Genomic DNA, 72089 nt, shown 5'->3' with positions numbered 1-72089 from the left:
TTTTCTGTTGCACCCATAGGTATTCGTTTTCCACATTCTACTGCTTTTACCACTTTCCAGAAAGTTTATCTTGCAAGATCTGGTTTGTCACTGCATATTATGTAATCCTTGATATTCCATTTGACCTCTCTCCTATTTATGGTATCTTGTAATAAGTACCTCCTAAGCATCCACTTCCTGTCCATTGGTGAAGTATCCATTCCACCAACCTTTACTTCCACTTGTGCATGGTCAGAAACAGTTATTGATCCTATATTTAGTTTTGAGGAGAAACTCACTACAGTGTTGTTTATAAACACGATTTTTATTCTCAAGTATGAACTATGTATATGTGGGTAGAGCATGAAGTTGTTCTCACTTTTATGAAGTAGTTGCAAAATATCAAGCAGTCCCATGCTGCATAGGGCCCGATTTTGGTGTTGGGCGTAAAGCCATCTGACAGCTAGTCGGAGGCTTTTCGTCCAACACCGATGGTTTACCTACGACCAACGTATTACAATACCGGTGGTTGAAAGGAAACCTATGGGGGGATTCTACTACTTTTCCGACGGGCAGCCCATCAGAGCATGGGAGGGTCTGATAATCCCCAAATGGTGGCAGTGCCGGCTCAGGTATTTGGATGTCCGTTTCTCACAGCCTTTCCATGTCGGCCTTTCTGACATGGAAATGCTGTCAGAAAGTGACTTTGGGGGCCTCAAGCAGGGCTCTGTCCTCACATGCCTCCTCTATAAGGCCTGGGACGCACCTGTGGTGCCCCCCTAATTAACCCGGCACTGTGTGGCAGTCACTGCATGGTGCCTGCCACACAATGCAGGGATGTTTCAAAAGTGTATATTTTCTATTGAGGCTGGTGCAGCAAGCCCACAGCACAAGCCTCAATTGAAAATATACACTTTGTGACTGCTGTGAAGGCGGTCGTATCCTAATTGGGGAAACCAATATTGTAATTAGGCCCTTAGTGTTTCACACACATCAGACAACAGTATCCAGACAGTCAGTATCCCCTTCCTGATCAGTCCAAATCCTTTTTTATTCCTTGGATATAATCGCTCCCTAAATAATTAAATTTTCCTCAAATTCATGACATTTTTTCACTGGGTTTTCCATAGAACTATCTTAACTTTTATTGTGGGCGTACCCTCAGGCTACTGCCAACATTTTTGACAAAAAGGTGCTTTACAAAAACATATTTGCCTTGTTTATAAAATATTAACTCTAATACATCTCGCAAAAAATTTCCTAGAAAGTATTACCAGACCACTTAGAATCATGCCTTCTGATGCAAGTATTATTGTCTTGTTATATCGCGGTAATTTGAATCTCCCAGAGTTTCTTATTTTTAAGTGTATCTTACATAAAGACACAAAATATTAGCGTTAAGGTCTTCAAGTTCAAAGTGTATGCTGGATCACAGCTGGGAAACCTAAACCCCTGTCGTTAAATATGAGAACTTTGAATATCAATGCAAAATCTTTCTGATACTGCAGACGGCAGTTACAGACTAGAGTTTACTTTTTCCCGACTTGGCATTATGAAACTTTTGCATATTCGAATCTTCTTCCTCAGCTGAGAAACAATAGCCTAAGAATTCAATATTTGACTTCTAGAATTGACAAATATTATTATACGAGTCAGACCACTGTCACAAATTCTATTGAGGACAGGACATAAGGGATATGATGTTTCTGCGTGGAAGTGACTTGTACCAAGATGACATAATTGATGTTAATAACATCATGTAGTTGTGAAGTTATCTCCCATATGAAGAATAAAAAAGTCTCAGATGTGCTGTGAGTAATCAAACTGAAGCAAATGTAGCATTAAAGTACCACATTTACCTGGAATATACTGGTCTACCATAAGGACTCACTGAGCAGCAGCAGTCTAAGGCATCTTTAATTCATATTGATCTTAGAAAACAACCTGTATATGCTTACTTCTGCAAGCAGTTTGTCCACTGTGGGAGTGCTGCACCACTCAATTTTCTTTACATTATTTTTCTCTGGCACATATATTGACTCAGATATGGGGAACCTTGCCAATCTACTTGGGAATCTGGTCTGTGTCAATCGGAGTGGCTCAGGATGTGGTATCTACCATCTTCTTAATGTTCCTGCTTCAAGTTCCATCTGGCAGTGCACATTGAAGAGGACTTCAAGGTAAAGCAGGGCCAAGTGCTATACCAAGTTCTTAGTATGCAGCTGACAATCATCTCTTTCAGGTTGAAAAGGCACTATAATTGGTGCACAGCATTTCCTCCAACTCACTCGAGCAAATACCAAAAGTGAAGGCGATCCATTGCAGAGCAACAGCAGCTCTACACTTAAGCAGCATGACTCCATTCAACATGGTGATGCAGATCAAAAGTTAGGGGGTATGCTCCTTGTGGGCGAAATCAGTGACAAATTTGAACACATGTGGAAGATGTAATGTGTCTGGACACTTGGAATTTGTGGAAGGTGAGGCACGGATCCAGATGCTAATCCACCAATCCTCCTCATTGTGGGATCAGCACTGATCAGGAAATGTCTACAATGGCCTGATGAACTTCCCCTGGAGGAATTGGGGGATATGGTATGAGAGAGAAAGACAAACACAGGAATCAGCTCAGCTCAGCTCTCAGGGTCTTTGGAATGAGTAATCTCTCAGGAGTGTTCCCAGGTGGGGTGGGACAAAGTTTGGGTTGTCTTTCCTCGGTGCCAGGTGAGGTTCATCTGGGGAGAGTGACATATACGGGTGTTACCAGCTGGGGCTGTATGGAGCAGAGATACTTGCCCTTGACAGGAACCCGTTGGAAGGGGCTGAACACAGGAGGCTCTTGTCGCTGCCTCCAGGAACCATGGCTCAGGGAATAAGGAGAAAACTGAATCTGATTTCCTGGAATCTGTTGGTGAACTCCAGCACCCTGAAATTTGTCAACAAACTATCTATGGATAGCGATACCCCAAAGGTATCCAAATTGTGTTGGAATGAAAATCCACGGTAGTGAAAGAAGATGGGCAAGGAAAGTAAGATACAGATTAGGGGATTTTTTTTTTTAAGTATTCTTTTTGGGGGACAATAGAATCTAGGTCTCCCTTCCCCAGCAAACTGGCTTTGAGAGAATCTTTGGGAAAGGTTGCAGGCCCTCTGGACCTTGCTTATCTAAGGGAAAAGATTTCTATCGGCTTCTCATTAAATACTCTTGGCTAGGACAAGCTCTCTTCCTACTTGGCCTAGATTCCCAACCCCAGATTACGGAATTATATTTGAAAAGTGATAGTGGGGTGTAACCCAATCTTTTCATGCCGTAAATGGCACGTGATTACGAATGGTAATGGATTTTGTACATGTCCTCTGAATGTAAAATGCTACTTGACTCATGCACTGATGGATTGTGTTTCTTATATTTCTGCTCATATTAGGTTTTTAAGACCCTTCTTTTAAAAATAACAAACATATCAAAGGCCGGATGTAAGTGAATTGTTGGCCGAAATGCATTTTTTTTATGTGGCAGTGGGAATTGCACATTTTATATTGATAGTCAAAAAGAGTTTTAAGGCTGGGTGTTAATGGTGTATGCAGTTTTGGGGGGCAGCGGGTTTTTAAAGCAATTTTAGAATGTACGTCTGTTGTATTGTTGTTGAATGTTTTATGGGTAATTATTGTAATAATCTTTATATTACCTACCACAGGTGTTGGTGTTAGTAAGCACAGTCTGCACAATGTTAACTGTGATTCATATAAACAACAATATATGTATACGTAAATATGAACAGAGCAGAAGGTCTGAGCAAAGGACAGAATTGATTTAGGAAATTTGCTACAATACTGGCCTTTGACAAATCTCAGAGTGTACCAGGAATCTCTGGGACTGAGGAGTATTATTGATATACAGCAATATCTGACCAACAATCTGGGAAGAGACTTGTAGAGAAGCAAAGTAGATAGGAGGCAGCAGAATGATTGAACTAGTAGGAAAATGGGGACCAGGGGAAAGGGAAAAACAACAAAAAGTAGGCATGTCAAATGGCTGATGAGAACTTCAAGCAGTTGGAAGCATGCAATCACATAAAGCTGTGCAATGTCTGTCTCTTCATTGCGCCTTTACTAAAATGACCCTTCAAGTATGCTTTCCTTGCTCAATCACAGGGGACTCTTTTTGCCTGTGTATAGGAAGGTCCACCTCTCCCTACAAGAACTCAAATGGCATAGAATAGTTCCCACTGTCCTCCAAGCTACTTGTATCTGTTTCCTGTTCTCCTGATCCTTGTCAGACCATGACACAAAGTACTGAAGGAGAATGTATTTTTCTCCTGCTCATAAACGGATACCAAACAAGAAAACATAACTTGAATTTCCCATCTGAACTCATAAGGACACCTGTGTCAATCACAGTGACAATTGGTTGCACATGTATAAAATGTTTACACTTAGTTTGGGCCTTCTGGGTTCTCTCCACCAATGGCCAATAAAATAAGTATATGTCCTTCTTCCTCCTTCTATTAGATTTGTACGGAACATTGCTATCCGATGGGCCTCCCAGTGCTGATATCCAACCAGCACTGATCTAACAGTGAAACTCAGTACTTAGATCCCAAAATTAGTTTAGACCACAAAAAGCCAAGCTTTCAGACATTTCAGAATTGGATTCTTGATTCATCTGGCAAAGACTAATCAGCAAGGAATTCCATAGCTTAGGGGCCAAGTAAGAACAGGAGTGCCCTCCATATTTCACTTTACAAATTATAGGAACAGTCATGAGTTGTGTGTTTACCGATTTCAGTGCCCTACTGGGGGTGTGAGGCTGCACTAAGGACTGTAGTAACTGAGGGCCTTTTTTGTAATAGGCCCTCTGAGCAATGCAGGGCACCTTGAACTGCACCTGTTGTTGAACTGGAAGCCAGTGAAGCTCTGCCAACACACTGTGTACTGACTGATGTCTAGGAATATTTAGAAGGAGGCGAACCATCACATTTTGTATCACCTGTAACCTCTTAATTACAAAGTGAGGGGACCCCAAGTAAAGAGAGTTACCATAGTCGAGGCAAGATATGTTTGTGTACTATAAGCCTTTGTGAAGGAAAGGGAGAAGTTTTACTGTTTTCCAGCAATAAACAACTATTCAAAAACGTTCTCGCTTGGGATTCCAAGGTGAGTGTATTGTCCAGCCAGACATCCAAGCTCTTTATAGGGGATTTTGGGGGTAGGTGGGTTTCCTAAGCAGTCTGGCCAGGTAAACAATGGCTGATTGTTAAGATTGTGGCCTATCAACATAATCTCAGTTATGTCACCATTGAGTTTGAGGCAACACTTGGCCATCCAATGAGCCACTACATTCAGATAAGGTGCAAGTTGTTGTGATTTTGAGTACTGCTCTGGAGAGATGGACAGTGCTATTTGGGTGTTGTCTGCGGATGAGACTATTGAGAGCCCAAGTGCTTGTGCAATGTTAGCAAAAGAATGATTACATAGATTAAAAAGGGTAGCCCTCAGGCAAACACATTTGAGTAAAATGTTTTATCTAATACTTGAAAGCTCCGACCCTCAAGAAATGTTTTTAGTACATTGTCTTTTATGCTCACATTATCAAGTCTCTGAGTAAGGACTAAATAGTCTACAGTGTTGAATGGAGCATTAAGATCTATTTATTTATTTTATTTGAAAAGTTTCATAAAGCGCGAACAAGACCCAAACGGGTATCAGAGCGCTGTACAGAAATGTGAAAACGAGGATAATAAACTCAAAGGGACAGTACGTGAAGGTTACAACAAAGTGGGGAAACAGAGTACGTTAAGAGTTGGTGGTATCAGAGGTGTCTTACAGCACGAAAACAGTTGACTAAAACAGCATACAATAAAGCGCACTTGTGCATTACAATAAGAGTCAGAATATTAACAAACAAGAGCGTGAGAGTCAGTGGATGTTGATGAAGTTTGTTCATGAGTAGCCGTTTGACCAGTTTCTTGAAAGATAGTGTGGAGGGATTGAATCTGATCACAGGAGGCAGGGAGTTCCAGATTCTTGGAGCCAGACTGGAGAAAGTACGATTGTAAGATTTATTCTTTTTGAAACTTGGTGGTTTCAAGAGGAGGGTGGACGTACTTCTAAGGTTTCGGCAAGCGCCTGAGAGTTCAAACTTGTTTGCTAAGTAGATCGGAGTGTTATAATGTATGGCTTTATGGGTCAGGAAAGCTATCTTGAATCGGATTCTGTCTTCAATAGATAGCCAATTTAGTTGCAAAAGGTCAGGGGAGATGTGGTCATGCTTTCTGGAGCCCGTGATGAGTCTCGCCAATGCGTTCAGGGTAGCTCGGAGTGGGGCCAAGAAAGCTTTGGGAAGTCCAGCAAGGGTCACCAGACCATATTCCAACCTAGAGATAACCAAGGATTGAACTGCCAGCTTGATGTCTTCAGGGGGGAGGGGGGGGCGGGGGAGGAAAGGTTTGATTTTCTTAAGGGTGTTAACTTAAAAGTTGGCTCCCCTATTAGCTGTACTGATGTGCGCTTGCATGTTTAAGTGTTTATCCAAGGTGATGCCTAGAGATTTGGCAGAGTCTACAACATGAGGGGTGCAGGTCAGAGCGGTGAGTTGTTTAAGCCAATCCAGGGTAGGAGCCGAGTGATTGGGGGGGGAATCAAAAGGAATTCCGTTTGGAGAGTATTTATCAACAGATTGTTCTGAGCTTACGATTGTTGGGTTTGTGCAAGTGCATCATTTTGTGTATAATGTCTAAAACTCTAAGAAGTCGATTAGGATGTAGGGCGGGTCGGTGGCAATCCGCACTACATCCTTCCCCGCCCGCCACCCATTTTCCCCCCACCATATTAGTATGGTGGGGGAGACCCCGGCGGACGGAAAGACCGTCCGCCGGTTTTCCGCTGGTCGACCATGGGACAAATGGATGCATGAGGAATCGCAGCTGCCGCAGTAGTTCACACAGCAATCTGAGTGACGGATGCTTCCAGGAGAGATGCTCAGGTTTCTGACACCTCATATGAGCATCTTCTGCAACAGCATCCAAGGATACTTTAGTATCATTGTTCTCAGTGTCTTGGGGCAGCATCCCTGTATGATTTGTGCACATATTTCCTTTTCTTTGTTTGTGAAATCACTGGTACTGCTCTACTGCCAAACAAGTGCATGAAAAGCATTCAAGGGCTCTTGCTTTGTCATCCTCCTGATGATGGACCTTTGACAGAGAGGAGAGGCCAGGATCCTGATCCTGAACTGTACTGGGTGCGATTAAGGAATCAGGGGTGGGGAAGAGGCACCAAGTCAGAAGTTCAGCCAGCAGCCACTGATTTCCCCAGCATAGGTGCAGGAGCAGCAAAAACCAGATGTAGCAGACACCATCCAAAATAAACGCTGAGTGAGTGAATGATGGCAGAAACGAGGCTCTGGATGCAGCATCGGCACAGATGAGAGCTTGGTTGAAGTGCCTGCCTCACCGCCAATTTGTGACTGACGCTCCCCAACATTGCTTGCTTGGATCGGGAACGGCATCTATTACTTGCCCATCCTTGCATTAAAACCCTGACCACACATTTAAGCGAAACCACTATATTATCCTAACTGGGGCCAATTTTTTGGTTCCATGTTTTCCTCGAGTCTTTAAAATGGATGCTGTCTTATTTCACCCAACCACACTGTGCCACTGCTAGGTAAGTAGTAAATACTTTTCAGGTGCTACACATACCAGGCTAGTCACAAGAATATTCATTTCTACTTACATCGTTTGTGATAGGCAGCGACCCTGTCCAGGCAAGAATGCTTGACCAGTTGTTTTGGTGATTTGTAAATCGGCCTGCTACCAATAAGTTTAGAGCTTCTATAATCAGTTCCAACGTTGAATGGCTAAGCATAAATTAAGCAAAAGACAAGTGGTAAACACACTGGAAGTAAGTCAAAAGCTAATGACATTTAAAATTAATTTTTGCAAAATTAAATTTCCTACTACTCTGTAATAATCAGATGTTTTTTACATGCGCCCAGCTAATTACCAAATTTCTTGGAATGGTATAGCTTTAATGACCAAAAATACAGCGAAATGATTTAGCACTCTGAAAAACGTCTGTACAAAAAAAGAAGCACTTGGCGCAACTAATGCGAATCGATGTATTCGAAGAAATAAAATACCTAGAAGCCTACATCTGTTGTAAATGAATACCAATATTCCTAATTCGTTTTCCATAATCTGAACTGGGATCTGTCTATGGTTCAGCATACTGCTGTAGATAAAGTAATGCACTTTTAGTTTGTTTAGAACTACAAAAGTACTTGGTTATATTTTAAGGGAACAGCATGAGGTCACAAAATGCTCTAGTATAAACCTATCAAGATAATAAAATAACTTGCAGCACTTAGAGTGCCAACTGCAGAGCTAACAGGAATAACAAAGTATCCTCTCAGTTGCAATCTTTCAGGCTGTTGAAACAAGTCTTCCCACTATATTGGACTGTGACACTATTTTGTGCTTTCTGGCCTGCTGTGTTTTTTCTGCCTCATGGCCTCAATCTTGTGACAATGATGGGCACTCGAAAATTATGACAGTTGTCTCTTAGCAGGGCGCTAGACTTTGCTGAACTGCGAGCACACCTAAGGTATACTTCCGTCCATACTAGAACTTGACTAATGTCCATTCAGCAGGTGATGGGCAACATGATGGACATTGGCAGCTGGCAAACAGGCAGAAAAGCAGGCCTTTTACCAGGTACCCATGAGAGAAGCACCTCGTTAAATCTGTTCAGAGTTTTAAAACCCCTCAGTTTTCAATACATGTGTGATGTGTGGCTTAGGATATGTGTGGCGTGCAGGGCCAGTGGTACATAGTGCTCTGTTTTAGGACAGATTAAAATTCAGCACAATATAGTGTTGTCAGTGTCGGACTCGTCTATAGAGCAATCTGCAGTGTCCGAAGAGCTAGTCTGACAGATCAATGTATAGGCTGTTTTTTTTGGCTCTTTGTGTGCCTGTTTTATGACCTGGTGTAAATGTAAATGTAAATGTAAATCCAGTACTTGTATAGCGCACGAATCACCCCCGAAGGGGTATCTCGGCGCTGGGGGCCGTTAGGAAGATTAATCGAGCTATTGCCCAGAGTTGCATGGTGCTGGGCAGACCCCTGCCGCCGGAGCCAGGGATCGAACCGTGATCCCCAGCGTCCAGCATCAGTCGCCCTGGCCGCGGCGCCATGCCTCTCCCCAGTGGGCCAGTTTTTACTGTTGATTTGTCTGATATAACCACAAACATTCACATACACAAAGAGAGGTAGGAGTATATGATTTTACTCTGTAATATATATTGGGGCATGTGCTAGATATTTAAAAAACTGCCCTCACCCACAATTTGTGGCATGCTTCATTATAGGGCTTGCTAACCAACACCCCTATGCAGACCGATGCTCGGGGTGGAGCAAAAGGGAAGGGGAAGACAGTACAAACATGAACTTATAGGGATGAAAAAAAACAAGCATTTGCAATACCATTTGTCTCACCTTTGGGACATTATATGTATTTAGCCATGCAGCACATTAGCCTGGGTGCTGAAACATCTACTGTTCTTTAACATGGAGGGAAAGTAAGCACCAAACTGCATGACACTATAGGTATGGGAACACATGGAGAGAAATATTGCCTTTCAGTGGAAAATGGTATAGTCTAAAGCTCTGTTTTTAATATAAAATCAGGACCTTCGGTGGTCATATCACTGAAAATACAAGATTTGAAAAAAACATTATTGTCTACTGGTGCTTGTGGAAGACAATTTCTATGGAGTGGAATCTAGAGAATGCTAAAGTGATTCTGGTATTTTACTAACCTCTGCTGGTCGTTTTCTATCAAGAAAGGTAAATAGAGGCAGTTGCCAGAAAAATTAAAAAAAGAAAGTGCCTCAGGAGAAAGCAATTCTGGTATTTTACTGACCTCTACAAGTCCTAGGGATGATCTCCAGAGCCCACAAAGTACATACACATATAGGTATTTACTAAAGTATATAAGTATATACTAAAGTATATACAAGAGGTCTCAAATGCTCGACCTAATTAGTGCAGAACGTGAAGTCTAAAACTGGCTCAGGAATATCTGCCGCTATGCTTTATTCCTGGATTTCCCAGCCAGGATTAAAAATGAATAGAGGATGGTGGTGTCAGGGATTTTTAGTGGTCCTTCACCCCTCCCAGCTAATATGCAATGTACGTGTAAGTTCTATAAACAAGTATCAGCTCTTTATTGACCTCCAGTGCACACAGAATTTCTGTATAGCAAGTATTTAACACAGGTATGTGTCTATGCATCCACAGTTGCTAATGTATTGTAAACAGAACCTTTAGCTTTTCTCACACATTTTTGACAACAGGGCTATGACTTAAGCCACAATGTATTTGAAACATGACTCGGTAACTTATACTAGTTGCTAGTTGTGGTCAGTCTCTACCTTGTTGAACATGGAGTCCTGCTTTTAAAGCTTTAGTGGTAAGTAAACTGGGCAACCTGTACGTTATATCATAGCGTATCAGACTTGTCTCCAGTGTTAATCTATTGCTGGAAATCTATACATGCTGACATATACCAACAATCATTTTATGCCTATAAATATATATGTATATACTATATAAATATATATTTTATATATATACATATATAAAGACACACACATATATATATTTATATATCACTGTCCACAAACTCCATGCGGCAGAAAGAATGCACATTCCAATATATTTGCCAAAGATTTAATACAGAAAGGAAATACCACAACAGTACAGGTACGGAGACAGTCAAACCATGTGCCTCTGTACCTGTACTGCTGTGGTACATTCTTTGTACATTACATTTATGGCCAATTAGTTGGGGCTCATGCGTTCTGCCACATCAAGGGGCATAATTACTAGAAGTGGTGGAGTGCGGTGTTAGCCACCTTGGTTAAATGCCGCGCTCCGCAACTTCCAAAACGCAGGACTGCTCTGTATTTACAAGGATACAGTGCAGCCTTGCATTTTCCCCTGCACTGGTGCTAATTTTAGCTGCAAAGTACCAATGCAGACACCCTTACACCATAGGTCCTTGTGCCTGAAAATGGAATTTTTAAACTTCTAAGGGGCCTATCTTCAGGACTTATCGCCGAGTTTTCTGCACTTTATCTCAGCCAAATTGGTGATAAACTTATCGCCCCATTCACAAGCTGGTGCCAACAGCCGATATCACTAGTTTCCCGGCGATAACAGCCGCTAAAAACATCGCCACAGATGACACCGGCAACTAACGCTAATGAGATGCAGAGTAGGCGTTCCCGTGAAAAAAGCCGAGACAACAACACTCTCAGCGACCAGCCAGATCTGCAAAAAGATCACAAAACAGGCAATAAGGCGCGTTAGCAGCAGGGAGTTAACACCTGCACTTACCTGGTGTAAAGCCAGACGACAACCTGCACCATAAAAGTGAGACCAGCCTCTGGGCATGAACAACAGATGCCATGGAGCCAACGATCATGCATCTCGGACACCCAAGAGGGCCACACCACCCCACCTCCAGCCCAACCCCCCCATGGACCCTGCCTCCGCCCGGACCAACATATTACACATCAACTTCACGAAATCATGAACAACATCATTCGCCTGATGTCGCACAATTACAACAAGTAACATCCATGTGTGGACAGAAAAAGGAGAATCATTCATTCACCATAGAAAGTCTAAACAAAATATCACATTCAAATGTGACTCAAAACAACTATTTGGAAGAGTCATGGCAGGTCATCCCTTGACAATCTGTAAGTCACAGCCGGCAAGACAAAATTCAAGATAAGAAGGTTTGCCATGCACTCGTCAAAGGACAGAGAGAGAGAGAAAGAGAGAGAGAGATAGAGAAGGAAAGAGAGGGAGAGGGAGGGAGAGAGGAAGAGAGAGTAAGAGAGACATTGTACAAGGAACGCAAGCCAATCGGGTTCTTGGCTCATACATGCCAAGTGTTGTGTGTGTATCCCTATTGGTTCACCATAAGCCGAAGGCCTGGCATGAATTGCAGCACGAAGGCCACATCACATTTCAAAAATGCAAGCAGTAGTCAGACTAACATTAGGGATCAAAGCTCCTTTGTCTCAATACATAGGGCGGAAGGACATCTGCACCTCTGACCTTGGTCTTGAATGAGGCTGGCACCCCCCGAGAGAGATACCATACCAGATTTTGACGACTTCCATGCCACGAACTGCGCTAATGAAAGACCAACTTGTCCACACCCCACACACAGTAGTCCCTGCTTGAGGAACTCTTGCATGGGATGCCATCGACACTTAAGTAAAAAACAACCCATACATCCAAACCTCGCATTGCTCCGAGCTGTGGCATATCATCCACATAACTGCCGCCGGTCAGAACTGCCGGGTCTACGAAACCAACAAACGCAATGGCAGGCCATCCCGGGCACATGCACAACCCCTGTCACGTGTACTGTACCGTGCACGTATGCTGAATTTGTTGGGGGAACTGGTACTGGCAGTGTTGCGCATCAGTTACCGTCTGAGCTTACGTCTTACGTATGTCACCTGAGTCCAGCCCTGGTTCCACTGACGATCATGCACATTTGAGTGGCCCATGGATGTCTGCCTATCCAACACAACGGTAGCTGAACTGGATTATGACTTGTGTGTTGGCCCACGACCAGAAGTGTAACCGTGATAACCGTGCATGGGATACATTGATATTTGGCGTATGTGCTGGCAGTTTGGCGTGGGAGATTGCACAAGTCATCCTGAGCAGTGACCACATCGAGGCTCTCCCCTATTGGTCTGTTTTGCGGATTGGTGAAACGGCATGGACGGAGCACATCTGTCTGGACCAGGTAATGGATTGGGTCTCCCTCGTGTTCATTGAAGTTGACAACAACGTCCTCTTGGAACTGATTGCCCATGAAGCTGCGCTCGCATTCATGGATGAGTGACAACGTTCCTGCAGCCACAACGGATTGTAACCCAGAGCACAGGTACCAACACCTTGTTGCATCTTGAAGGAATGGTCCCATATCCCACCACAACAGGGGACATGTCTGCATTCGCCTGGACTCAGAATGCATGTGCATGCACCTACGCATGTTGACACACACCTGTGCAAGGGGAGGCAGTCCCATGGGCAGAGCTGCACAGCATCGTTTGGCAAAGTTCCTAAATCTGACATACTGCTGAAGGGAGAGTGAATCACTGACTCAATATCGACTACAAGAATATCAACGTCAAAAATATTGGAGGCGAAATATCGAGTTCCAGAATATAGACATCCTATCTACATTATTGTAAGTACAAAAGTATCGAAAAAAAATATTGATGTCAAAAATATCGTTGTTAAAAATATTGTTTGTTATTTAAGTTTAAAAAACGAATGTAAAATAAAGTAAATAATACATATAATTAAAATAAACATAGTTAATAAAAAAATAATTAAAAAAATATATATAAATAATATATGTAATGTATATATACTTACATACTAATAATTTTGAATAATTATTTTAAGAACATAATTTAAAAAAATATATAATATATATTATAAATACATTTATACACATTAAACAGTAATATAAATAAAAATTGATTAAATATATAACAAATAAAAAAAATACTTTTTTAGACTCTTTTTAATATTAATTATATACTACATTAATAAAAATAATATAAAACATATTAGATAGCAGAGGTAATAAAATCACTATTACAACTCAAAACAGTGCGACACTAAGGAAAATGTTTGATAGCGTAGGGATAAAAATTACTATTCCCGCCAAAGTGAGTGCAACATTAGGGAAAGTGTTGGATAGCGTAGGGGTAAAAATTACTATTCCCACTCCAGTGAGTGCAACAGTAGAGTAAGTGTTGGATAGAGTAGGGGTAAAACTTACTATTCCCACTCCAGGGAGTGCAACAGTAGGGAAAGTGTTGGAAAGCGTAGTGGTAAAAATTACTATTCCCACCCCAGTGAGCGCAACAGTAGGGAAAGTGTTGGATAGCGCAGGGGTTAAAATTACTAATCCCACTCCAGAGAGTGCAATAGTAGGGAAAGTGTTGGATAGAGTAGAGGTAACATTTACTATTCCCACTCCGGAGAGTGCAACAGTAGGGAAAGTGTTGGATAGCTTAGGGGTTAACATTACTATTCCCACTCCAGAGAGTGCAACAGTAGAGAAAATGTTAGATAGCGGGTGGGTAAAAATTACTATTCCCACTCCCGGGAGTGCAACAGTAGGGAAAGTGTTTGATAGCATAGGGGTTAAAATTACTATTCCCACCCCAGTGAGTGCAACAGTAGGGAAAGTGTTGGATAGCGTAGGGGTTAAAATAACTATTCCCACTCCAGAGAGTGCAACAGTAAGGAAAGTGTTGGATAGCGTGGGGGTAAAAATTACTATTCCCACCCCAGTGAGTGCAAGTATGGAAAGTGTTGGATAGCGTAGGGGTTAAAATGACTATTCCAACTCCAGGGAGTGCAACAGTAGGGAAAGTGTTGGATAGCGTAGGGGCTAAATTAACATACTTATTATTTAAATACTTTTTGTAGAATAAAGAACATATTAAAATTAATTAACTAAGAAATTAATAATAAATACCACTACAATTAAATTAATAATTACTTAAATAAAATTAAATTACTTCCCACCCTATTCCCCCATAAACACACAACCGACTACACATAAAAAAGAAAACAATTGATTTAATTTACCATTAATTTATTAATTTAAAATAAATTAATGGTAAATATTGATAATAAATTAGTTGACAATTAAATCAAAAAGAAAATGTATTTATGATTAATATAATTATAAATGATTCAATTAATAAAAATTAACTACCAATTAATAATTATTTACGAATAAATTATTTATCAATAACAATAAATTAACAAATAATAATTAATTTATAATTATTAAATTACTTCCCACCCTATTCCCCTATACACCCACAACCCGCTACACATCAATATTCTGTCCCTACGATATAGTATAATTGTAGGTCGATGTTATAATTCGATATTTTGACTGCCCACCTGGGAGAGTACACACATGGCAATCCAGCACGACATGTGACCTTGTTGGACACTTTCACCTGCTCACTGTCAGCAGAGCAGACAGTCGGTGCAGTCCGGTGGTACAGCACTATGCAGAACCCATGGGCTGTGAGTCAAGTCCGCAGACACGGGGCAATGGGCAGACGCCAAACACCACATGACTCGTCCAGCAAGGCAAGGTAGGTTGAGACCGTTGCCATCCGTAATGATTGGTGTTCATTTTTTACTCCCCATTTCTTGCACCTCGACATGTTCCTATGCTGCCTGTAAGTGTCTTAAGCATTGGTCTGCATGTTGTGGCCCTTGTCTTGCCCGTACTGACACGCACATGCTAATAAAGTATACGCTACTTCACTAGTATTCAACTGTGATGAGTGCTGATCAGAATGATAAATCCTGTGCCTTCAATGAGCATTGTCCATACATGGGGAGGGACTGACTGTGACATTTCACTTGGGGGTGAGTCCCTATTGGCAGCTCCACGTCTGTGAGCCAGACATTGTGGTTGGGATAGTTGCTGGTAGACCTGTGTTCTTACGTGTCCTCAGCAATGTGAGTATGGTGTCCAACTTCTTGTCATGTGGATCAATGTGATCCATCAAAACAGGCTGTGTCCACACAGTTGAGTGTGAGTAGGTATGAAAATAGATGTTCTGTTTAACCCTGGGCAAAGTACTACGCTACGCTCGCGTAGTTTGCGAAGTTTGCGCAACTTCGCACGACGCGAATTGCACGTAGCACAGTGCAAACATGCGTAGCGTAGTGGTCATTTTTTGCTTGCTCGCGGTCCTCAACGTCAAATTGGCGACTGCGAGCATGCAAAATGACATCCCGGCGAGACTTTGTCCTCGTTTGCGTTCAGCAACATCAAGTTGCCGATCGCGAGCGTGGAAAATAAACCTCACAGTCAGATTCTCAATGCGGGGAGGTCAGGTTTCTCATTGCGAATGGTCACGTATGCTCGCGACTGCTCGCAATGAGAAACTTCCAGTCAACATTGAGAAAGCTGCCGCATGAGTACAAATCTACTCGAGCGTAAGAAAACGACTGCTTGCACTGTGCAAGATGCCGTTTTCAATGATTGCACAGTGCCGGATGCTTGTCCGCAGTGTGCAATCATTGAAAACGGCATCTTGCACAGTGCGAACAGGGTACTACGCAGTTCGCGAAGTGCTACGCGTAGCTCACGTAGTGCGAAGTGCACTTTGCGTAGCTACGCGTAGCGCTACTTCGCGAACTACGCCCAGGGTTGGTCAAGGGTTGTATGTGCACATGGATGTGTTAGAGTGTGACCTGCTCCTTTGAAGATTTGATCCACACTGGGCCACCTCAGCGCCGTGTCGTGCACCATGTCATGTATTTTGCCTGCAGCCATGGTGTCGGTCATGCAGTGTCACTTGCATTGTCAGTGTGGCTCCCAGAGCCGCTGCTTTGCTGGATTCAGCACATGTGCATGGGTAGGTTGTGGAATTGGTGATAGGGAGGGGGGCCCCTTTGTGCACATAGTGGAAGGGGGCCTGCTTGGTGTTTCTAAGTGTTCTGCAGTGTGCCAAGGGTATCAGGGACATGTTCCACAATCATTATGGGTGTGCAGTGTGCTACACATAATTGTGCATGTGTGCCATTGTGCCCATCTCCCTCCGTCCCCCCAGTCACTGTTCGTTACTCATCCTGTTGCTGTTGGGTCAGGTCATATCGAGCTATGTCTGGGCTCCCAACTCCTTGCACCGTCTCCACTCCGATGACTGCGGCCACCATTTCCACCAGCTCATCCAGCTCCTCCTGTGGCGCAGGACTCCCACCTCCAGTCGCCTTTGCTGCCTTCCTGTTGGCAGTGAGTTTCTGTTTGATTTGACTTTGCACATCATGCCAGCGCCTCTTGTCCTCCTCCATTGACCTCATCGACAATCCGACTGCATTCATGTTATTCACGATGGACTGCCATATTTCCGTTTGTGTTGCCAATTACGCAGTAGACGGATAGTTGTTGGTAGTGTTCTATCACCTCCGTGACGATGATCAGGTCTTCCTGCAGCCTGAGCCCCGTCTTCCTCTTCCTCTTCTCCTTGCCCTTCCCAGAACACGGGGTTCCTGACTGGTCCTCCGTGGGGCTTGTGGGGTTCGGGTTGTCCTCTGCACTCGGTCTGGGTGCATCCATGGTGCTACGTAGTTTGATTTGGTTTTGGTGTGTTTTTTTTGTTGCTTGTATAGTGAATTTTCCCGCATGCCGCATGGGATTTGCGGGCCTGTCACTGGTTGTCGCTGATTTTTGTATCGTGATTTGGGGCATCCCAACTTTTTTCGCGTTCGTGTTTCGCATTTTTTCGGCGTCACGTTAATTTTAACACAGTCGTTTGCCGCATTATCGTGATACTATCACATGGTGCCACCGGGTTAGGAATACGACGTTAACACTGTTATTTTGTCGCAATAGACTGCAATATGCAAAGTTGCATTAAGCTAATTTTGCGATAATTATCACACGTTCTTGAGAATATCCCCCTAAGTGTGCTGCTTAATCCAGCACACATAGAAGTTGCAAAACGTCATAAACAATCAACATAAACTATCAATGGCCTTTTGCTGTTTCTATTTGTGCTGCACAATGCAGCACACAGAAACAGCAAAAACAAGGAGAAATTAAACTTTTCTTCTTGTAGCGAACTGTTAAGACCAGGTTTTTCCTCGTCCTAATTTTGGAGGTGCCCCATATTTACGCTGCCCTTGTAAATATGGGGCAGCATCAAAATCAATGGGTGTTGCGGTGGAACGCCCACCACAAAACCCATTGACCGCCCCTTTCACACTAAGTTTAGTGTGAAAGGGGGCTTTATTTACAAGGCAGCATTAAGCCACGTTGTGCCTTAACACTGCATTGTAAATATGGCGAAGCCCATATTGCCACAGGAACATCACTATAAGTTAGATTATTAAAAGTTAAATGTTATGGTTAAGTCTCACTTTCCAATAAAAAGCTGTTATTTCTTTTGCTTATACTCTGACACTGTTCAACTAATCTGCATGAAATTTTACAAAAAGAAAGTTCATCCAATTTAAATAGGCATGGTAAATTTCCTGCAGATTCCTCAAGCAGCAGCCAAAAAAGTAGGGATTCGAAAAATTGCATTTTAAGTTCCCATAAAACGAGTTTGACTGAGCTACAGAAAAACACTGAACAGAATTCAATCCAAATTGGGCATGAAAGTACAACGCTACTCAAGAAAATTCCTTTGCTTGGTCTGAAGTAACCTGCCAATCATACTTAGAAATATAGCAATATTTGGCTATTAGTCTCTTAAGGTTAGTGAATCCAGGTTCGCGGACCACATACAAACTTAAATTAAAAAAAATATTCAGATTTGATTGGAAGACGGAGCTTTTACTCCTAACATTCACTCGAGTCTCAAATTTTGGTGAAACCAGGGGGCATATGTACGAGCCCCTACCGTCCCGGGAACGTTACTTTTTGTGACGTTCTTGTGGCGATCGGGGCCTTGCCTTATGTACAAGGAAGCGTTAAGCCACTTAATGTGGCTTAACGCTGCCATGTACATAAGGCATCCTTTCACGCTATGGTTAGTGTGAAATGGGTGTGCAGTGGGTGTTGCTGTGAGCGTTCCACCACAACATCCATTGTATTTGACGCTGCCCCCTATGTAGAAGGGTGGCGTTCATAGGAGGCAGTGCCAAAATTAAGACCACGAAAATCCTGGTCTTAAGTTGGAGAAATGAGGAAAAATGCATTATTTCTCCTCGTATTTGCTTTTTCCATGTGTGCTGCCTTGTGCAGCACACATGGAAAAAGCAAAATGCCATGGTTTGTTTATGTACAGGAAGGTGTCCCTTCTTGTACATAAACAAACCTTTAAAAAAAGGCTATTTTTTCACTTTCATGTGTGCTGCATGAAGCAGCACACATGAAAGTTACAAAATTGCAGTTTAGGATTGTTTATGCACAGGAAGGGACACCTTCCTACACATAACCAATCCTCCCCTGCACGCAAACACCCTTGATCTGTGGTGCAAGGGTGCCTGCGTTGGCACTAAGTTGTCGAACTTAGCGCCACCATAGGGGGAAACACAAGGCTGCACCACATTCTTGTAAATATGGTGCAGCCTTGCATTTCCGAAGTGGCAGAGCGTGTTGTTAAGCCATGGAGGCTAACGACACGCTCCACCACTTCATTGTACATATGCCCCCAGGTCTCATGTCAATTGTCTGCGAACCCCTGGCTAAGGGTCGACCTTTGTGCGACCTTCCGTTGGGTTCACCTGGGAGTTGGTAAAATATGCACAAATCCAAGATAGGGTCTTCAAAACTTCTTACAAATTATGAGAAAAAAAAACCATCTCCTGCATGACTTTCAATCTGGCTTCAGGTAATTTTCTTTATTTAAAGATAATATGAAACATTCCATGCAATATACAACTTATTCGTCAAGTTGTACTTCCTATCGAGGTGATTAATGTTTCATTGATCTGTAGTTTTGTTCTATGGTCAAGACAGAATTCGTTAAACATCACATCTAACTCTAACAGAAGCAAGTGGAAAGGTAAAATGACTGAAACACCTTGTGCCGCCCCACAAAATTGCTAGTCGCCATATTTTGAATGGCTTAGTGTGCTAAGATGGGACATACTGTGTGCCCCCTTTAAACGAGTGTCTATAGACAAACTCCTAAACAACGAAATACGTGGCATACATCGAATGCACAGACCATATTCTGAACCAGTTTTCAGGCATATACTACACTTATTAGGCATTTGCACGTCCAACGCCCAGCGCATTAAAGCAGCAGACAGAGGGGGGCGTGCTTCGGTGCCAACGAAGATGGCCGTCTTTGCGTAGAGCTCCGTGGCGGTGTGAGGAGACGGATCTCCTCCTGGCAGTAATTCCCGTTGCCTGGACCCAAAAACCACACACAAACGACAATGAAGCCCAGCGGTGAGCTTTGAGCCGTCTGCCAGTGTCCGGGGTGAGTGCTACCTGCAATTTCTTTTCTTGGTCGGCCGCGCTCATTACTTGTGGCCGCCATTTTCTTTTTATACTTTTGCCGCCCGGACATTCTCCTCATGACGCTTGACCGCCTCAAGCATTTTTTTATTATTTAATGTGCCACATGCTTTCTGGTGAATGCTGAATTATTTTCCAAGAATAGAATATCAAACATGATGGAAGAGCTGGCAAGAGCAGTGCATTGGTCAGAATAACTGGCTTGGTCCAGCCTCCACTGGAACAACAGGGGTGTGGGGGCCTCTACTTTAACCATTCGGAGCAAAGTCTCATGGTGGAGTTTTTCCCCAAAATTCAGATGAATGTGGTGAAGAAGGAAATCAGTCAATAAATAGGGACCAGCCTAACCTTTTTAAATCTCCTTTTCTTCTGCGTTGTATAAAACGCATGTCATCTTTTTGAAGAAGTCTGTTACAGAGGTATTTTGTTCTCCTGACTTTCTTTGGCAGTGTGTACTACTGCATCTACCTCATGTAATGCGCTCTGATACCTCTAGGTCTAGCCAGAACTATATAAAGCTCAATAAATAAAATACATCTAATTTATTTTGCAAGGAAACTCCTGTAGATTTATATTTTATGGCAAAAATGCGCTCTACCCATGGTAGTGTTAATCCTTTTGACTGTACTCCATTAGAGGACTATAACCCTTTTAGCATTTTAAAGGAGAATATTTGAAGACTTGGATTCTGGTCATTTTGCCACTGGAGGTGCGACACCCACTATGCCTCGCAATTCTTCTAAACCGTCATCTAAAATACCCTCTGCCTCATCATCTGTATCAAGTAAAAGTGTCAAGAAGGACCCACCTTCTCCTTCAATCTCTCCAACATCAATAGCTATGGAATTACTACTTGAGGAAATACATGCTCTCAAACCTTACATGGAGGAAACAAATATCCGTCTCCAAAGTTTCGAGGACAAATGGTCACACATGGAGCAAAAGGTTACTCATTTGGATCAATGAGTTGACTCTGTTCAAGGTGTTACCAACCAAGTCCCTTCCTTGCATCTGGAGATTTCACACCTTAAACAATAAGTGGATAATTTGGAAAACCATAATAGGCGTAACAATTTGTGCATTTATGGCATTGCGGAGGTTCTTGAAGGTTCAGATTCACTTTCCTTTTTTCAATCCTTTCTTCCGAATCTTCTGGGTTTTTCCGAGACTCCAAAATTGAATAGTCAATGAGCTCATCTCTTAGGGTAAAACCCATGATCATCATCTTCTTCACCCAAACCAAGAGGCGTTATTTTATATGTTTTGGAGTACACTGATTTGCTTAAGGTCTTACAAGCTGCCAAACATAAAGGGACAATTTCTTGGCAAGGATCCAATCTCTTTTTCACTCAGAACTATGCCAAAGCGACAGCAGACCGATGGAAAAGATTTTTGGACATGAGACCTGCTCTTCGCAGTTTGAACGCTAGATATGTTTTTTCCATCCTTGCCTTATGAAGGTGACTTATAACAATAAAACCACTGCTTATGACGATCCAGCTCGCTTACAACATTTCTTGGATACCTGCAAAGAAGACAACATGGAGATTCCTCGTTCATTGATGATTTGATTGTTTTCTTGTTGTTTGTTATTATTCTGCATTCTACTTATATTGATATATTTCATTGTCATTTGTTGTACCTTTTATAACCAATTTATTTTCTACTGTCAGGTGTGATTTATCATGGTCTTCTGCTATGTGATCCATTTTCCTGCCTGGATGATGTCTCCCTTTCCCGTCTTCGTCCTGAGATTTCCTGCTTGATCATGCCTTCTACCTTATGTGGCTCCACCACCCTCATGTTCACTATATGTTTGTGGTATGTCTTTTTGTTTTTGTTTTATTTTCTCTTTGTACTGTCCTTTTCCAACATATCTCTTCTATCTTATTTTTCTTACCTGGTTTGCTTTTTCATCTCTTCACACATACTCTAACTTTTTCTTACCATTCCTATTTCCTTTTTTATTCCTCTTACTGGCCTCCCTCTTCCCCTTCCATTTTTGCTCATTTTCTGATCTTCTGTAGTTATCTTTCCTACTTCATATCCCTCTTTTTCATTCATACTGTTATTCTACTGGATTCCTCTTACTGGGGTAACTTACTCATATTGCATTATTGTATTTAGCTACTTGCAGTTTTTTCATATCAAGCTTTCTTAATGTTTTGTATTCTTAGATGTCGTTAAAAGTTATATCCTAGAATTTTAAAGGTCTTGGATCTCCCATAAAACGTCAATGGGTTTTATCACATATGTCTGGGTTAAAAGGCGATATAGTTTTATTGCAATAGATTCATGTGACAAGTGAAGAGATAGCCAAACTTCAGTGGCAATGGGTGGGTCACATTTTTACATCTCCAGGTTCGGGGAAACAAAATGGTATAGCTATTCTTTGCCATAAACGTTTGGAGATCCAACTTATACATCAAGATGCAGATTCTGAAGGTAGATGGGTTTCTGTTTCTTTACTTGTGAATAAACGTCCTTTGACCGTTTTTAATTTATATGCACCCACTAATCCTGATAAGCTCTTTTGGCCCCAGATTTTATCTAAATTAATGACATATACTTATGATTATCTGATACTTGGTGGAGATTGTAATATGGATGTTGATCCTTTTATAGATAGACATTTTAATTCTAAATCTCCCTCTTTCATACATACTCAATTCATATCTACTATAGCTCAAAGATCCCTTGTTGATGCTTGGAGATTATGTCACCCCTCTCTCCAAGAATATACTTATTTCTCTCTGGTTCATTCCTCGCAATCTCGTATAGGCTACTTATTTATTTCCAAGGCCATTACCCAACATATTTCCCATTCTGACATCGGTTCTATATAAATATCTGATCATGCCCCTGTCTCCTTAGATCTAGACTTACTCCCTCCCATTAAAGGAACTAGGAGATGAAGATTTAATAATTCCCTTCTATTGAACCCTAAATTTACACCCACTTTTCAGAAATTTGCAGACACTTTTTTTTATATAAATTGAATCTCCCAATGCCTCTCCTCAACTTATTTGGGACACCTTTAAAGCTGCATCTAGAGACTTCATTATTTCTTTTATGGCTCAGAAGCGGATATCTTCCTCTCAAAACATACAATTGCTTAATTCATGCATTAAACAATTAGAGCATTCCTATTACTCTACCAAGGCCCAATCTGATTTGAATGAACTTATCATGGCCAAATTTACTTTTAATAAACTGTCAACTGTATCCGCTAATCTATATTTACTTAGTGCTAAATATTATAGTGCACAAAATAAAGCTGGCAATCTTCTTGCCAATTATCTCAAGATTAAAAAAGAACGCACTAACAAACTTTTATCAAAACCTCTACACTCCTGAATCTCCTTCTCAACAGACTGGTATTGTTCAGTACTTATCCTCTATTTCTCCACCTTCTTCTCTTGATGTAGATTTCTCTCCCTTAGAAGATGGGATTCAAATTAATGACATTCTTACTGCTATTCAGTCTATTAAAAAAGGGATAGCTTCAGGACCTGATGGTTTTACCATCGAATTCTACACACATTTTTCCCAGCTCCTTCTTCCCAAATTACATCAATTATTTTTATACCTTATCTCAACTCCGAAATCAGAAGGATCTTTTCAGGAGGCTTTAATTTGCCTTCTCCCTAAAGAATACAAAGACCACACATTGTGTAAAAACTACAGTCCCATTTCTTTAATTAACTTGGATTATAAAATATTTGCCAAAATTCGTGCCCTCCGTTTGGATTGTTTATTTCCACAATTGATTGGAAAAGAACAATGTGGCTTCATTAAGGGATGGCACTTATCTGATAATACTCAATTGTTTTTCAATGTCCTAAGTAGATCTAAATCATATAAAAAATCGTTAGAAGCAATTTCACTAGACGCCGAAAAAGCGTTCAATAAAGTCAGTTGGCCTTTTATTTTCTCAACACTTGCTTGGTTTGGTTTTGGTCCAAAATGTATCATTTATGTCACTTTACTCTATTCCTCTCCCAGGTCTTTTTTTCCAGCTAACAGACTTGTATCTCCTTCATTGAGGAGTTGGCCTAACGGCTAGGGCAGTCTCCCTTGAATCTCGGGTACTGGGTTCGAGTCTCGGCAATGACGCTGAACATCCTGTGATTCTGGGCAAATCACTTAATCTCCGCGTGCCTAACAAAAAAAATAAAAAATGAATGTGTCCTCATGTAATGCAACTGGTGCTATGTAAAGCGCTCTGATACCCGATTCGGGTCAAGTTCGCGCTATACAAAACTCTGTAAAATAGAAAAAAATAGAGGAGTTCAACAAGGTTGCCTGTTATCTCCACTTTTATTTATCCATGCCCTGGAATCTTTTTTAATAAAAATTCGATTGAATGCAGACATCACAGGTTTCTCATATGGTGTCAATCGTTTAAAACTCTCAGTATATGCAGTTGACATCTTATTATTTATTTCAAATCAACAAACCTCCTTGCCAGCATTTCGATCAGAGGTGAATAATTGTAATCTTGTTTCAGGTGATAAACTCAATGCCGACAAATGCGAAATCCTTCCACTACACAAACTCTGTTTTCATGCCAATTTATTATCTTCTTCTTTTCACTGGAATCCAGTTAAAATTAAATATCTTGAACTATGGTTCAATCCTCCTATTAACCCCTTCGATGCTCATGACGGAATGGTTCCGTCATGAGCATCGGTGCCCCTGTGCTCATGACGAACCATTCCGTCATGAGGCCAGGGGCACGAAATCCCTCTGCTGCAGACAGCAGAGGGATTTCTATTTCATGCCTATGACCTTGGGAGCTGGGGAAGAGCTTCCCCAGCTCCCGAGGCCCCCTCCCTGGTTTCTGTGCAATGAAGATCAGCGCGCAGGTCGCGCTGTCTTCATTGCACAGAAAACAAAACTGAAATGAGCCTTTAGGGCTCATTTCAGTTTCACTTTGTATGTGCTCAGGGGGCTATCTCAGCCCCCCGGGCACGTAGAAAGACGGGAGAGGTATCATTGGAAAGGGGAGAATCTCCCCTTTCCAATGGTACCGCTCCCCAGTGGATGCCTGCTTGGGGGTCGCCCCAGGAGGGCGATCCCCAAGCAGGGATCCACCCACTAGACACCAGGGAGGGGGGAGCGGCCCCTTAGGCAAGGGCTTTTGCTCCCCCCAAATATATTTAGTGTCATTTAGTCTTTTTTCCCCCCCTGGGGGGCAGATGGGGGCAGTAGCCCCCAATCTTCTCCCCCGGGGGGGCAAAAAGCCCACTAGACACCAGGGATATTTACTTTGCGCACCTCATTTTTTAGGGTGGGGGCTGCCCATGAAGGGCATGTCCATGCCCCCACCCCGCATAATGTACAGCGTTTCTGCCCCCCCTGGGGGGGCAGTTGGGGGCAGTTGCCCCTAATCTGCCCCCCCGGGGGGCAGAAAGCCCACTATACGCCAGGGATTCATTTTTTTTTATAATTTGTGGTGGGGGCTGACCAATATGGGCATGGGGATTTTTTAGCCAAATTTTAATTAGGGTGGGGGCATTGGCATGCCCGTTTTGGGCAGCTCCCACCCTAATTAAAATTTGCCCAAAAAACTCCCTGGTGTCTTGTGGACTTTCTGCCCCCCTGGTGGGCAGATGGTGGCATTAGCCCCCAATCTGCCCCGCCGGGGGGCAAAAAAAGCCCAATAGACGCCAGGGAGTTTTTGGGGGCAAATTTGAATTAGGGTGGGGGCTCCCAAAACGGGCATGCCCATGCCCCCACCCCCCTCCCCCACAAAAATAACAGCCTTCCTGCTCCCCTGTGGGGCAGATGGGGCAGTAGCCCCCAATCTGCCCCACCAGGGGGGCAAAAAGCCCACTAGACGCCAGGGATTTTTTAGGCAAATTTTAATTAGGGTGGGGACATTGGCATGCCCGTTTTGGGCAGCCCCCAACCTAATAAAAATTTGCCCAAAAACCTCCCTGGCATCTAATGGACTTTCTGCTCCCACTGGGGGCAGATGGGGGCTTTAGCCGCCATCTGCCCCACCGGGGGGGCAAAAAGCCCACTAGATGGCAGGGATTGTTTTGGGGCAAATTTGTATTAGGGTGGGGGGTCCCAAAAAGGGCATGTCCATGCCCCCACCCCCACAAAATTACAGCCTTCCTGCCCCCCTGGGGGGTAGATGGGACAGTAGCCCCCAGTCTGCCACCCCAGGGGGCAAAATGCCCACTAGACGCCAGGGATTTTTTGGGGCTAATTTTAATTAGGGTGGGGGCATTGGCATACCCGTTTTGGGCAACCCCCACCCTAATTAAAATTTACCCAAAAAACTCTCTGGCGCCAAGTGGACTTTCTGCCTCCCCTGGGGCGCAGATGGGGGCATTATCCCCCAATCTGCCCCACAGGGGGGGGCAAAAAGCCCACTAGACGCCAGGGAGTTTTTTGGGGAAAATTTTAATTAGGGTGGGGGTTGCCCAAAACGGCCATGCCCATGCCCCCACCCCCTCCCCGCAAAAATTACAGCGTTCCTGCCTCCCCGGGGGACAGATGGGGCAGTAGTCCACTAGACGCCAGGGATTTTTTTAAGCAAATTTTAATTAGGGTGGGGGCGTTTGCATACCCGTTTTGGGCAGCCCCCACCCTAATTAAAATTTGCCCCAAAAACTCCCTGGTGTCTAGTGGACTTTCTGCCTCCTCTGCGGGGCAGATTGGGGCATTAGCCCCCAATCTTCCCTGTTGGAGGGGTAAAAAGCCCACTAGACGCCAGGGATTATTTTGGAGCAAATTTTAATTAGTTTGGGGGTTGGCCAAAACTGACATGCCCATGCCCCCACCCCCTCCCTGCAAAAGTTACAGCCTTCCTGCCCCCCGTGGGGGACAGATGGGGCTGTAGCCCCCAATCTGCCCCCCCGGGGGGCAAAAAGCATACTAGACGCCAGAGATTTTTCGAGGCAAATTTTAATTAGGGTGGGGGAATTGGCATGCCCGTTTTGGGCAACCCACACCCTAATTAAAATTTACCCAAAAAAATCCCTGGCATCTAGTGGACTTTCTGCCCCCCCGGGGGGGCAGATGGGGGCATTATCCCCCAATCTGCCCCACCGGGGGGGCAAAAAGCCCACTGGACGCCAACAATTACGCTGGCTTTTTTTATGTGTGGGGGTGGGGGCTGCCCAGAATGGGCATACCAATGCCCGCACCCCCAAAAAATAGCCACAGTGTTTCTGCCCCCCTTGGGGGCATATCGGGGCATTCCCCTCCCCCCCGATGCCCCCCCCCCCCCAGGTGGCAGAAAGTCAACTAGGCACAGTGTTGTTTTTAGCAATATGCCTACCTGTGGATTTAGGGCCCTAGCGCAGCCATCACATAGTGAAACCTACTACACCCACACATTTCTGAAAACTAGACACCCGGGGGCTTCCAGGGAGATATGGCTTGGGTGGATCCCCCAACGTTTCCTTACCCAGAATCCCCTGCAAACCTCAATTTTAGCTGAAAAAATCCCTTTTTTCACACATTTTGGTGTGGTAAAGTTGTGGCATCACCGGGCTCACACAAATTTACCACCACCCAGCGTTCCCCCAGGTCTCCCGGTAAAAATGGTGCCTCACTTGTGTGGGAGGCCCAAGTACCCGCGGCAGGCAAGGGCCCAAAACGTTGTGAGGCGACATCAAAATGGCCTATCGCAAAACCACCTGATTTTGCAAGGGGGGTCACTTGAGTTTTTGGCCCGGTGCTCGGCGGCCATCTAGGGAAACCTACCAAACCCATGCGATTCTGAAAACTAGACACCCGGCGGCTTCCAGGGAGGTATGGCTTGCGTGGATCCCCTAACGTTTCCTTACCCAGAATCCCCTGCAAACCTCAATTTTACCTGAAAAAAACAATTTTTTCACACGTTTTGGTGTGGGAAAGTTGTGGCATCACCGGGCTCACACAAATTTACCACCACCCAGCGTTCCCCCAGGTCTCCCGGTAAAAATTGTGCCTAACTTGTGTGGGAGGCCCAAGTACTCGCGGCAGGCAAGGGCCCAAAACGTAGTGAGGCGACATCAAAATGGCCTATCGCAAAACCACCTGGTTTTGCAAGGGGGGTCACTTGGGGTTTTGGCCCGGTGCTCGGCGGCCATCTAGGGAAACCTACCAAACCCCTGCATTTCTGAAAACTAGACACCCGGCGGCTTCCAGGGAGGTATGGCTTGCGTGGATCCCCCAACGTTTCCTTACCCAGAATCCCCTTCAAATCTCAATCTTAGCTGAAAAAATCACTTTTTTCACACATTTTGGTGTGGGAAAGTTATGGCATCACCTGGTTCACACAAATTTACCACCACCCAGTGTTCCCCCAGCTCTCCCGGTAAAAATGGTGCCTCACTTGTGTGGGAGGCCCAAGTACTCGCGGCAGGCAAGGGCCCAAAACGTAGTGAGGCGACATCAAAAGGGCCTATCGCAAAACCACCTGGTTTTGCAAGCGAGGTCACTTGGGTTTTTGGCCCGGTGCTCGGCGGCCATCTAGGGAAACCTACCAAACCCATGCATTTCTGAAAACTAGACACCCGGCGGCTTCCAGGGAGGTATGGCTTGCGTGGATCCCCCAACGTTTCCTTACCCAGAATCCCCTGCAAACCTCAATTTTAGCTGAAAAAATCACTTTTTTCACACATTTTTGTGTGGGAATGTTGTGGCATCACCGGGCTCACACAAATTTACCACCACCCAGCATTCCCCCAGGTCTCCCGGTAAAAATGGTGCCTCACTTGTGTGGGATTATATATGTAGAAAACAATGGTCCTGACAGACACTAAATTTTACATAAAATTAAATATAGACCACAATGGGTTACTATACACATCCGATGTCCAGCCGGACAGGGGATTTTTATTTTTCAGATACTAAAGGATATGGTCAAGGATAATGAAAACACTACATTTATCGTGGGGCACAATCCTGCACCCTACAGCATGGGGAACGTGCGGGGGGAAAAAAGGGAATAACAATGCAGACAGTTTAGGACAAACAACAGTTACTGCTGCTCCTTGCCTGGATCGGCTGTTGGGTAGTTAGACTGTGGTGCAGATGGGCCACATTTCAATGCGCTTCAGTGCCTGCCATTGAGCCGGTTACTACACAGCACATTGTTGCTGAGGACAGAGATCTCCATTGCTGTATCTCTCTAAAGCTTGGACTGTAACATATTAGTATATTGAAGCAATACCTTGGCGCATTGAAATGTGGCCCATCTGCACCACAGTCTAACTATCCAACAGCCGATCCAGGCAAGGAGCAGCACGCTCCAGCGCCCACTAAGTTTTATAGAAACCTTAACTGCAAGCGACCAAACCAAAAGCAACAATGCTGTTCTTCATTGTCAGTTTCCACACTGACCTGCCATATGTGATACCCCTATGTCCTCAATTGGGGCGTTAAAAACCAGGCAAATGTTATAAATTTAGTCCTGAAGATGATCCCGTTAATCAATGAGCTTGGGATCGAAACTTCGACTTTTTAAAAATAGTGCCACAAATATCCATTGTGCTTACTCGTTGTGGTCTCTATTTTGTCAAACTTGCTACAACTTCATTAATGCCTGCAAGTTGCAACGGCTCTCAGTCTTTGCCTGTAACTGTTGTTTGTCCTAAACTGTCTGCATTGTTATTCCCTTTTTTCCCCCCGCACGTTCCCCATGCTGTAGGGTGCAGGATTGTGCCCCACGATAAATGTAGTGTTTTCATTATCCTTGACTATATCCTTTAGTATCTGAAAAATAAAAATCCCCTGTCCGGCTGGACATCGGATGTGTATAGTAACCCATTGTGGTCTATATTTAATTTTATGTAAAATTTAGTGTCTGCTCAGGACCATTGTTTTGTACATATATAATTGATACCCGTGGTCCTTAGCCATTTTTCGGGTTCCCTTGTTTGTATAAAATATCACTTGTGTGGGAGGCCCAAGTACCCGCGGCAGGCAAGGGCCCAAACATTTTTTTGATAGGCAATGTGGATTTCGCCTCACAACGTTTTGGGCCCTTGCCTGCCGCGGGTACTTGGGCCTCCCACACAAGTGAGGCACCATTTTTACCGGGAGACCTGGGGGAACGCTGGGTGGTGGTAAATTTGTGTGAGCCCGGTGATGCCACAACTTTCCCACACCAAAATGTGTGAAAAAAGTGATTTTTTCAACTAAAATTGAAGTTTGCAGGGTATTCTGGGTAAGGAAACGTTGGGGGATCCACGCAAGCCATACCTCCCTGGAAGCCGCCGGGTGTCTAGTTTTCAGAAATGCATGGGTTTGGTAGGTTTCCCTAGATGGCCGCCGAGCGCTGGGCCAAAAACCCAAGTGACCCCCCTTGCAAAACCAGATGGTTTTGCGTTAGGCCATTTTGATGTCGCCTCACAACGTTTTGGGCCCTTGCCTACCGCGGGTACTTGGGCCTCCTGCACAAGTGAGGCACCATTTTTACCGGGAGACCTGGGGGAACACTAGGTGGTGGTAAATTTGTGTGAGCCCAGTGATGCCACAACTTTCCCACACCAAAATGTGTGAAAAAAGTGATTTTTTCAGCTAAAATTGAGGTTTGCAGGGGATTCTGGGTAAGGAAACGTTGGGGGATCCACGCAAGCCATACCTCCCTGGAAGCCGCTGGGTGTCTAGTTTTCAGAAATGCATGGGTTTGGTAGGTTTCCCTAGATGGCCTCCGAGCACCGGGCCAAAAACCCAAGTGACCCCCCTTGCAAAACCAGGTGGTTTTGCGATAGGCCATTTTGATGTCGCCTCACAACGTTTTGGGCCCTTGCCTGCCGCGGGTACTTGGGCCTCCTGCACAAGTGAGGCACCATTTTTACCGGGAGACCTGGGGGAACACTAGGTGGTGGTAAATTTGTGTGAGCCCGGTGATGCCACAACTTTCCCACACCAAAATGTGTGAAAAAGTGATTTTTTTCAGCTAAAATTGAGGTTTGCAGGGGATTCTGGGTAAGGAAACGTTGGGGAATCCACGCAAGCCATACCTCCCTGGAAGCCGCCGGGTGTCTAGTTTTCAGAAATGTGTGGGTTTGGTAGGTTTCCTTAGATGGCCGCCGAGCACCAGGCCAAAAACCCAAGTAACCGCCCTTGCAAAACCAGGTGGTTTTGCGATAGGCCATTTTGATGTCGCCTCACTACGTTTTGGGCCCTTGCCTGCCGCGGGTACTTGGGCCTCCCACACAAGTGAGGCACCATTTTTACCGGGAGAGCTGGGGGAATGCTGGGTGGTGGTAAATTTGTGTGAGCCCGGTGATGCCACAACTTTCCCACACCAAAATGTGTGAAAAAAGTGATTTTGTCAGCTAAAATTGAGGTTTGCAGGGGATTCTGGGTAAGGAAACGTTGGGGGATCCATGCAAGCCATACCTCCCTGGAAGCCGCCGGGTGTCTAGTTTTCAGAAATGCATGGGTTTGGTAGGTTTCCCTAGATGGCCGCCGAGCACCGGGCCAAAAACCCAAGTGACCCCCCCTGCAAAACCAGGTGGTTTTGCGATAGGCCATTTTGATGTCGCCTCACAACGTTTTGGGCCCTTGTCTGCCGCGGGTACTTGGGCCTCCCACACAGGTGAGGCACCATTTTTACCGGGAGACCTGGGGGAACGCTGGGTGGCAGTAAATTTGTGTGAGCCCGGTGATGCCACAACTTTCCCACACCAAAATGTGTGAAAAAAGTGATTTTTTCAGCTAAAATTGAGGTTTGCAGGGGATTCTGGGTAAGGAAACGTTGGGGTTCCACGCAAGCCATACCTCCCTGGAAGCCGCCGGGTGTCTAGTTTTCAGAAATGTGTGGGTTTGGTAGGTTTCCCTATGTGCCGGCAGAACTAGGGTTCAAAAACTACAGCTAGTCACTTTGCCAAAAAAGGGTCATTTTTCACTGCAAAATTGAGGTGTGACCACGTTGCATTTTGCGCCGTTTCCTGTCGCGGGCACTAGGCCGACCCGCACAAGTGAGGTACCATTTTTCTTGTAGGACTTTGGGGAACGCGGGGTGGGTGGAAATTTGTGGATCCACACAGATTCCAGAACTTTCCATCACAGAAATTTGGGAAAAATTTGTTTTTTTTGTCAATTTTTTACGTTTGCAAGGGATTCTGGGTAACAGACCATGGTGGGAGGCACTCAAGTCACCCCATACTGGATTCCCCTGGGTGTCTAGTTTTCAAAAATGTATAGGTTTGCTAGGTTTCCCTAAGTGCCGGCAGGGCTAGGGTTAAAAAACTACAGCTAGTCACTTTGCCAAAAAAGGGTAATTTTTCACTGCAAAATTGAGGTGTGACCACGTTGCGTTTTGCGCCGTTTCCTGTCGCGTCTACTAGGCCGACCCGCACAAGTGAGGTACCATTTTTCTCGTAGGACTTTGGGCAACGCGGGGTGAGTGGAAATTTGTGGATCCACGCAGATTCCAGAACTTTCCTTCACAGAAATGTGGGGAAAATGTGTTTTTTTTGTCAATTTTTTACGTTTGCAAGGGATTCTGGGTAACAGACCATGGTCGACAGCTAGTCACTTTGCCAGAAAAGGGTCATTTTTCACTGCAAAATTGAGGTGTGACCACGTTGCATTTTGCGCCGTTTCCTGTCGCGGGCGACTAGTTTTCAAAAATGTATAGGTTTGCTAGGTTTCCCTAAGTGCCGGCAGGGCTAGGGTTAAAAAACTACAGCTAGTCACTTTGCCAAAAAAGGGTAATTTTTCACTGCAAAATTGAGGTGTGACCATGTTGCGATTTGTGCCGTTTCCTGTCGCGGGCACTAGGCCGACCCGCACAAGTGAGGTACCATTTTTCTCGTAGGACTTTGGGTAACGCGGGGTGGGTGGAAATTTGTGCATCCTTGCAGATTCCGGAACTTTCCATCACGGAAATGTGGGGAAAAGGTGGTTTTTTGTCAATTTTTTTACGTTTGCAAGGGATTCTAGGTAACAGACTATGGTGGGAGGCACTCAAGTCACCCCATCCTGGATTCCCCTGGGTGTCTAGTTTTCAAAAATGTATAGGTTTTCTAGGTTTCCCTAGGTGCCGACAGGGCTAGGATTAAAAAACTACAGCTAGTCACTTTGCCAAAAAAGGGTAATTTTTCACTGCAAAATTGAGGTGTGACCACGTTGCGTGTTGCGCCGTTTCCTGTCGCGGGCACTAGGCTGACCCGCACAAGTGAGGTACCATTTTTCTCGTAGGACTTTGGGTGACGCAGGGTGGGTGGAAATTTGTGGATCCACGCAGATTTCAGAACTTTCCATCACAGAAATGTGGGGAAAATGTGTTTTTTTGTCAATTGTTTACGTTTGCAAGGGATTCTGGGTAACAGACCATGGAGGGAGGCACTCAAGTCACCCCATCCTGGATTCCCCTGGGTGTCTAGTTTTCAAAAATGTATGGGTTTGCTAGGTTTCCCTAGGTGCCGGCAGGGCTAGGGTTAAAAAACTACAGCTAGTCACTTTGCCAAAAAAGGGTCATTCTTCACTGCAAAATTGAGGTGTGACCACGTTGCGTTTTGCGCCGTTTCCTGTCGCGGGCACTAGGCCGACCCGCACAAGTGAGGTACCGTTTTTCTCGTAGGACTTTGGGGAACGCGGGGTGGGTCTAAATTTGTGGATCCACGCAGATTCCAGAACTTTCCATCACAGAAATGTGGGAAAAATGTGTTTTTTTTTGTCAATTTTTTACGTTTGCAAGTGATTCTGGGTAACAGACCATGGTGGGAGGCACTCAAGTCACCCCATCCTGGATTCCCCTGCGTGTCTAGTTTTCAAAAATGTATAGGTTTGCTAGGTTTCCCTAGGTGCCGGCAGAGCTAGGGTTCAAAAACTACAGCTAGACTCTTCGCAAAAAATGTGAACATTTTCAGTGTGAAAATGTGGTGTGTTCACCTTAGGTTGTGAGCCACTTCCTGTCGTGGGCACTATGCCTACCCACACAAGTGAGGTACCATTTTTACCGGGAGACATAGGGTAGTTCAGGTTTGTAAAGCAACTGTTATTACCTATTGATTTTTGATGCATTTCTCCCTTCCAAATGAAAGACATTGTGTATAAAAAAAGTCATTTTGAAAAATGACCAATAATTGTCATGCAAGTATGTGTATTCCCAATTTCGAAAATGTGCAAATATGCACTGTTTATAAACTCTGTAATTTGTTCCCATTTCAGAAATACATAGGTGTCTTTAATACCAATTTTTCCATGTATACATTTTCACACTATAATTGCTATATACCCGGAACTAAAAAAAAACCAATACAAAATGCTGCTCAGTTTTTTACCCTGGGTTCATTGGGCTCTTGGTGAACCTACAAGTCCTATGTATCCCCACAACCAGGAAGGTCCAGCGGATGTAACGGTACATAGCTTTCTAAGAGATGTCATAATTAGTAGAAGTTACAGTTGAAAACGTTGACACAAAAGGCTGCTTTTTTCAACTAATTTTTCCTATATTTAACTGTTAGTTTCTATAAAGAAACCTTGATGGATCTACACAAATGACCCCTTGCTGAATTCAGAATTTTGTCTACTTTTCAAAAATGTATAGCTTTCCAAGATCCATTATTGCTTTTCTACCCATTTCTACCATTATCTGGAAGGAGGTTGAAAGCACAAAAAATTGCAAAAATAGGGTAGGTCCCAGAAAAATGTCAAAAATGTGTAAAAAAAGTTGGATTTCTGACAAAAATCTGTCATTCCCTAAAAGCTGGAGAAATGGTGATTTCAGCCCCACAAACCTTTTTTTGATATCATTTGCAGAGAAAAACCCAGACGCTTTCATTTGCAGCCACTTTTCCCCATTTTTCACCAAAAAAACTAAATTTTGCTGTATTTTGACTAATTTCTGTGAACCCTCTAGAAGAATCCACAAACCCTGGGTACCTTTAGAATCCGCATGATGTTGGAAGAAAAGGACGCAAATTTGGTGTGGATACCTAATGTGGTCAAAAAGTTACAGGGGCCTAAGCGCGCACTACCCCAAATAGCCCAAAAAAGGCTTAGCACAGGAGGGGAAAAGGCCTAGCAGCGAAGGGGTTAAAGATATGGTTGCTTTAAATCTAAAAGAATTTCAAACAACTTTAGCTACTTCCACGTCACGTTGGCACCCCTTATTTTTATCCTGGTGGGGTAGATTACATACTATAAAAATTATGCTTGTTCCGGTAATATTGTTTTATTTATCCAACATTCCTATTAATATCCCTAAGTCTTTCAATAAAAGTATATATAGGATTCTTTCGAAATTTTTATGGCATAACAAAATGGCTAGAATGTCTCTTTGTAAACTTAAAAAACCTAAACACATGAGTGGAGTTAATTTTCTGGAGTTTTATTCCTTTCACACTTCATTTTTTCTTAAACAATCCTATTTTTTATTGTCTGATAATGGAAAAGACTCTAAACGTTACCCTTTGTGGGTGGCTATTGAAAAATTCTCTATTCACCCTTTTTCCTTTGAAGAATATATATTTCTCTTTCATGTTCCCTTATCGCTATCTCTTCCTATCCTTAAAAATGCTCGTAAAATCTTCAATCCACTCTTCTTATCTGCTCAAGATGAGCGTACACAATTTTTAAATTCATCAATTTGGTATAATAAACATATCAAACTTAACAACAGGTTTACTTTATGGAAAGATATGTTAACTTTCGGCCTTCAATGGAGTCATCAACTTTTTCAGGAAGGTACCTGTATCCCCTTTTCAATAATACAGCCCCGTTTTTCTCTTCCCTCTTCATATAAATCCAAAAAGATGTCTTTGATTGCAGCTGCTCAAGTCTCTTATAATGCTTTAGTCTCTACTCATGCACTTACCTCTTCACCTCCTATTACAAGATCGTTTTTATGTAATTCCCCTTCCGCGTCTCAAATATATAAAAATGTAATGGATATCCCCATTACTCATGATAAATCAGGTGTGGAATGTAGTAGGGAATATGATTTGGGAGAATCTTTTCCTATTACAATATGGACTACAATAAGGAAGTCTTCCAGAGTAGCGAACCCTAATCAAACTTTTTATTTATTTATAATAGGCTTCTGATCACTCCCGCTAAACTACATAATATTGACACTGACATCTCCTCTACTTGTTGGTCTTGTACTGCCCCATCAGCGGATCTCAAACATATGCTATTTGACTGCCCAGCTATTCATGCTTTTTGGACCCGAGATTGGTCACACCCATATTCCTTTCTCTCTTTCACAGATTTTTCTAGGTAGCATCTCCAAAGTTTGGTCCTCTCATGCTGCTGATTTTTGTATTACTGATTTATTCATAACTGTGGCATTTCAACAAATCACTAAGTCATGGAAAGATGCCTCTTCTGCATCCTTTCAAGCATGGTGGTATAGGGTTTGCTACAACCATAGATTGGATAGAACCTATGTACACCCAATCATGCTTGCTATTAAAAGAGACGTACTTTGGTTGCCTGTTACTGATTTCTTAAATATGTCAGCTAAAATGATACCTTCACATAACCCCTACACTGAGGAAGTTTCCAAGGCCCCTTGACTTTGCAATTACTGTTGTTTTAAATAATTTTTATCCTATGGTTTTAGGCTAAGTTAATATAGTAGGAAGTTTTTATGCATAACTGTTGTTTTTTACTTATAAGGATTAATATGGAGTTTTACATTTCCGCCCCCTTTTCTATCTTTCTATCCCCCTCCTTTCTCTCACTTCCATTCCTCTCCCTCCCCCCTTATGATCTAGCAGTATTATTCTATGCGTATGTAATATTCTTTCGATTACTGTAACATGTTTTATCTTGTTAACAAATAGAATCTCTTTTAAACAAAAAAAGCAGCAGACGGAGGCTCAAGTGAATAAAAAGGGACCCAGCCTGTCAGCTCCGGTGCAATCATGAGCCTTCACAACATGTATCATTTAGCAGCACTAGGGAGTTTGTCCTGGGGAGCTGTATTATGAAACCACCCACTCCTGTTTCAAATAATACAACTTCCCCAGGAGCTGGGTAGAGGACCCTCAGCTGAGAGTCAATTGCTTTCTGGCCTCTTCACATGATGAGCATCCTTCACGTGTACCAGGAAGCAATGGAGCAATGCATCTCTCTGATTGTCACAAGCACTTCAGCATCAATGCACATCTATCACTCAGTACTAAGAATGTTAAGGTCACTTCCTGAACAATGGAATTATTGAATACTTTGCACTAAATTAATTGCAGGTTCTTGATATTCCGCAAAGCATGGAATGCTGTAGACATGCTCAAGTACACGCTGCGCAGCCGCACACATAGACTATCTTTAGGTTACAAAATAGGTTGAACAATCATGAACTACTGTTATACAATCAGTTAAATCAACGTTTTTCCATTAAACTTTGGAGAACTCTAAGGTTTAAATCTGTTTTGGGTGATCTGTCTATGTGCACTTCTGAAACGAGAACAAAAGTCTGTAGATATTGCTTCTATGCAAATTTAAATATTTATTTTTCCAAAACAAGCTAATCAGATATTTCTGCATTTGGAGATACAAAAAGCCAGTATTCAGTTTTCCCAGGATTTTGTTTACTATAATGATAGGCCAGTTAGAGATCAGCACTGCAATACCTCCTTCATTCCTTCCTTGTTTGGCACACTCTAAAAAATATCTAGATTGTGTATTGATTATTGATATTGATCCAATAAGGGTTTGGGTATTGCCATTTTTTAAAAATTGATCTAGGACCAGACCTATAAATACAGCAAAACTGCATGCATCCATTTATCACAGCAGTTTAGAACTTGCTAGCATTCCAACTCAGTACTTATTAATGCTTTGAAAAGCATGCTGCTCTATTGGTTTTACTGAATCTCATCTCTTGTAAATTTTACGCATCAAGAACAGTGATTATAGTCTTATAGCCCACTGCCAAGGGCTATGCAGATTGATAAAGATCCTGAACCCCTAAGATAGGCCTGAGCCACAGCCGAGGACCTCTAATGAGGGAAAGGGCCTTTAACAATCAGTATAGCCAGGAACATAATAGCCTATAGGCTATTAGAACATTTCATCCACTGAACAGAGAATGGTGTAAATTAAAAAGGGAGAAACAGAAAGACAAATATTGGAATGTTGGCACAAAAGGTTTGTACCAGCCTTTATAATCCCTGAGCCACTCTATTGTCTTCAATGGAGCTCTCAACATTCCAATAGCTGTGAACAAACATTGGAATGTTGGAGCTCCAGGCTTTTACAAACCATTAGAAGCCCGGAGCACTCCATTGTTTTCAGTGGAGCTCCCAACATTCCAATGTTGTAATAAAGACATGTGAAATGTGGACTCAATGTTGGCTGATGGCCAACCAGAACAATAGATAACTGTGTACACTGAGCTAAATTTGTCTCTGCCTTGGAGATAGAGATCCCAATCTAAAGCATTTCAAAACAAATACTATCCACTCATAAATCTGCTACCACTGCACAATATAAACACTGCCTTCCAAAAACAAAACAAGCAGAATTGCTCAATGCAAATTCTTCAGCTACTTCTTGTCCCTGTTTGAACTTTTCAGTTCACTATTGTCTGGAACTCAGTCAAACCTAAAACCGTACAGACAGGAAAAGTAGCTTTTATTTGTCACTGTGACTATAATGTGCGTGTGAACACTTCAATCCTCTGTGATCAATTTCCTGTTGATGCGACTGAACATAAGGTTCAAATATTTGTTATTAGATTCCCTAGCCAGTACAAACAGCAGACTTTTCTCGGTTCTCATAAACGCTGCAATGTATTACCATTTCCTAGCAAGAGGACTTCGTCTGAGATCATGCATTTACGGTGCCAGTTCGTCATTGCTTTGCTGGTAGTCGTGTGTGTACAAAATATTTCACACGAAACAAAAAATCAACACAGTCTTGAAGTGCTGCTTAATAGTTCCTTTGGGGGAACTGGTGCCTCATACTTTAGAAGAGTCAGGAATATGAAAATAGAATGAGACAGCATAATTGCAGACTCACCCTGTTCAAGAATGCTGACTGACAGGGTGATCTTTCTCAGGTCTGAGAGAAGGGTCGTTATCCGTGCAATTCCTGTGGATAATTGGGTGGATGATAGGAATGAGGGACCACATCCAAACGAATCACAATGGGAGATGGAGTCAATGGAAAGGTCAGCAATCACATGAAAATACATGAAAGAGAACACTTTCCATATGCCATTCATGATATCACTTCCAAGACACTGGAGCAGGTCATTGGATGTAGCTCCATTTTGAAAATGCCCTGGAGATCCTTTTTATCATGTAAGTTAAAGTTGAAATTCAAATTCATTCAACGAGGATACCCAATGGATGATAGGACCCTGAGGTACAAAATGCTGAAATCATTCATACATCCATTTGGGGATCTGCTCTATGGTTTTTTGAAAGCTGTATAACATTCACTGAATAAACAAGGATGGATGCAAATATCTTTTTGCATAGGCTCCAGATTTTGTCTGGCATTTGAGGAAAGGAGGAATGTTGAGCTTTGTGAGTCACTGTATGTGCATGCTGCAGTATGCAGTATCATATGGGATTCCAGTAAACAATTGGGACAGAAGGATATTTGTTGTCTGTAACGCTATGGAAGGGAGGAGATTATGTTGTCATAGAAGTCCATCTTTGATTGTCCTAAGGGGGATGTAGCGCATCAGTGACTGGACAGAGTGCCTGGCACATGGATGGTGATTACCAGTGCTCTCTGAATGGAATCACTGACATACTATCATACTGTGCCTATAAGCTTTGCCTCAACAGATAAGGTATGTAATGTAAGCCTAATGGCTCTGATGTGGGTAGGTGAGGCATCAAATGTTGTTGATTCTGTCATTGATCTACCAGAATCATTGATGGTACTACCAGACCAAGTAACATTAGAGTGTTCTTCCATTGTATGAGTCTACTGTTGTTATGGACCTTCTTCTTTCTTCTGCTGTCTGACAACATAGGTAGATATGCAAACTCAACCAGCACATGCTTTCCATTTACAATAGTGGAATTGACGTCAGTGAGGAGATTGTTCATTTCAATCAGTGTGCTTGGTGGGCCATGCTTAACTCCGTATTTCATTTTTTTGGTTTGCTTGTTGTATTGTTCTTTGTTTGGGAGTTGTTATATGGAATGGGAAGATCCAAACGTGGAACCAGTGTGGGCGTAATGAGGCATGACAAGTGAGAGACAGAAGAGCTGAATTGATGACGTTATTACCTTTAGAATAGGTGAGTTATTTTATGTGAAATGTGATTTGTAGGGAGGTGACTATGAGTGTTATGGTATTTTTCATTGATTTAACAGGAGGATCTCCTGGGAGTTTTAGGTCCAAGTGCTAAAAATTATTGAAGCTGATGATGGTTGCATGAGATATGTACTGGGGAGAGGAGTTGGCCTAATGGCTAGGGCTGTCAACCTTGAATCTGGGGAACTGGGTTCGAGTCTCGGCAATGACACTGAACATCCTGTGATTCTGGGCAAATCACTTAATCTCCCCATGCCTAACAAAAGTGAATGTGTCCTCATGTAACTGGTGCTATGTAAAGCAGTCTGATACCCGATTCGCGTCAAGTTCGCGTAATATAAAACTCTGTTAAAAAAAAAAAAAGAAGATTCTGTTATGAGGAGTCTATTGTAGACAGGAAATGAGAAGAAAAGCTGTAGGGTGATGAGCTGGCTAGATGGAGAATTTTTTATAGATGGTGGGGTGAAGTGAGTGGTGTGTGGTGCAAGGTGGGTTTGTGCTTGACATGAAGGTTGTCACCAGTTCTGTGGGAGTCTGTATGAAAGATGAATGATAAGATGGGGATGAATCAGTTCACTATGATGAGGAAAAATATATTGGTTGTTTTTGTGTGACCAGATCAGCTATACCAAGTGTGAGTCCATGTACTGGTTGTGCATTTATTAAGCTCTTGGACCATTCTGCTTCTAACTCTCTGAATATGCAGCGTGCCCACAGGCTGGGCCCTTGCCTCTCTTCTGCATCTGCTCCCTCAAGATCCAGTGGCGTAATTCTTCTTTTCTTACTATTCTCGAACCTTTTGCAAGTCCTAATTGCGGCCAAAATTAAGAAACATTTAACATGGTCAGGTTCTAAGGTATTCTTATCCCAGGACGTATCTACAGCAGCAGCTAAACGGCGGAAGGAATTTTTGGATCTCAGACCAGCCTTGCGTTCAATGGGTGCCCGCTACGGTTTGTTCCATCCATGCATGCTCAATGTAACTTTTCACAACAACACCTCAACTTTTGAAGACCCTGCAGACCTTCGGAAGTTTCTTCACCTACATTCCACGTCCACCATGGATACAGCTGGTCCTCCTTCAATAACATGACTCTTATATGAAAGTCTCTCTGATTTTTATTTTTTTAACGACTCTTGTAAAGTTCATTCTAACCCTCATTAATCATTTCCTTTGCAGGTTATGTTCTGGTAGTTTTATCTGTTTATAATGGTCTTGTTTGTAACTTTTTGTTCTTTATCATTATCACAGATCGTTTGAACTCCCTCATACCCGTTTCCATAACCTTGTCTCCTTTTTCAATCTCCTGACATGGTTCGTCTCCCTTGTTGGTTGTGCCGACTTTGTCATCTGCCACCAGTCCTAGTTTTTCACTGTTTCCCCTTCATGTACGCACTACAGTCATCATTGTTTTTGTATGATATGTACTATCTTCTCCTATTTTTGATCATATTCCTTCTTCTTTTTCCCTTCTCTTCTATTCTTCCCTTTCTCTTATTGTTTTCATTGGAGACTTTATTCTATAACCTTCTTTTTCATTTTTCTTCCTCTTTCTTTGCATCAATGTTGATCGTGTGATTCTATATTTAATTCGTCCTATTTACATTCAAAGTTATCCCATGGAATGTAAAAGGTTTCATTAAACTCATGAAGAGGCAGAGAATACTATCCCATTTAGCTATTCCTGACTTAGTTTTATTACAAGAGACTCATTTGATAGAGTCAGAAGCTTTGAAACTTAAAAGGCAATGGGTGGGTTTAGTCTTAGTATATCCTACGACCACGAAGAAAAATTGGGTAATTATTCTAGTTAATAAACATTTGAAATGTTCTGTTATTTCGAAGGAAACTGATTCAGAAGGTAGATAGTTAATACTTAAGTTGCTCATTAACAATATTTGTCTTACAATTTTTAAAATTTATGGTCCAACTCAACCGGATTCTTCCTTTTGGCCTAATATCACAAAAATTCAACATAAAGACAATTTTTTTATTTTGGGTTGTGATTGTAACCAAGTTATGGACCCTCTCATTGATCGACAATCCCAAGTCCTTTTTCATCCTCCACAAGACCCACAAACAATTTCAAAACACAATATCTCAGACTCATCTTGTAGATGCCTGGAGACTCTGTAACCCTGACAACTCAGATTCTCTTTTTTCTCTCCGCCACATTGCACTCTGACATGATTGGACTATATTTTTCTTTTTCTGCCTTAACACAGAACCTTATTTACTCCTCAATTGAACCAATTGTCATTTCTGATCATACCCCGATTGTTGCTGATTTCGACTTGCTCCGCTCGCATCCCAAATCTTCTAGATGGAGGTTTAATAACTCCCTTTTGCAGGATACACTTTTCTCTTCCTAGTTCATTTCCTTTACAGAAGAATTTTTTTTTTGAAATCATCTCCTTATAGATCTCCTTCACTGCTTTGGGATACTTATAAAGCTATAGGGCATGGCTTTATTATTGATTACGTAGCCAAGAAAAAGAAATATTTACTTAATCAGCAAAAAATGTTGCTAGCTAATATTAAACGCCTAGACCATTATTTCTATACATCCTCATCTGATTCTTCCCCACAGGAGGTTGTTCGTGCTAAACTTGACTTTAAAACAACTACTTATAATGCCTCATCTGTTCTACTCTGAACGAGCGCTCGGTATTATGGCGGACGTAATACATTTGGCAAACTCTTGGCGAATTATCTTAAATCTCGGAAAGAACGTGTTTTCATAGATTCTCTTCATTCATCGGATGGAAAACCCCTTTTCAAAGACCAAGACATCTTAAATGAATTAATGGAATTTTACAAAACTTTATTTTCCCCAGAATCCTCTTCAATTTCCTCTTCTATTGACTCATATTTATTCATGTTCCACATTCATCTCATGTTGACCTTGACTTTAGCTCTCTAGAATCTGATCTGTCTATCCAAGAAATATCTCAATCCTTAAATCTTCTTAAGAAAAATAAAGCACTAGGTCTGATGGCTTTACGGTAGAAGCTTTTCTACATTTCGCACATCTTCTTTTTCCAAAACTTCTACAACTTTTTCAATTTTTCCACACTAATGTTATAGCACAGGGTACTTTCCTAGATGCTACAATCTGTTTAAACCATAAAGATGGCCGCGATCCCAAACAGTGTAAAATTTATCGTCCTATTTCCCTTGTAAACGTAGATTTTAAAATCTCTGCCAAACTGCCCGCGCTACGTCTTGAGCCTCTTTTACCAATTTAGAGCAATGTGGTTTCGTTAAAGGTAGATTGACATCTGACAACTCTTCTTTATTTTTTAATGTTTTAAATAAGGCCTCATCTCTTTCATACCCTCTTGCAGCAGTCTCTATCGATGCAGAGAAGGCTTTTGACAGAGTTAACTCGTCCTTTTAATTTAAAGCCCTCGATTGGCATGGTTTTGGTCCTAAATTCATTTCTTTGACAGCTTTGTTGTATTCAGCTCCTAAAGCTTCTGCAGCAGTTAATGGTCTTGTTTCTCAATCTTTTAAATTACAACGTGGTGTACATCAAGATTGCCGCCTTTCGCCCCTCCTTTTTATTTTATCACCAGAACTCTTTTTATCGCATATATGCCGGAATTCATCCATTTCTGGTTTTATATATGGTGATCAACATTTGAAATTATCTGCCTATGCAGATGATATCTTCCTCTTCATATCTCATCCCGAAACTTCTATCCATCCTCTTTTGCAAGAAATTTCAGATGTCTCCATAGTTCCAGGTTATAAAATGAACTCTGACAAGACAGGAATTCTCCCCATCACCAAATTTTGTTTTAAACAGCACTTTGATGTCATTGGTTTCCTTTGGAACAGTTCTAAAATCAAATTCCTAGGCATTTGGTTTACCAACTCCATATTAGATTCAATTAAAATTAAATTAACATGAAGGATGTGCTTAATCATATCTCTAAACTTCTCTCCTCCTGGAACACTCTCTTTCTTTCTTGGTTGGGACGGATTAATTCTATTAAAATTATGATTACTCTTATTTTCTTATATATTTTTCTATGATTCCCATTCACATCCCAAATATCTATTTTTAAAAAAAATTGACTCCCTCCTCTCAAAATATTTATGGAGCAATAAAAAATCTAGACTTTCCTTGGTACATCGTCGCAAACCTAAATCAAAGGGAGGAATGAATTTTCCCAATTTTCAACTGAATCATAAGGCCTTTTATCTTCGATTAGCTTCTAAATGGCATCTTTCCGAAGTCTCCCCCTTTACACCTTTATAGGTAACAATTGAATGATCCTTACTTGCAACCTCTTCTTTAAAAGAAGTCTTTGCTTTCTCAACAAAACATCAATATTACCTCTCTTCCGTTATTTAAACACACTTGTTCATTATTAAAGCCTCAGTATCCATTGGAAATTATCTCCAGGAATACTTTCCTTCACTCTCTCCTTTGGTACAATCATCTCATTACCTTCATTAACAGACCTCTTTTTTGGAAACCCTGGAGACTTAAGGGGATTATATGGATTCAGGATATGTTTCATGGCACATCTCCATGCTCCTTCCCCAATTTCTTGACATCTTTAAATGCCCTTGTTCATTCTGGCACACATTTTCTACTCTTATGGCAATAATCCTAGATGTTTTTTATTCTCTACCCTCTACTGAACCCATTCCCATAGCAGATCCACTACTCAAAGTATTAACTACATTTCCAAAAGCTTCCTTGATCTATAAACTTCTTCTTTCCCCTGATTTTGTTAGCTTTAAATCTAAAATAGAGGCTGCCTGGGAAGCGGATTTGGGCTGTGATTGGAGCATAGATTTTTGGAACAAACTATGGGGTAGGCCTTTGAAGATCTCTAGATCTGCATTCACTACTCAGTCTATGTACTTTCTTTATCACAGATTATACTTTACACCGTCATCTATAGCTAAGTTTACACACTCTAATGATGATGTTTCCTGGTCCTGTCAATCTCCTCTGGCTGATCTGATGCACCTTCTTTGTTCTTGCCCCGCTGTCGCCTCCTTTTGGAAGGATGTTTGGAAGCACCTCTCAATTATTTTTAATCTACAGACTCCTTTATCAAACATTAATCTCTTCATAGGTAGTTTATCAGATTCATTGGGATTGTCTTTACATGAGAAGGGTTTATTTGATTTGATGTTGGGCTTAGCTTTCCAGCAGAGCTCACTTAATTGGAAATGTTCAACTAAACGTTCAGTGAAATCCTGGTGGAACAACATTTGTCATTACCATAGATTAGACATTGCATTTGCTTCTTCTGTTAAATCATATGTAAATAGGGATTTATTTTGGTTATCATTAACCAATTATTTACCTAAGATTTCAATTCATGCATCACGTAATAGTTCTGAGAATTTCCAGCCTCCATAGATCATTTGGTCACTGTTGTCTCCCCTACACTACTTTTCCCCTTTTCGTATATTGCATTTCTTATGCTTTGAGTGTTTGTCTGCCTCTTCGATAAGTTTAATATGTATAATAGGTTTAATAAGTTGTATAGGTTTAATAAGTCTATAATTTACTCTCAGGATCTTCAATTATGAAATTGTATTATATACCCCCTCTTTTCCTTTCTACCCTTCCCTCCTTTTCCTTTATTATTGCTAAAATGAAAACAGCTTTCTACTCTGCTTTATTGTCTGTTTTTTATATTTCTTTTATACTATAGATATTTTGTTTTTTCATGGCCTATTCTCATGTAATTGTTACTTAGTTAATACAGCTTATTAAACCTAAAAAACAGAAAACCCATCACACAACGTTGCAATTAATGTGAGGAATGGTAGTTAAATAGGACACTAACTACATAATATCAATTGAATAAGATTTGCTGAGGTTTGCCATGTCTAAGCATGCAACATTTTAGAAAATTTACAAAGATCCTTAAATTATTTTTGTGACGTGAAATGTGTGCGTTTTTAAAGCCTAAATTGAACATTTTATGAAAAGTGGTAATCATTATGTATTGTAATTGTAATGCTGCTTATTGTTGATGGTTGAATACAACATTTTTGAGAAACTGTTTCAGAACAGGTGGGATTTGTTTGTATTTTGCCTTGGTTGACATATTAATTTATACTGGCCTTGCTTACAGTATTGAAAAGGACTTGATTTCAAACAAATGGATAACACCATCAACTGGAGCTGATTGTAATGAATATCCCAACATGCTAATATCAGCATTTTTTTTTAAAATGTAATTTTAGCCTCTGTAGTTCAAACTATATTTAATGTTAGAAAGAAGTGCTTGATTACATTTAATGAATTTGTAGTCTCTATTGGTCAAACTGTGTAAAACATTATGGTTTTTATTATCTGAAAATAATATACTTTGGCTTTGACAGTATTGACCACAATTAATAAATGAACTGATTCTATGCAAACATTTTTATTGGCTCCTGTTCCCCCCAAGGGTATTCAGCAGAATTGAGCAGATATTTTTTGAATATTGCCATTTCCCATTGTGACGCGGGGATTAAAATGGTCTGAAATTCCCCTCTCCTTTGTAGCATCATAAAGAAACAAAATTCATATACTGATATGTTGTGATATACAGCATAGAGCATAGCATACAGTTCGTGCTCTGACTCGCCATTCTGTGCCCTCTGTTTGCATGTGACGTTTCTCTCATTTGTACCCTTGTGCATTTCGTCTTACACAGTTTTTACTCTCAAACCTGGTATGTGCCGCTCTTTAGAAATTTACATTCTCTATTAGCCTGCCCCCTTTTGATAGACTGTGAGCCAGATGTATGAAGATTCAATACTATGATTTATAATTGCAACTTTTACTGAATCGCAAAACTCTATGCACATCTGCATGAGGGTAGGAAATGGCAATTTGTTAACATTTGCAAAATACAGAATATCAATTCAATAAAAGTCACAAATTGTGACAGTTATGTTTGCTAGGTGTAACTTAGAAACACAGTGGCTGATTGTTCCTCTCCCAGATTCCGGTTTGTGGATTCTGAGAAGCTGCGAGTCAGTTGCTGTGGATGTGTATCTTGTCTCACCAGATACAGTTCTCCCTCTCCCAATAAAGAATCTTTCTACTTTAACCTTGAGTCCTGATCTTTTCAAAAGCAGTGACAAGTGACACCAGGACACGACGTATGCTGAGGCGGGAGTTGAGGAGAGCGACAGTTTGCTACATGACTCTGGAACCATTGCTGCCCCTGGGAAAGAAGCGCATTTAGAAAGAGCCCACCCGACGAACATTTGTCAAATGCAGATACACTGTGAGTAGCATTGCTGTAGGGTGTGAGTGGTGCCGCACTGTGCAAAGAAGAACAGTGTGAGTGGTGTTAGTTTTTTAACCCAGCCATACCGGCCAAAGCGCGAGGCCACATTAAGCGGAAAGCGAGGGAGGAGTTGGGAGGCATTATCGAGCTTTGCACAATGAAAATGCTGCAACATTCTTAGTTAGTTCGGGGACATGACATAACCTCGAGCAGCTAAGCATCTCACCTTCTCCTTTCCACTGGAATGCTCCAAGTCATCTATGCGCATGTCCGCGCATCACGCATACGTGCAGCTGTAATTTTCAATTTTGAAGTGTCGCAATGCGACCTACATATCGTGCGCTTTTTGGTTTGGGTCATTGGAGTGAGTTGGGAATTGTGTTAGATCCAAATCCTCCTAATCAAGAGTTGCTGACAGAGGACCCTTTGGAAAGTGACTGGGTCAGAATGTTTCCTAAACTGTTCAAGAAGGAATTGGGATGTTTGGTGAAAATTGAGCATCTCAGTGGGTTATAGGAAGGGGCTGTACCTAAGGTGCACAAGGTGAGAAATGTTCCTGAGGAACACTTAAGGACAAATTAGGAAGACTATGAAAGGAGGGGGTAATTGAGCCAATTGAGGCTTCGGAATGGCCGAGTCCAATAGTTATAGCTAGGAAGCCTAATGGGAAAATTTGCATGTGCATTTACCTTAGAGATCTCAATAGTTGCATATGGGTAGATCGTCATTCACTTCTGAAAATCAACGAAATGTTGGCTAGTGTGAAAGGGGGAAGATGTTTCACTACTTTTGATCTGTCCAACACGTATCACAAAGTGCGGTTAGAGAAGAAATCTAGGCATTTAACTTCATTTACAACACCTGAAGGGAGTTATAGATTTGTTTGAATGCCTTTTGGGTTAGCCTCAGCCTCTGCTGTATTCCAGAGGGTTATACACGCTGTGTTGAAGAACTTGTTGAACATCTTGGTGTTCCAAGACGATGTGTTGGTGTGGGGTGAGAATGAAGCACTGCACAATGCGATATTGAAGGGAGTTTTACACAGGCTAGAGGAGGGCCAGTCTCACCATTGGGCTGGAGAAGTGCTAGTTTGGCACCAAAGAAGTGGAGTAAATGGGGCATGCGCTGATTCATAAAGGAGTGAATCCTAAACTGATGTCAGTTGAAGCCATTTAGAATGCCCTAACTTCACATGATAAGGATCAGTTGAGGCCTGCTTTGGGCTAGCTGAGAATTACGCCAAGTGTGTGCATCATTTCTCAGACAAAGTGTACATGTTGAGGACAATCATGAAGAAGGGCGTTAGTTTTCAGTGGACGGAGGAGTGTCAAGTTGCGTTTGATGCTCTTAAATAGGCTATTGTGAAGGTGGTTGCACTCAAGTATTTTGATCCTGAAGATTAAACCATTGTGGTGACAGATGCCAGCAACTATGGACTGAGGGCTGTGCTGATGCCGGTACATGACATAAAGAAGAGAATGGTGGCTTTTGCGTCACGTACTTTGAGAGGTGCAGAGAGTTCTTACTCTACGGTGGGAAAGGAAGCTCTTGCATTTTGGTGGGGTGTGCAGCATTTTTTAACTTTAGTATGGAGGTTGGAGTTTGAACTCCGCACTTACCATAAACCCCTTGTGGATCTGTTGGTGCAGGGAAAGGCACGCCTCATATTGCCAAATGGTTGTATCAGTTGCAGGAGTACATGTTCTCGATTAAGTACGTTCCTGGAACAAAAAACACAAATGCAGATTGTTTGCCCAGATTGCCGTTAACCTGGGAGGATGAGAATGAAGAGGAAGAATGGACGGTGGAGGAAATATCAGATTTTGGGATAGACATTAAGGAGGAAGAGTGGACAAGGGCTGTGTCGGAGGACTCCGTTTTGGCAAGACTTGTCAAGGCATTATCTAACGTGCGAGGTTGGAAGGATCATAGAGATTTGGGGTTGTATAAGAATGTCTGGGAGGAGTTACCCGAGGAGAAGGGCATTGTGAAGAAAGAGGAGCGTTTGGTTGTCCTTGTGGGCCTGAGGGAAAGAGTGATGAATTTGCTGCACAAAGGTCATGAAGGTATGTCTGCCGGGGGAACAGCATTTACAACGCTGTCATAACATTGCAGTGCTTTTACAACGTGGTCGTAACAACGACCGTGTTGTTAGTACACAATACATTTACAGCAAGCCTTTAGACCGACTTGCTTTAGGGGGCGCTAAGATATTGGATATGAAATCCAACACCTTCCCTGCTGTTGCGCAAACTGGAGTAGGAATAGTCCAGCGTGCCCCCTACAGGAAATCATTCTAATGACTTGCGATGTAAAGGTATCGTGTACTAACGACGCGGTCGTGGTAACGACCACGTTGTAAAAGCACGCAATGTATTAGCATGCTTTGTAACATGCTATATTCATGTCAGCCATGAAGAGAAGGGCCCAGGTAGACTTTTGGTGTCCAGGGATGGACAAACAAGTGGTGAAGCATGTGCAGAATTGTATCCTGTGTGCTTGCAGTGATAAATTGCATGTGGTGCAGAAGACACAGTTTGCATCTTAGGAGTTCAGCGGGTTCCTTAAGGAGTGGGGAATCAGGCACTGCAAGACCCCTGTGTGAGACGTTGGCCTGGTATATGCTGACGACTAATTAAAGTGGGCACCTTGTACCAGTCCAAACAACCCTTATTGATGAGTAGGTTAAAGACAACCTTTATTGAAAACTATCCTAGTAGTAGCTATGGAGAGCAGCCTTCAGGCTAAGTCTCGAAGGAATGTAAAGCAGCTTGTTTTACCAATGTATCACCTCCTGAATGACCAAATGAAAGGAGAACCACACAAGGAATATATAAAATATATTTATTTATTACTAAACACTCTCTACTAACCTCTTTATGAGATTAGAGAACAAAGCACACAATATTAAATCACTAGAACGACAGTAAATAGCACAATACACAGTGGGCTCCAGGGGGAGACCGAACCATATACTAAGAAAGTGGTATAACAACCATAACTTGACTAGACACGGTGCCTAGAGCAGGTAGAATTGCTGGGACCCCAAGGAACCACCCAAGGTAGTGACACAGGGGACCCACGGAGGATGGGTGCAGTGTGAGAACACAGACGCGAGTTCCATACAACTCTATGGGAAAGTCGCGGTTGGAATTTTAAAGATTAAGGACACTTCAGAGAAGACTTTAAGCAAACCCAGTTAAGCATAGAAGGTTCTAAGGTCAGCACCCTTGAGAGTACCAAGGTACCCGTGTTACCTATCCCAGAGCAGCCGGGTGCATAGGGGTCAAGTGATGTTGGAAACCTTCGTAGTTTTCAATGGCGTGATGCGGAAAAGTGCGGTTGCCGTGGAAATGAAACGTGTGCGGTGTGATCCAAGCCTGGATTGGAGTTGAGAAGAACCTGAAAGCAGAGGGGACAGAGTCTGGGTCACTTCACAGTGACCAGGGGCACGATAGACGAATGCCCACCAATGTCGGGTGTTTCAGGTGAGAAGAGGGGAAGCTTGACTCTGCAGCCACGGAGACCAGGAGATGTCAATGATGACCAAAGTCCAGAGGTGAGCTGTTCCACAAAGGATGTTGAGAGCTGGGGTGTCAGTGTCCAGATTGAACACCAACAAGCCTTGGCAACTGCAACCCATGCGGTTAGAGGAAAGATGCTTCGGTTAGGACCAGCAAGGTCCTGGGGACTCTCCAAGCTATGGAGAGTCAGGGCACATCTGGAGCAACCAGGAAAGTTCATGGAAAGTTAAAGTTACCTTCACAGGGACCCACAGGCCAACGGACTAGGGTTCACGAAAGGACCTCAAGCCGAATCACAAAATAACAGTCCACGGAACACTCGTGGAGTGTAGGCTGGAAATCTTCAGTGCAATTACTGCTTGGGGTCAGGATTACAAGTAATCCAAAGCACAGCCTCAGGGGCCGCGAAAAAGCATATGCTGCGGCAAATGTACTCAGTGCACAGGGGTTCAGGTTGCACGCTCCCCGCGAGGGATACGGGCCTCTTGACCTATTGTCAGGCCTTCCTCTGCTCGAGTTTTGTCCAGCAGCAGGAGGGCAGACCCGTGTCTGTAGCTGGCAGCATCCATTTTGTGATGCCAGGGTCGAGAAAGCTGCTACCAGGTGTACCGGTGTGTCACAATCCCTTTAGGAGGGTGGAATCATACCTCCCACACCAGTTACTGGTGTGGAGGTATGATTCCAAGGTGTTTGACAACAAACACAACATGTTTCCAAGCAGCCGTTTTAAAGTTAGCATTTCCCGCGAGGTTATAATGCACTTAAGTATATATGGTTGGCTGCATCACAAACAACCCCAGAATATAGGTTCCGAAGGCTGCAGAAGGGCTCTGCTCATACAGGTGCACCCTCTCACAGAAAACTCAGCACCCTGCCTTCAGGATTGATATGGCCTGCTGTAGGGGTGACTGATAGGCTTGTATGGCATTGATATGGAGTAGATAGTGAACCTATATCTAAGTAAGGGGTGCATGCACCACCTTACACAGACTACTGTAGCAGACCTGTGGTGTCATTTTGAATGGTCTCCCAGGGGTGGCATAATACATGCTGCAGCCCCTGAGAGGCCTCTGGGGTACCTCTGCCCTGGGTACATAGTATACCATATACTAAGGACTTATAAGGGTACCCCAGAATCCAATCTGGAGTGTACCTAAAGTACATGCAATCAACTTAGAGGAGAAAGCAGCTAGGCTGGGGTCCTATATAGAGAGTCTCAGCCAGACTAAGTTGAAAACAGTGAAACATCAGCAAAAAGGGGGGGGGGGTAATGATAAGAAGCAGATCCTACTCTCCTACACCCTGTGTATCATCCCAGGGGAAATGGTTTAATTGAATGATTCAATGAGCTTTAGGTGAAAACATTCAATTGGCCATGGCTAGCAAAATGTGCTGGAGAAGACAGGTGAAGGAGATGTTATGGAATTATCGAGTCAAGCCACATTCTGCAATCAGAGAGACTCCATTCTGCCTTCTTAAGGGAAGAGTGCCATGTACGGTGGTGGTTCCAGCCTGGATGACCAGGTCTGATCCACGTTGTGCGGACTGCAACAAGTTGCGTGAGAAGGTTGATGATTATCAAGCAAGATATCGAGAAAGACACAATGAAAAGGTGAAGAAGTATGTCAAGGTTTTCAGAAGTGAAATATGGGTCAGGGTGCAGGCTGACAACCTTAATTGGAAAGGAAGTTCCAAATGTTCTGCACCAAGGAGGGTGGTGGAAGTGTTGGGAAACAATGTCAAGTTATCTGATGGCAAATGGTGGAACTCTTGGAGGATGGCCAGGTGCAGTGAAGTGGAAAAGGAGGAGTGGATGAAAAGGGAGGTGTTCAAGTGCCGAAAAGGAAATTTGTGGAGAACCTATTGCACGTATCCAAATCAAACCTCACGATTTGGCTGATTGTGTGTGTTATTAAAGGCTTGTTAGAGTGTTTTGTGTTTTAGATCTTTGTTAGAGCATTTTTAATTATCTTAGTAGTTTAGTCAGCCTTGATGTTAATTCAAATTTAAAGAAGGGAGATGTATTATACTTTCTAGGTATAACTTCGGAACAAAGTGGTTGAATGTTTCTCTTCCAGAATCCAGTTTGTGGATTCTGAGAAGCTGGAAGTCAGTTCCTGTGGATGTGTATCTGGTCTCACCAGGGGCTGCTCTCCCTCTCAGCAAAGAAGCTTTCTACTTTAACCTTGAGTCCTGATCTTTTCAAAAGTGACCAACACATTAAAAGCTGCTAATCACATCAGCAAAATGAGATCACTGCCACACATAAGGAAAGCTCAGATTGAGAGCACATCTTCAAGAAGGTCAGGTTTTGAAAAATGTACACCCAGGGCAATGAACCCACACAGAAAGAGCAGTGGAAGTGTACAAACAGGTTTTCAGACAAAAAAGTTCTTTTTTTTACAACTACTCTAACACAATCTCTGGAGAGTGAGAGGTAAATAGGCTTGTGCATGTCTTCCAATATAGTCCCAACATACATCAAATGTGCAATGGCCTCCGGATTTTTTATATAATATGTTTTTTAATGCCCTATCTCACAGGAATATTTAACATTATAAGGAAAAAGCCTCATACACCAAATGGTGGCATGCTTCATCACTGGCATTTTCTCTCACCCTAGTAGGTAAATACAGCTAAGGTGGGCTTAACCACTTTCGGAGAGCTCTTATATAATTTTAACTTTTGGAAAAATTACAGAGATCCAGTTTAAGGTTAAAAAATGTTCATAGGTTTACTCAAACAATTTATTAGTAGGAACCCATACTACAATTGAAAGTAAGTGTTCCAGGTGCATTGTCCCATGCATGTCTCCTTCCCTGTCCCCCTTGATTTGAACACATATCAGCAGAAACAGAGTAAATGGTAATATAACACTGTTATCTTGTAGAAGGCATCCTGTTAATGTATGGATTTCTTCCATTTCAAATCATGGAATACCATCCTGTTCATATATGTGTTTACTGTAAATTATGTTCATGTATTATGTCATGTTCTTAAACTGTGGCTCTATCAAGCCATAAGTAATAGAAGAATGTGTAGTTATTCTGTGCAAACCTTGGGCCTGAAAGACAGTTGGGCCACACCCAGGACCACACCCAGTAATCCCTGGGCCTGAAAGACAGTTGAAAGCCACACCCGGTTTGCCACAAACCCTGGGCCTGAAAGACAGTTGGGCCACACCCAGGACCACACCCAGCACCTGCTTAGGAGTATATTTAAACCACTCCTCTTCACTATTCAGTGCTTGGCCTCGTTGCTTCAACACACTGGCTCCAGCTTTTCCGATCGGCATCTCCTGCTTGACAGCCTTGCATCAGCAATTTCCTGGCTTCCTGGTTCCGGGCTGCGTCTCCGGTCTGACGTCTTCTTCCGTGTCGTGTTCCCTGAAAAGAAGCGCACAGAGAAAACATGCTTTAAGGTATTTTTTGGAAGACAACTATCCACGGTGAGTCTGCTTACATTAGAACTTGGAACATTGTTTTTAGAACTTGGAACATTGCTCTTTGAACTGCGCAAATTATCCGAACTATATTTCTTGGACAGAAGGAAAACACTTCATCTCAAGTGTTACGGCGAGTTTTCCCGTAGTACCCAGAAACTATTGACATTTATAAAACAAAGAAGATTGTGCCTTTTTAAAAGTGTGAAAATAGTAATCGCAAAGCAAAGTTAGCCTTAAGAATCACAACAGCACAGATGTGGTTTTGACTACTATTATTTTGTATGCAGTATTTTGTTCCTTTATGGCAGAAGGTTGTTTTGGCAGCATTTGAACTTCTGTGCACTCAAGGCATCTGATCCTAAGCTGGGCATATAAGGATTCAGGTACCTATGCTGATGAACATAACTAAATGCTATCATGAATGTTAAACTTATTTGACAGTATGTTAATGATTGTATTGTTTATTGCAGATTGCATAAATCGACAAGTAGATTGTTAGATCAACCCAAAATTCTGTTGAAACCTACGTAGTCTGTAGGTAAGAATTATTGGAGACTTTTGGTTACAAGTTTATGATAACTGTAAGAAGATACTGCCTCACAGATATACACATTGTTTATCTTCTGTGTTTTGTACTTAGGAGTCTAGTAGAAAACTCAAGCCACTATCCAGTTACATTCCTGTTTATTGTATCCTGTGAATACTCAAGCCCCCTGAAGCCCTGGTCCCCCTAAAGGAAGACCGCTGGAATCCTCGTGTTTCTCATCTCTTGTCATCCCAACCCCTTTTCCCCCCTGAGACTACCGGACTGATCCTAAGTTATATCTTGGTATCACGCTGCTAGTTTCTAGAGGGATTGGGGACCTGTCCTCACTTCGTCATCAAGGTGAATTAATCTGGAGCACAGGTGAGTGCCTCGTAACAGAAAGACTGTGGATAGCTTCTGGGAATCCAATGGTTCCAGCATCCCTATTTTGCTAACATGTTTTACCCAAATTCTCTACACCTATATGGGTCACCTGGCCTTCTTCAGGGCACCTAGATCTCCCTCCTTACCCTCAACTATTTGTAGAGATGTTGTGGGAATAAGGAAGCATAAGGCTGTCTTACCTGTAATCTTTATAGACCCAGTGTAGGTCCCTACAGCCTCCATCGACATCGGAGCTTGGCTGAACAGGTTGATATCCGGTGCTGGGGCACCATGAATCTACCTTTCATCTTTACTATCCCCTTTCAGGCTGATGCTGGTGTACAGTCACTGCTCCTACTCAAGAACCATCAGAGAGTCACAAAAACTGTAGCCTGAAGTTCCTATGGGGCGTCATTAACGTAGCCTTAAAAATATCATACTTAAATTAAATTCTTACACACAGTTTTAAGTGTTATCACCCTTGGACTCTAAGGTCAATGGTTTGCTCTTGTTGTTCTTAGGGGTGACCTTTTACTATTCTATATCACAAAAGTATTAATTCCAATTGATTGTTATTATATTAGACGAATATGGAGGTGTATCCACAAGACTTACTTTGGTGAACCTGTGACAATAGGCGTGTCTGAGTCTTGACAGATGCATAAGAGGTTTAACGCAAAGTTCAAAATACGACTGAAGTTTTACTTAATTTTTACTTACTTAAGGGCATATTATCAAGCCAGGCGATAAAATTATCGCCGCTTTAGCGGCAGAAAACTGCCGTTAAAACAGCGATAATGGGCTTGATAATATGCTCTATGGAATTCCAATTGAAGCGCATGTTAGATGTGAAGGACATCTAACCTGAGCTTCAATTGGAATTCCATAGAGCATATTATCAAGCCCATTATCGCCGTTTTAGCGGCTGTTTTCTGCCGCAAAGCGGCGATAATTTTATCGCCTGGCTTGATAATATGCCCCTCAATTTTTCAGAGAGTGAATATGAGATTACGTTCCTCACCACCTGGCAGTTTTCTGCTTTTGAGAACCTTGAATAAGGTTGCTTAACCTGAAAGTAGTTATTTAAATGGTTTTGAGCTGTTTTTTCCTCATGGTGCGAGCAGAATTAGGTGAAACCCATCTTATGTAAAGGAATATTCTGTCCTGCGAGGTGACGTTTTACTTATGACAATCTGCTAATTCTAGGAGCTGCAAGCAGTGCTTAGTGTCATGTCTAATCAGTACTGCTGCCAAACTGCTAAAAGCAGAGAAGTGAGACTGAAACATTTGCTTCAGGACTGCGTCTGCAGACAGCATCTATTTCTTGAAAAAGATCAGGACAAAATAAACTGAAATAAGGGGTGTGGAGGAGGCTAAAAACGAAGAGACTGATTTTCATCGGACATGTATCACCAGAGCAGCCAGAATACCTCGGGGCAGATTTACAAGAAGGTGCCGAAGCCTGTTGCTTTCCTGTGCTCTCCCCTGCGCTGGCGCACAAACAGCCGCCATGCGCCAGCGCAGCCACCCTTGCACCATGGTGCAAGGATGCCTACGTCATGGGGAGATTGTTTTTGTGCAGGAAGGGGCACCTTCCTGCACAAAAACAATCACTACAGACATTTTCCTCTTTCAATGCGTACAGTAGAATGCAGTATGCATTGAAAGAGGAAAACAGCGAGGAGAAATGATAACATTTCTCCTCGTTGCACCTCCCTACACCACCCCTAGGGTGGCATAGCATTCTGACGTGTTTCCAGGTTCTCAATTCCTCATAAATCTGGAAATGTGCCTGGTTCCATGGGTGCTATGTGGGAACACCCACAGCAAAACCCATAGAACGCCCCTTTCACGCAAAGTGCTGTGTGTAAAGGGGCCGTATTTACAAGTACAGGAAAAGCCACGCAGGGTGGCTTTTCCTGTCCTTCTAAATATGGGGCAGTGTAATGAGCTGCCAGTGCGTCACAAAAAGTGACGTACTGGCAGTGCAAGGGGCTTGTAAATCTGCCCCATCTTGCGCAACGTGGTGCCACATGAAGTCCTGCAATGGTTTTGCCTAGATATGGCAAACTTTCAAACGTCCGCTACACCAAATGTGTCTAGACAGTAGATAAAAAATTCCGGGGCATATGTACAAGGATTGGCTAAAACTACCACTAACGCTAGTTAGCAGCAGTTTTCAGAACGCTGTGTACCGCTGAAAAGTATCGCCTTGTAGCGACGTATGTACAAGACATCCCTACATGGCGATAGCTTCAGGGATCAGCGGTGAAAACTGCCGCTAACATTAGCGTGATGGCGATAGGAATTCCGTCGTTAGCGGGCGAAAACCAATGAAAGGCCCATTTGCGGCAAAAAAACGCACGTTAGGCAGCCTAACATGAGTTTATTTTGTCTCTAATGGAAAAATAGCCTAGCAGTCCACCCCCAATAGCAAATATGCAAAAAAACACAATCAAATGCAGAATGGAGCAGCCAGGGCCATGTGCAGCACACATCAACAACGCCCTCAAGCCACCCAACATCCAGGATGACCTTGATGAGAGCCTGGATGCATTGCTGGACCTGCGTCTGAAGCCTGGATGCGTTGTTGACCTGCGTCTGGAGCCTTGTTGCGTTGCTGGAAATGCGTCTGGAGCCTGGATGCGTCGTTGGACCTGCGCCTGGAGCCTGGAGTGGGATGCAGAGGAGCTGTGGAGTCGATGAGCTGTGGTGGTAGACATTGAGGCGCGGTGATCGCCCGTACCTGGTGGTGAAGTCTGGCCGGTGGCATGGAAACACGTTGCTGACCTGTGTGAGAAGACCGCCTTGCACCTCTTGGAGCTGTGAATGGTAGAGGCACTCCTGTGCACCAACGTAGGGAGGTCTGCATCACATACTGCTATCTACCACTACACAAGGGTGCACAGAGAGAATTACCACCGGTGGGCGGCACCTCTCTGCATCAAAGGCCAGATGAGGTTGCGCAGGCCGGACGCTGTGGAGGGTGAGGCCCCTGAGCTATGCCAAACTTGTGTTGTGGAAGCGCTGCAAGTTCATGCCAAAGGGGACCATACTGCATCAACTGCATTGGGAAGTTCACCAGCAGACTTGGTGGCAACTGCTGTACCCACGCTTGTGAAATCCCTCCTGCCTGAGGCTCCTGCTGGGTGAGGTACAGATTAGAAGAGAGTTTAGCGGATTGCGCCACAATGTCAATGTCCAGGTAAGGAGAAGGGGGGACACGTAGTGGAGGAGGCCCAGGGGTCGAGTCACCCAGGTCTAGCACCAGTAGATGACGCACCCCCAGTGCCGACTCATCCGCTATGGTGGAAGAGCATCACCCCACTGCTTCCAAGCAGTGCAAGAAGAGGAACAATCATCACATGATGATAACTTCCTGATGTTATCGTGCCATGTTTCCTTTGCTAGGGCTGCTCTATTCACGGAGCAGGGCAGGGACGGAGTGGCATGCCCACTCAAGTGCTCAGTGACTGTTTGATCGGCCCGCTCAGGCCGCACAAAACAGTCATGCCCACTGTCCTGGTCGCAATGCAGGCTGCATTACAGCCTGCATGGAGAACATGCCCACATCTCCAGCCCCTGGCTGAACGCCTCGTCCCGGCGCCAATAGTCAATCCCAACGCTACATTGCAGCGTTGTGATTGGCTTAGTGTATGGAGCCTGGCTGCCTACTTCCTGTTCCTGGGAGCAGATTCAGGAGAGCAGGAGCAACGAAGACACGGGACCCGGCCTCAATGTAAGATTTCTCTCATTTAAATATTTATAACACCTGCTCACACACACTCCCCCCATGTCCACGCCCCATCCAGTGTTCTTTACGGCGATTCCCACCTCCCAGCTTTTCAGTCCCCCCCGCAGCACTTCTCAATGGTGGCTGCTGTACGGACATGCGCAGCGGGCATACCACTGGTGTGCCAAAGGTATATATGGAGTTACGACTCATACCATTATATTGCATTCCATTACAATGCATACTAATACTAGGCATATTGCAACAGTAGGGAAGGTGTCGGATTGCAATTACTATTCCCACTTCAGTGGGTGCAACCCTAAAACTGACCCTTGCACCCCAAAGCAAACCCTGATCCCTAAAATTCACGATGTAATGCCTGCGTTGTAATGGACGTCTCCTGTGCCGAAGACAAGCCATAGGCATGCCAGTCTGCATCTGTCTGCCCCTGGACGGCGCTAAGCACCAAGGACCCTTCCTTTCAGACAATCCACCCCTCGGGTGCCAGCACCCACCTCGCCATCAACCCTGGATGCCACATTGCCTGCCAGGACCAACATCTGCTCCTGACCGGACATCGCCATTACTGACGGCTACTAAATCACCCACAAGGACAACCCTGACCATCCAGGAGGAGGCATTGGCATCACCTACAGAAGCACACTCCGACCGACCACGCACTCTAATGACCCAACGGTGACCATGGAACACCTCAACTTCCAGATGCGGACCAACCCCAACACCATCCTCTGCAGCACCCTCATCTGCAGGCCCCCCGGGTCATGGACACCCATCCTCCGATACCATTGTAGAACTCATTGCACACCAGGCTCTCACATCTACCGACGACCAACTCGGCGATCTCAAATTCCGCCTGGACAACCCCAGTGACCAGAGCACTACCCCCTCCTGGGGTAGCTTCCCAACAATAGAGTCAAGCAGCTTGTCACCGCAGCAAGCCACATAGCAGGACAAATGGTTGAACACGTCTCCTCCGCCATCGGGACCTACAGCTACAGCCACACCACTGGACTCTCCTGGACAGACCATCATTGTATACATCACAGCTTCAGCATGCCCACAGTACACAACCACCATCATCGCCCCCTCGCAGCTGGGTCGTCTTGTCAACTCCCTCAGCACCACCACTCCGCCAACGCTTACAGACGATGACACCGTAGCGCGCAACCGCCAACGATGGATCTCTAACTGCGCGGACACCCAGGCACTCATCAATAACAGCACTACCTCACTCATGCATGATGGCGGGCGTAAGGGTGACACAGTGCCACAGGGATAGGCTGGCCCAATGCATTGCTGGAGTTGCGTCTTAGTTGTGCCTCAACTGCAGCAATGGGTTATTTTAGGGCAGATGGATACGTCAGGATTCCAGACGTATCTGTCATTACTTGCGTCATGGAGCGCTGTCCAGTAAATACAGTGCATCCGTGGTGTCGCAAGAAGGGGGTAGTAAAAAGTGTTGCAACACTGTCTTGTCACAGCGCTGCAATACTTTTCATGAGTGAGGCCAAGGAATACACACTATCTTATTGATGGTGCGCAGTCCTGCTCTGTAGTTTTGTCGCAGGGCACGCAACCACATTGCTTGCAGCGCGGTCCAGCAACAAAACCTGCTGAAATGAGGCCCCAAGGGTTATCTTTATTTTTAAGACCAGCTATTTTCTGGTCTTAAAAACTGCCTCTAACTACCGATAAAGGCAGTTTTTTCGGTGCTCCAAAAAATCAGGAATCCCGTTGTACATATCGTGAAGTGGGGTTAGCGGCCGTTTTTGCACGGGAATGCCTCCCTTGCATGTCATCATCGCTAACAGAAGTAGTGATCTTTAAAATGGACGTTTTCGCCGGAAATCTGCTGCTAACAGAGGTTAGCGACAGCTTGTACATTCGGCGATAAAAATATCACCGCATTAGCGGTGGAAAAGTGCTACTAATGCGGCGCTAACTCCTTGTACATATGCCCCTCAATCCTTCCTTCCAATTCTTGTGCAAACCTGGGGATTGCAGGTTTTGACCAGTGTTGTTTGCCCACTAGGGCCATATTATCAAGAAAGGGCGTAACATTATTGCCGCTTTAGCGGCAGGAAACTGCCGCTAAAGCAGCGATAGGGGGCTTGATAATATGCCCTAGAGAATTCCAATAGAAGCCCAGGTTTGATGTCCTTCCCACCAGAACCTGGGCTTCTATTGAAATTCTCTAGGGCATATTATCAAGCCCATTATCGCCGTTTTAGCGGCAATTTCCTGCCACTAAAGCAGCAATAATGTTATCGCCGTTCTTGATAATACGGCCCTAACAGTTTTCGGGGTAAAACCGTGGCAAACTAATTGTGGGCAAGCGGCGTAAATTTGAGTTTGTGTGCTTTATAATGTGTGAAAGTGTGCATGCAGCATACGCATATAGCACACGCTAAAGAATCTACATCCTATAGTGACAAAAACCGTGAGAGTGAAATAAACTGTTCAGTGCATGTGGTCCTCGAGCATGAGATAGGTTAGATCTTTGGAGGGGCACTGTCTCGCTAGATTTTTCTTACACAGCTAAAGTGACCTCAGCTTGGGAATCTGAATAATTTCAAGCAGATAACTGTACATTGAATGCAAAGAGCTTTGTTTAAATTCCCTTCATTCTAACAGCATACTAACTTTATTTTGGAGAGATCCTAAAGACCGGCTCTATGACTAAACATGGTGAAATGCACTTGCAAGCAAATATAGAACATTTTAAGAGGCTACAGAGAGAGTAATGCAACAAAAAAAACTTGAAATAAAGAATTGAGAATGCGATAAGAGCAACATAAGCCAGCACTAATTCAGATTTCCAGTTTGGGGTTCAATTGAGAGCCCTTTCAGTTGGGTACTAACTGGGGCTGGATTAGGGGAAATAGGAATCCCTTACACTGAAATCTGGTCACCAGACCTCAGGCTACAGCACGGGTCTAGTAATGGGCTGAGGAAACACAATGGGCATATAGAGCAATATACTGTGCCCTCCCCATCCACCTTGAAAGTGTTTCTCTTTCCCTCTGTTCTTCCTTAGTCGATGATGCACGTGTTCACTTCCTGACTACATAGACCAGCTATACCCATTGGGTACTGGCATGCTGAAAAAAAGAGCTTCTCACCTGGATGAAGAATGCTAAAAGTCTTCCACCTCCATTGGCCTGTGTATATGTGAATATTTTCTGAAAAAAACAAAGGCTACAGAGACATTATAGTTAGGCTCAGATGTCACTCGTACCAACCATAGAAATTCAGCTGTTATAGTTATTGTAATGTCATTAGAGATGTCATCAGTGATGTCACTGACCATATCACAAGTGATGTAATATGTTAGGTCATAAGCAGTGCATTGCGGGGGCGTGGGTTATAGTTAGCTCACTAACAGCAGGATTTCTCTGGTTTTTCAATGAATTTCTAAGTTTTTTTTATTCCATTTTCTAACTATAATGTCCCTGTAACCTTTAGTTTTTTTCAGTGAATTTCTAAGGCTTTTTAAATGTTGGGGCCTAACTATACCATCCTTGTAACCTTTAGATTTTTCAGTGAATTTCTATGTTTTTTTTAACTAGTAGTCACATTTGCAGAGTGGTGGCGAAAGGGTGCTGGGCCTCTGACTAGCTCTCATGAATCCCGCTGTGTATGACTGTTGGGCTTGGCCCTTTTTGCAGGGTCATCCCAGAACTTTTTGCTTTGCTCTTGTATTTTTTTCTGACCTGTTGGTTGTGGTTTTATGACTCTGGCCACTTTACCACTGCTGATCAATGATAAAGTGCATATGCTCTCTTTTGTAAATTGTGTTATGGATTAGTGTTTCCCTGACTGACTATTTGATTTACTTGTCAGACCCTAGTACAGTGCACTATGTGTGCCCAGGGCCTGTAAATGAAATGCTGATAGTGGGCTTGCAGCACTGATTGTGCCACTCACAGAAGCAGCTTGTAAAATGTGACTCAGGCCTGCCATTGCAGAGCCTGTGTGCAGTCTGGGACTGACATGCCAACTTGGCAAGTGCACACACTTGCCAGTCCCCAAACCTTCCCTTTTCTACATATTAGTCACCTCTGAGGTAGGCCCAAGGTGCCCCTGTGTGCAGGGTGCATTGTATGTGAAAAGTAGGACATGCCCTGATGTGTGTGGCATGTCCTGTTTTTTTTTACTATTGCAAGGCTATCTGTTCCCATGGGACAGAATGGGGAGTTTGTTTATAATATTTTATAAACATAACTGACCCTGGGAACAAGATGGAAAGGTAAAGTTTAGTATGCCTGATCTCGTAATGTTAAAGTGCATCTTTCAGTGAGGGTAATATTTACATTCTGTGTTTAAAAATACCACTTTTAGAAAGTAGGTATTTTCTTGCCTAACCATCCAATGTGCCTCTGCTAGGTTTGTGTATTGCATGTCTGGCTTTTGGATGACAGGGGCTGGAGAGGGGCAGCGGTTCCAGAAGTCTGATGAGTCTGGGCTGGACTGAATAGGCCTGGTCTGCATTTGGAGTGGTGGGAGGAGTAGCACCTTCACCTGAATAGGGCTGTGCCTGACTTCCACAATGACGGCTTTCCCCCACTGTGGTGTGTCTGGAGTCAGGGCTCACACTGACAATGGAGGTTATTATGCACTTGCAAAGTGCCACACATAACTAGTTTTGGCTGGGTACAGACACTCTCTGCCTTCAGAGAACAAAGGATTTTGGGGTATAAAAAGAGGGGCCCAGACCTTTAGATCACTTCTGGGATATCAAGAGGAACCTTTGTCAAGGAGAAGAGACAGATAAGCTGAAGAGGAATACTACCCCGGTGCTGTTTGCTGTCTGGGCTTGGCCTGCAGTGGCTGCTTGCTGCCAAGGAAAGGAGAAAAAGGATGTTGCTGTTTACTTTGTCACCTGCTTGAAGAAAAGATCTCCAAGGGCTTGAAACTGACCTTTCCTCCTCTCCTGAAGTCTCAGGGACACAAAGACTTCACCACCAGCTCCCCTGAACTTCCTTGCTGGGAGTTCTGACAGGCAAAGAGGTGCCTGCTGTTGTTTTGGACCTCTAGAGACTGTTTTCTGCTGGGAGCTGGAAGAATCCACGCATCATCCTAGATTGTCGCATCGCATTGAGGGGCCAAGTTTGTCACATAGTTGCGGGACACAGTCAGAAACCGATGCATCACCTCCGCACGCTGTAAGAAACCGACGCATCACCTCCACTCCGGTAAAGAACTGACGCATCACCTCCCCTGTGCAGCAGTAAGGAACCAACGCATCACCTCCCCCTGAGCAAGGAACTGATGCATCACCTTCCCTGAGGCCTGTTTTGTTTGTTTTGCGTGACGCATCTAAGGTACTTTGTGAGAAAAGTGTTGCATTTACAACTTACATTGAACTGAACTATTTCTACCATTTGAAAGCCTTATTTTTAATACTGCATTGTGGATTTTTGTCTTTTGGTCTTGTTTTGGTTTAGACAAAGATTATTTATTTTTCTAAACTGGTGAGGTGTCCATTTGTAGTGTTTTCACTGTATTACTGTATGTGTGCACAAATGCTTTACACACTGCCCCTGAGATAAGCCTGTCCGCTCGTGCCAAGCTACCACAAGGTAAGCAGGGGTTATTTTAGGAGTGTATGCCCCTTACCCTGGCAAGGGTCCCTATTTGGAAAAAGGTACCTACCTCTGCCAACTAGAGACCCCCATTTCTAACAATGACTAAAAAGAGGTACCAGGAGGGCTTCTTGAGCCCAAGATCCCTCAGGGGTAAAGTGGACTTCATGCCCCTGATGGAGCGGGTAAAATATTTTTATATACCTAATCCATTTATATAAGTTTATATTAAAAGGACTAATAATTAATTTTAATGATTAACAGAGTGATGTGATGTCAAATAATCAACCTTATTAACCAAGAGAATACACGTGGAAATGCATTTGCATGGCTAAAATAATAAGTGAACTAAGTTGGTGCGCATATTAAAATGATAAGTGTTGTTTAGGCAATGTTATTGTAATTTGCGCTTAAATAAACCAGCATTAACGGCTTTAAATGTTGCATATGGCTAGATAAATGCATACACATAAGGGTAGTAGTAAGGGAATAACACTGTTTTAATCATTTCTATGTATTAATTACGATTTTGTGTTTCTTTGCTTAAGTTGACTATTCTGGCCTACCAAAAGATGGCTGCCGACTGAATCCTAACTAAAGTACATGACTTCATAAATTGAGCAATGGAGAAAGGCGCCTGCACAGACTTCGTTGTGGCCTTTCCATGAACTATCGGACCAGGTCCATGAAGACTACCCTGGGCGAGATGCCAATGTCCCTGAACATGAAGCAATTGTTGCCATTCGGGAACCAAAAGCCACCTATTCACAATAGACTAATACTTTCTTGACCTGGAAACAGCCTTTCCCATGCGCCTAGTTTATTCATCATCCACATGTGAAATTTGGAGAATGTTTCTTAATGTACTAAGACGAACTTGAATTCAGCCAATCCATGGCCTGGGAATAAAGAAAATGTTACTGTTATATGTAAATTTTAGTATAAATATTAGTAGTCCAGAGAGGGAAATAATCCCAAGACCCTGGCTAATCGATGCTACTCTACGCGACACTCTATGCTGTTCTTCGCTAGGAGATCTTTATGCTGACGGGAGAGGACGGGACTTTAGGATTCAGATGAACTTTCTGAGGACCGGTGCTGACTTAGAAAACGACAATTAGCCAGAATAGGTAAATATGACAAAAGATAATATTGCATTATTAGGATTTAACCTGCATTTTAATTAGATAAAGAAAATCATTATTTGAAGAACTGTGTCGGGTGATTATTTCTTTGAAATGTTTATTGATTAATTCGAGAGTTAAACGCGTCATCAAATTATACAACAACTAAATGATCTAATTGACCTCCGGTTGGAGGAACTGTTAGGGTAATTCAGTAGAAGGGTTTCCTCTATCCAAGTGAACAGCTATAGTTCGGGATTTGAGATCCCTCTGTAGGCACGGATAGTTTGAGAGAATGAATGTTGGTGTTATGGGCCCCACCAGCGTGTGATGTGTGTATGTGTGTGTGACTGAGAAATCATTCCATCCGTGGAAGCAGGGGGAAATTTAGTAACCTGAACTGCACCAGTATTTCTGGTAGCAGAGGATGGTTTCGATTCATCGACCGCTGGGTTATGGGCCCAGCACCCCAACCAGTAGTGCACCACGAGCTGCATTTGCAGAGTGGTGGAGTAATGGGGCATGGCCTCCGAAGACCTTCTAACAATCCTGTTGTATTGGGAGATAAAAGGAGGGGTAGTTGCCCCCCTTCTGTTGCCTCCAGTAAGTCCTGCACAGCAGGATTGCTGAGATCTGGTAGGAGGCCACGCACTCTTTCTCCACCACTCTGCAGATGCACCCCCTGGTGCACTACTAGTAGGGGGATGAAGTCCCCTTGGCTATTAAGGGTCATTGAGGGTCAACTGCCCCTCCTGTTATATCCAGCAAGTCTCACACAGTGGGCTTGTGGAGAGGCTTTTGGTGGCCACGCCCCCTTTCTTCACCACTCTGCAAATGAGCCTCCTAGTGCACTTCTAGTTGGAGCATGAAGTCTCCTTTGCTCTTGAGGGTCCTTGGGGGCCAACTAGCCTTCCTTTTACCTCCAGTAAGACCCACATAGCTGGATTGCTGAGAGGTTGTCATAGGCCACGCCCCCTTTCTCCATTACTCTGCAAATGCACCTCCTGGATGACAGCTGCCTGGGGGAAGAAGTCCACTTTAGTCCTGAGGCCCTCAGGAAGCAAGGGGACCTCATCCCCCCACCTCCACCAGCAGTGAGCCAAGAAGCGCATTTGCAGAGTGGTAGAGAAAGTCAGCATGGCCTCTGACCACCTCTCAGCAATTCCACTGTGTGGGGCTTAATGGAGGTAATAGGAGGCCTTGTTGACCCCTACGGACACTCAGCTGCCAAGGTGCCTTCATCCCTAAACCAGCAGCACACCAGAATGTCCGTGTGCAGAGTGGTGGAGAAAGAGGGCTGGCTTTTCTTTTCTTTTTCTAATTTTTAGGAAGGGGGGTCATGTGGCCCCCCTTCCCTGGGCCATTTTGGGCACCCCATCCCCCGGAGTCTGACCCTTTTTTTTAATTCTTTAATTTTTTTAAACAAAGGGAGGGGGCTGCGCAGCACCTTGGGCCGATGTCTGCCCCAGGGACCCCATCTCCCAGGGCTCAACCTTTCTTTTTTAAAATTATTTCATATTTTGTAAATAAAGGAAGGGAGAACACGTGGCCCTCTTTCCCGGGGTACTTTTCAGTCTTTGGGACCCCAACCTTTTTCTTTATTTAAAAATATTTATTTAGAGGGAGGGGGGCTAAGTGGCCCCCCTCCTGGGCCAATTTTAGCCCCAGGAACCCCGTGGTCCCGGGGACTCCATCCCCTGGGGTCCTGCCTGTAGTGTGGATGCCCTGGTCCCAGCCAGGGCACCCACATTTAAAACATTGGGACCTCGGGGGGAGCCTGAAGGCCCCATGGTCCCTACCGGCTCCCTGCCTCCTGCAGAATATGGCATTGCTTTGAGACCCAGGGAGCTGCTGAATATGCAGTTCCCTGGATCCTAAACCAATGTGTCTGTTACCCTACTCGCTTGACAGTGGGCAGGAAAACAGACACTGCTCTGCTTTCTGCAAGCGAGAGCATTTTGTATTCTCATTTGCTGAAAGCAGAGCACTTGTTTACTGGGGATTGACAGGAGCAAGCCATAGCCAACTGCAATGTCCTGGGGGTGGATACCCTGGAACGTTGCTGGACCCGGCCCTGGGGGTGGCAGTCCCCAGGGCCAAGTATGGCTCCTGCAGGGGGGTCATGTGGCCCCCCTCCTTTGTTCAAATTTGCCCCGGGGAGGTGGTGGTCCCCGGGGGTCCGCAACGGAACCCCTTCATTATTGTTTTTGTGCCCCAGGGAGGTTGTGGTCCCCAGGGCTGTGGTGAAGCCCATAGGGCCTCCCCCATTTTTTTCTAATAATGTATGTGGCCCGGGGAGGGGTTCAGTCCCCGGGGCAGCGAGGGAGGCCATAGGGCCTCCTCGCATTTCTTTTAAAATAATACTGTGCCCCGGGCACGTAGCGGTCCCCAGGGCAGTGGAGGGCCTGAGCAGGCTCCCCCACATTTCTATTATATTTAGCCCTAGTGAGTTGGCAGTAAACATGGGACCCCCACATCATTAAAATATTTGCCCTGGGTCTCTCGGGTGTAGGGGTCACGGCAGGGCAACCCCAGCATATATATTGAAAGATGCCCTTGGGATGTGGTGGTCCCTGGGGCTTTAGGCATTCTAGGAGGGGGACTCCGTGCGCCCACCTCCTACTTATTTACACATGCTCTTAGGACCTGTCCCACCCGGGGGCCTCTATTAAACAAAGCGCGGATGTCCGCACTTCATTTATTTTTTTTAATTGCGCAAAATGTCACAGATCCAATGCAAATCGCACCCAAAATATTTTTTTTTAATGTTTTTTAGGACATGGGGGGCCACAGTGACTCTACCTACCAGGAGACCTACGGGGTCAGAGTGTTTCTCCCTGCCCCCTTTTCTTTTCTTTTTATGTTTTTTCTTGTGACTCTGTTGAACCGAGTCACAAGATGGCTGCCAACACTTCCTGGTTTGAAGTGTTGGCAGCCAATGATATCTCAGGCACGAGATCGGGAGGGGTTGCGGATCACCACGGCCTCAGTGGTATATCTGAAAAATCTTCAAATTTCTCAGCAACTACTCAACGGATTTACGCCACGTAACAAAAAGGGTGCTTTGTGGACCAAGAGCTACTTTTATGTCAAATTTGGTTTTAATTTTGTTCAGCAATTCGGGCTGTAGCCATTTCTAAAGTTTGGTATGGAAATTAACATGGAGAAAAAGCATTTTGGGACCCCCCCTTTTCCCAACCCCCGCTTGAGTGATCACCCCGACATTTTCAAGACATAAGCTGAGGTGAGCATCAAACTAGTTTCGAAAATGTCATGAAGATTCATCAAACAATGCCACAGTTATTAACAATTGAAAAAATGCTCTTCCTATGGAAACAACATCCTAACTATAACTACCTGCTGGCGACCGCCAGGAGGTAATAAAGGAATACCCTATTTTGAGCATGGACCTGTTGCAACAGAAGATACACATTCAGTATTAGGCAGACCTCTCTACTCTAGATGGCTAGGTTTAGTGTTCTGAAGTCTAGTGGCAAGTACAGATATTGAGGCTAGTTGCTTGCGGGATTCTGGATAAATTTGTGAGCCCCTAGTTATAGTTCACCATTAACTGACATTATGGAGGAGTAACATAACATTTCTACTTCTCAAAACTTGGGCCTGCTCCCCAGGGTGCGAGCCAAGGTTTTTACTGATTCATAGTTGCTATGGTGCATTAGTGATTTCTTGCTAATAATTGTTAAACATATTTTGTAAGAAGGCCGATTTAGCAACTGTTTTCAGCTCAAACCTGGGAGTGTATTAATGTTATTTATGCAACTGATTAAACAATGAACTATGATCTTGCTATAAGTGTATAGCCATTTTCCCAACCCCCTCACCCCACCCCCTAGATCTATGTGCCCCTGAATTTAGTCATCTGCAACTTTTATTATCATAGCTAAAACTGCATGATGTGTCCTCAGCGGAGCAGGGATTCCATTTCCAACAATCAGTCACCTTTCAAAATATGTTTTCCTATAAACATAGAATTCCTGACTTGAAGTATTTATTGATATGATATTCAGAAATATAATAGATTTGGAGCCATAATTATCTTCTAAACCCAGATTTCAAATATCTCAATTGGATCAAACGTTATGAGGTATATAGTTTTAGAACTGTATCCACTCAGTAATGAATGGCTTAATTGCAACTCTGGACTGAGGAGAACATTTCATCAATGAACGATCATGAATGAATAAAAAAGTGTGATGTGGACTTCAAGAGGTTTTCTGGTGCTATCAGGAAGAAAAGGAATGGGCAATATGAGCCAATATTACAGCTCAACAGGAAAGAGCGAGATTGTCAATCTTTCCGTAGATGTAAAGTGTGATATAGACCTCAGAACGTAACTTGGTGTTATCAGGAAGGAAAGCAATGGGTAATCTGAGCTACAATTAGATATCAGTAGGAGAGAGTGACGTTTTGAAGACTTTTCTAAGTTCAAGATTATTAGAAATAGGTCTGATCAATAGGAGACTATTGCTGCATGATTCAGCTGCCAGGAAGGACAATCTGCCCCTGAATGTGGAATGTTTAATATGAAGAATCAGAACAAAGTTGGCAGAGGATGAGTCTAAGGATGGAGTGTTCCTGAATTTTGACCTATAAAATGCCTTGTGACACATGCAAAGAGATTTGAGGAGGACACTCTCTTGAGTAGGAAGCCTAGGTAGAGACGCCAAATGACTAATACATCAATACATGATTTGATTTGATTGATTTATGATTTTATATAGCGCTGAATCACCCCGAGGGGTATCTCTGCGCTTGCAACAGAAGTCTAGCTAGACATTAGAAAAGATGTGTCTTCAACAGCTTCCTAAATTGGAGGAGGGACATTTCCATACGAAGATGTTGGGGAAGACTGTTCCAGAACATAGGAGCCAGATAGGAAAAGGCCCTCCCACCAGCACGGGCTTTATTTATTCTAGGAACAAGAAGAAACTTTTTTGATCCTGATCTAAGTGAGCAAGAGGGAATATATGCTTTCAATTTCTTGGCAAGATAGAGAGGGCTAAGCTCATTTAGAGCCTTAAAAATCATGCAGCCTGTTTTAAACTGCACTCTTTTTTTGATAGGCAGCCAATGCAGTTCATGCAGCAAAGGCAGAGAGGGGGTCCTGGCAGGTGAGTCTGTTACCAAACGGGCAGCCGCATTTTGAATGGCCTGCAATTTATCCAATGAAGCTACATGAGCAGAAAGGAGAAGAGCATTGCAATAGTCAATCTTGCTCATGAGCAGCGCCTGAATTAAAGTCTTTCTGGTGAAAAGAGGGAGCAACGGAAACACTCTTCTGAGTAGACTTAAAATGTGGTAACAGGAACCAACAATGGTATTAACATGGGTCTGAAGAGTGAGTTTCTTATCGAGCTTGATGCCCAAGTTTTTAACTACCTCTTTAGGAGCAGGAGCTTTACCCAACTCCTCCGGCCACCAGCTAGGCGACCAACAGATGTCAGCACCCCCGAACAACAAGATCTCAGATTTCTCAGAGTTTAACTGGAGATAGTTAGTTTTCATCCAGGAGGCAATAGCCATCATGCCCTGAGAAAAGATGGTTTGAATGTCTGGTCTAGCTTTGTCGAAGGTCAAGGCACATTTAGCATTAGATAAGCTGCAGATTTTTGAAGTATTTCAGACTGACATACATTGTGATGGGGTACTCCAGTTTGAAGAAAATAAGGGGCATATCAACAAGGGCTTTATCTCTGCTTTTTTGGCTTTAAAAGCCAAAAAAGCAGAGATAAAACTAGCACCCTATCAACAACAGGGTGCTAACATGCAAATTCGCATGTTAGCACCCTTTTAGTCTACGCTTCCCCTTGCATCTCTAATGAGATGCAAAGGGGGCGTTCCAGAGTAAAATAATAGGAGAAATGTCGCTAAGCGACATTTCTCCTATTATCAAGAATATCGCTAACCCTGTTAGAGACAAAAAAAGCAGCGCTAACCGCGGTTAACGCTGCTTTTTTACGTCTGGTATTTTTCTGACTTAGCCATGATATCCTATGGAAGGAGGATATCATGGCTAAGTTTGTCTGTCCCTATCAACAAGCTAACGTGAGATTATTGCTGGGTTTCCAGCGATAATCTCACGTTAGCCACTTAGCGTGAGGATTTTTATCGCTATTGAGATAAGCGTTGCTAATAGCACGCTATCTCAGCGATAAAAATCAACGCTAGCCGGCGATAATTATCCTAACGCTAAGTGCGCTTAGCGATAATTATCGCCGGTTGTTGTT

General features: G+C 43.4%; 1 long non-coding RNA gene across 1 annotated transcript; it reads left to right on the top strand.

The window, feature by feature from the left end:
• The first annotated feature begins 21740 nt into the window (after positions 1-21740).
• Positions 21741-65775, top strand: LOC146867003 (uncharacterized). Its single transcript, XR_014966044.1, has 3 exons — positions 21741-21867; positions 47342-47496; positions 65266-65775. It is a non-coding gene; the product is annotated as an uncharacterized LOC146867003 (long non-coding RNA).
• The last annotated feature ends 6314 nt before the right edge of the window (positions 65776-72089 follow it).

This window comes from Triturus cristatus, chromosome 1_2 (assembly GCF_964204655.1).
Source record: "Triturus cristatus chromosome 1_2, aTriCri1.1, whole genome shotgun sequence".
In the NCBI taxonomy this organism is placed as follows: Eukaryota; Metazoa; Chordata; class Amphibia; order Caudata; family Salamandridae; genus Triturus; species Triturus cristatus.
This window is presented reverse-complemented; position numbering and strand designations above follow the sequence as displayed.